Source organism: Gossypium hirsutum, chromosome A09, assembly GCF_007990345.1.
Source record: "Gossypium hirsutum isolate 1008001.06 chromosome A09, Gossypium_hirsutum_v2.1, whole genome shotgun sequence".
NCBI classification, from domain to species: Eukaryota; Viridiplantae; Streptophyta; class Magnoliopsida; order Malvales; family Malvaceae; genus Gossypium; species Gossypium hirsutum.
Window position 1 is genome coordinate 29675770 of NC_053432.1, and position 72089 is coordinate 29747858.

The 72089-nt window shown below is 34.2% G+C and overlaps 1 protein-coding gene and 2 non-coding genes across 4 annotated transcripts; 2 read left to right on the forward strand and 1 right to left on the reverse strand.

Moving 5' to 3' along the window:
* The first annotated feature begins 3169 nt into the window (after positions 1-3169).
* On the forward strand, positions 3170-3275 carry LOC121206859 (small nucleolar RNA R71). The gene has a single exon (XR_005902030.1). It is a non-coding gene; the product is annotated as a small nucleolar RNA R71 (small nucleolar RNA).
* A 19078-nt stretch (positions 3276-22353) lies between these two features.
* On the forward strand, positions 22354-22459 carry LOC121206832 (small nucleolar RNA R71). Its single transcript, XR_005902005.1, has one exon. It is a non-coding gene; the product is annotated as a small nucleolar RNA R71 (small nucleolar RNA).
* A 33164-nt stretch (positions 22460-55623) lies between these two features.
* LOC107962142 (MADS-box transcription factor 6) lies at positions 55624-71429 on the reverse strand. 2 transcript variants are annotated; one of them, XM_016898388.2, is made up of 8 exons: positions 71142-71429; positions 68559-68634; positions 68108-68169; positions 67896-67995; positions 67207-67248; positions 67084-67125; positions 66868-66995; positions 55624-55970 (listed from the first exon to the last, which is right to left on the reverse strand). In XM_016898388.2, the coding sequence occupies exons 1-8, from the start codon at positions 71321-71323 to the stop codon at positions 55880-55882; spliced, it is 723 nt and encodes a 240-aa protein (XP_016753877.1). In that variant the 5' UTR covers positions 71324-71429; the 3' UTR covers positions 55624-55879. The 2 variants fall into 2 exon arrangements, with proteins under 2 accessions (XP_016753877.1, XP_016753876.1); XM_016898387.2 differs by having other exon boundaries at positions 68559-68637; positions 71142-71420.
* Positions 71430-72089: the final 660 nt, after the last annotated feature.

Genomic DNA, 72089 nt, shown 5'->3' on the forward strand with positions numbered 1-72089 from the left:
GTTTAGGGGCAAAAGTGTAATTTTTCCAAAGTTTATATTAAATGCTATTTTGATGAATGTATGTATTAAATAAGATTAATTTGGTATTATAGATCAAGAAAAACGAGATTCAAGTCGCGATCGAGGAAAAGAAAAGATTGTGGACTAAATTGCAAAATCTTTATATTTTGGTACCAAGGTAAGTTCATGTGTAAATGTAGTAACATAATTGTCATTTTAAGCAATTTAATGTTGTTTATATGATATGATGCTGATTATTATCATGAAATATTATGCTTTGTGGTTATTGTTGAATAATATGTAATTATGTGAATTACTTGATGAGTATGAACTATCACCGAAGTACCGATTTCGATATTCCGTGGAAGACGGCAAAGATGTGTGATCTAGGAAAATGCCCGTTTGAACCTTAGGAATAGATTAGGATACAAGTGACATGTCACTAGGATGGTTGAGCATCCGAACTCATTGAGTTGAGTCCGAGTTCACCTATGGATGCGAATGTCCGAACTCGTTGAGTTGAGTCCGAGATCGTGAGATGTAACTAGGCATCCAAACTCATTGAGTTGAGTCCGAGTTCACTTATGGATGCGAATGCCCGAGATCATTGAGTTGAGTCCGAGTTCACTTAGGGGCGGGTTACATGATTTCTTGATTACATATGAGACACTTATGTGCAAATTATCCGTGTATCCGAGTTGTATTCCGATGTGTTCAACGGGTGAAATTTCTAGTGAAATGGAAGAACACTTAAGATGCAAGTGACGTTTTGGTAAGTGTTGTGAAATGGACACTTTGGACAGGTATGTTCTTAACCCTCGGGTTGAAAATAGATACAACAACGATAAGGTGGTAAGATGATGAATGATGTTTAGAAATATGACGTATGTTTTGGTGATACCATGCTAAAGTTGTTTGGTATATTTGCATTGTTATGTTACTTGTTATTTACATATGAACTTACTAAGAATTTATGCTTACTCCCTCCTCTTTATTTACTGTAGTTTTGAACAAGCCAGTTCGGGAATCGGGACGGGTCGAAGGTTCGATCACACTATCCAAAGGACTTTCATCTGGGTAAATGGCTTGTAAAACTTAAGTATGGCATGTATAGCAATATACTTATTTTGTGTAAATAATTTTACGATATGGCCATGTTTGGTTGAGAAAATGTTTGATATTGTTAAGTCATGGTGATGGCTAATTTAGATCATGTTTGATATTATGGAAGTTTAATAGGTTATCTAGTTCATAAAAATTCATGGAAAGATGAAACTTGCCTTAAAACAGAATATTGCTGCAGCAATGACATGAATTTGAAAAATCACTAAAAATAGTATAAATGGAACTAAATGATGAGTAAGTTATGAAATTTAAGCTTAATGAGTCTATTTTCATGTGGATTGAACAAAACAGGCATATAAATTATATTTTATGAGATATTTAAACTTTTGTGAAACAGGGCCAGAGTGATTTCTAGATCCCCTGTTCTGACTTTAAAAATTCATAATAAATTTTAAAAAAATAATTAGAAGTTTTTCTTTATATGTACAGGTTCTTTATTGAGTCTAGTTTTAAAATAAACAAATCTCATAGTCATTTAATTTCTGTATAGAGAAATATCTGATTCGTAATACACAGAGGTCGGAGCAGTCGAACCCTGAAACAGGGGAGACTTTAAGTAATAAACTGTACTAATTGGCTCAACCAAAAATTTTATAAAAAAATTATTAAATAGATATATGAGTCTAGATTTAGGAAAAATTTACGGATCTTGATTTCGAGTTTCTTAACTCGAGATATGATTTTTCTTGTAACTGTGACGCGGGTAGTTAGAAAGCTGTGAATGTAGAAACAAATGATTTGAAGTTCTTAATTTGATAAATTATGTTCGGTAACCCCTCAAGCTTGACTCCGGTGACGGTTTCGGGCGTGGGGGTGTTACACTAATTGTTTGAACATTTTTTAGGGCATGATGTTAATACTAACCCCTAAATCAGCTAATGCATTATTAAGATCTAAACTACCAAATAAGCATGGAATTGTAGAACTCCCTGAATCTTTTAGTTTGTTGGGTAGTTTATTCTATAGAATAGCTGAGCAAACTGCGTTTAGCTCCACATGCGACGCCTCGTTCAACTTCCGCTTATTTGCTAAAAGCTCCTTTAAAAATTTCATTGCGTTTGGCATCTGCGATAAAGCTTCAATAAATGGTAAGTTAATATGTAATTTTTTTAAGAGTTTAAAGAATTTACCAAATTGTTCATCTGAGCTGTCTTTTCTTGTCGTGTTGGGGTATGGCACACGAGGTTTATATTCGACATTCACTGATTTTTTTTATTATGACCTACCTCACCTTGACCTCTACTCACCACAGTTTCTTGCCTTGATTCTGGCTCAGGCTCAACAAACCTTTTTCATCTTGAACATTAATCACGTTGAGCTGTTCCCTTGGGTTGGGTTCTATATTACTTGGCAAGCTACCTTTTGGTCATTCGGAGATTAGTTTGGAAAGCTAGCCTATCTGAGTTTCGAGCCCTTGGATCGACACTTGTTGATTTTTAAGTGCTTTCTCGGTGTTCTGGAAACGGGTTTTTGACACCGAGATAAATTTAGACAGCATTTCTTCAAGGTTTGATTTCTTTTCCTGTTGATTGGGTGGTTGTTGAAAACCTGGAAGATGTTGTGGTCTTTGATTTCCTTGACCGCCCCACAAGAAATTGGGATGGTTCCTCTAACCTGCATTATAAGTGTTACTATATGGGTTATTTTGGGATCTAGAGTTATTGATACCCATATATTGGACTTGTTCCTCCTCGATGCTAGGGTTGAGGGGTTGATACTCTGTGCATGCTTCTCCTCCACTCGTCTCTCACCTCATTACTGGATGTACCTGGGTAGAACCAAGTAAACCATCAATCTTTTTATTTAGAAGTTCTACTTGGTTTGACAGCCTAGTAACTGAATCGACGTTATAAACGCCTACTGTTTTAGTTGGCTTAGTCCTCATGACTTGCCACTGATAGTTATTTAGTGACATCTCTTCAATAATTCGTAAGCCTCTTCAGGTGTTTTGTTGTTGATGGTTCCCCCGGCTGCTACATCAATCATTTGCCTTGTCGAGGGGTTCACACCATTGTAGAATGTTTGAACTTGCAACCATAGAGGTAATTCATGGTGAAAACACCTTCGCAGTAGGTCCTTGTATCTCTCCCATGCATCGTAAAGAGTTTCTAAGTCCATCTGCACAAACGAAGAGATATCATTATGTAATTTTGCTGTTTTAGCCGGCTAAAAATATTTTAATAAAATTTTTTTGTTCATTTGTTCCCAAGTAGGAATTGACCCTCGTGGTAACGAGTTCAACCACTATTTAGCTTTGTTCCTCAATGAAAAAGGGAATAACCGAAGACGAATGGCATCGTCAAAAACGCCATTAATTTTAAATGTATCGCAGAATTCCAGGAAATTTGCCAAGTGAGTGTTTGGATCCTCATCCTACAAACCATCAAACTAAACAAATTGCTGTATCATTTGAATAGTGTTAGGTTTTAGTTCAAAATTATTTGTAGCAATAGCAGACCTAACTATACTTGACTCAGTTCCTGTTAAAGTAGGTTTAGCATAATCATACATAGTACGAGGAGCAGGATTTTGATTTGCTAGTTCAAGGGTATCGCAGGAGGTAGCTAATTGTCTTGGTTTTTAGCCATCTCCTCGGTTGGGGTTTGAATATCATCCTCTTACTCGTTCTTTGTGTACCTTAAGCTTTGCCTTATTTCTTATTTCTGTTTGGTTTCTACGAATTGTGCGATCGATTTCTTCGTCAAAAAGTAGTGGTCCTAATGGGTTTCTTCTAGTCATAAACTATAAAAACCTGCCAAGAGAAAGAAAAAGTAAATTAATAAATAATAAAAATAAAATAGAATTAACTTGCAAGAACAATAATGGCTAAAGTAATAAAAATTAAGCGTTCCTAATATCTTAGTTCCCCGACAACGGCGCCAAAAACTTGATCGCGATTTTTGTGTGACAGGTTTTAAATATTTATACAAGAATCGTTCTTGAAACTAACTATTATCACGATGTAGGCAAGGGTACCTATCGAATAGTAGTACAGTTTTAGCAAGATCGGATTGTCGAACCTAAAGGAACTAATAGTACTAGTAATGACTGTCTTTTTATTATCTAGCTAAGAATAAGGGGGTTTGTTTTAACTAACTAATTAAGTAAACTAAGAATTCACAAAAAATAGAATTGGGGGACTACTTTTGGAAAACGATTGAATTAAGACAATACCTAAGGAAGAATCCATCTAGACTTCACTTGTTATTCTGACTCCGAATCAGACGATTGATTCATTTAACTTGTTCCGTAGAGATCCCTAAGTTATGTTATTATCCTTATTCAAGACTAATAACGTCTAATACCTAGATTGAATAATTGAGACTTTTCTCTACTTAACACCCTAGGTTTGCATTAACTCGATCTATGGATCCCTGTAACAGCCAAATTTTTAGTGGTTTCGGAAACAGTGATTCGAGATCACTAAATCTGACGAGTAAGTTTAGAAATTTTAATAAATAATAATTATGGGCCAAGCGCGAACTTAAAAGAATTCTTTTTAATTAGTGAATTTTGTGATTTTAAAAGAATTAATCAGGTAAATTGGGTTGAAAATGAGGTATCGAGACCTTCGAAAAAATCTTGTCACCCTATCTCTAGGCGCGCAATCAACTCTGCATAATTATGACAATTGTACTCTTAGACAGGGTCTATTCCTCCTCTGAATAAAAGCTTAACTTGAATCAATATCCTGGACTATCTAAACAAGAATTAAGAACAAGCCAAATATTTATCATACAATTCAGAAATAATAATAAGATTCGTCTTAGGTTTCGTTCCCATTAGGTATTTAAGGGATTTAGTTCATAATTAAAAAGGAAAACATCTTAGAAGAATAATGAATACAAAACATAAAGAAAACCCAAAACTCCTGGAGGGAAATTGAGGGGAGATCTTCAGTCTTGATGGTGAATCCGGCTTTTGAGATGGGTCAATCGGCTTCCCTTGAGCAGTTCCCTACCTCCTTCTCTGTGTGTGTCCCTTACTTCCTCCTCTAGGGTGTATTTATAGGCTTTGGAATGCCTAAGAACCCTCGAAATTAGCCTTTTTCGAATTGGACTCAACTTGGGCTCGATAGGGACACGCCCGTGTGCAATTACTTTAGGTCGTGCTTGAACCAGTTAGAATGGCACGGGCGTGTGTTCTACTCGTGTGAGTGGTGCTTTGATTCTGCCAAATTGACACGGCCATGTGGTCTGCCCGTGTGTGGAAGTCCAGGCGGTGTTGATTTCGTACTTTGCCCCATTTTCTCCGTTTTTGGCTATGCTCTCATAAGTATAAAACATGAAATTAAGGCATTAGGAGCATCGGATTCACCAATTCTAAGGGAATAATCATCCATAAGATGTGTTAAGCATGGGGTAAAAATATGTATAAATTACGGTTTATCAGAAACCATGTGTTACGTGATCTCTGTGAATCCAGGTGTTGGTCATGTACTTCCTACCAGTGGCTGGTTAGTCTAGCATGTGTTGCTGATACCTGACAGCTTGCATGAGCAGCCCGTATAGCTACGTCTTGACTGACAGCTTGTGTGAGTAGGCCTGTGATTAGCTCGTGTGGGAGCCCTATGTGTTATAAGATATGAGGTAGCATTCACTACATATGTGGCACTTATGTGTAAGACTTTCCTTGTATCTGATAGTATCCAAAATGTTCAATGGGTAATCCGAAGAGTATGTCAAAGATGACAAAGTATGTGACTATGTTACGAGTTGGTACAGGTATGTATGTATAACTCATGAGTATGAACTTTGGTATGTGATGAACTCTCGGTAAAAATAATGATGAGTGAATCATGCCTAAGATACATGATGATATTTATGTTAACTTATGTTGAATAATTATATGATTAATGTATGATTAATGTTGCTTATTATTTACATGCAAACTTACTAAGCTTTAAAGCTTACTCCCCTTTTCTTTCCATTCCTTATAGTGTCGCCAAGCTAGCTTGGGGATCGAGGGTCGTCGGAGCTCGAATCAAACTATCAAATGATTGATTTGGGTATACTTGGTTTCAATATTTTGAGTATGGCATGTATAGGGACTTGGCATTTTGTTAAGTGTCATATTGGTTTAGCCAAATGTGTTGGCATGGTAATGATTAATGATTCATTTTGTATATGGCCATTGGGAGTTGGAAAATATTAATTTGGTTGGTCATTGGTATATTTATGTGATGAAGCTTATCGTGAAGATGAAATTGGCATGAATGAAAAAGAAAGTATGTGATGTTTATGCATGATGGATGTCAGTATGTGTAATTGATGTATTGACATCTTATTTATGGCTGATTTGGTTGTATGTATATGCTTGGATTTCATGTAGCTTGATGTTGTGCAAGTTGTTGCAAGTAAGGGTCATAAAAGGGCTTGGTAAATAGCCTTATTTTGGCCACATGAGCATAGACACAGCCGTGTGAAGGACACGGCCTAGGGGCATGTGTGTGTATCCAGGGCGTGTGAAGCCTGCACTTATTTTATGAAAAATTTCAAAAATTAAATTCGCCACACGGCCTAGCACACAGGCGTGTGACTTGGCCGTATGACTCCCTTTGGTGCATGAAGTCATAAATAGAAAGTTACATGGGTTACGGACACGGACGTGTGTAACCACACGGCCAACCTACACGGACGTGTGACCCTATTTTGAAGAAAAATTTTCTAAGTGTTTTAAAAATTTCTAAAGTTCTTGGTTTAGTCCCGAACTACTTTTAATGCATGTTTTGGGCCTCGTAGGCTCATTTTAGGGACGATATGTTTGTAAATGAAAAGTTTTAAATTTGGATGAAAATTTATGTCCTGATTTTGTATGTTAGTTTTTGTTTTAGTCTAGTGATGCCTCGAACCTTCCAGCGTCGGATACGGGTAAGGGGTGTTACATCTTCCCTACTCTGGGCGTCAAGCCCAAACTGTAATTATTTGTTGTACTGAAAAATTAAATTGAACTAGCAAAGTAAATTAATTAGTACTTGGGCAAAGTTGACCATTTTATTAAGCATAAAGAAATAAATAAAAATTAAAATTAAAAATTTTCTTTCAGATTACTTAGAAAGTTTCTCCTCGAACAATTACATTTAATTAATATCTCAAGAAAGGTTGGATGGATTACAAATGGTCCCGCTAAAGTTCCAATCTCCTTAGACAGATTTAATTTAATGTACTAATTCAAAAAAAATAATTTCTAAGTATGTCATTTATTAAAAAATAAAAATATTAAAAATTATGGGTCTATTAAATTTAACGATGTTTCAATTCACTTAATTTCACCATCCTAATCGTCTTTAAGACATTGACCATTAACTTTAAATATACCTCCATTGTTGTTGTACAATTCTATAGCTCCATATGGATACACTTTGTGGATGGTATAAGGTCCTTTCTATCGAGATTTTAGCTTTCTCGGAAATAAGCTTAGCCTTGAATTAAACAACACTTTCTAACCTTCTTTGAATTCATGAGGTTATATACGACTGTCATGCCATCTCTTTTTTTGTCTTTATACATCTTGGCATTATCGTATGAAAATAACCTCAACTCTTCATGCTCATCAAGCTGTAACATCCTTCTCTCACTAGCTTGTTTAAGATCCAAATTTAATTGTTTCAAAACCCAAGAGCATTATTCTCAAACTCAAGCAGCAAATGATACACCATTCTAAAGACTAACCAATAAGTAGTCATTCCTAACGGTATCTTAAAAGCGGTTCAATAGGCCCATAGAGCATCATCAAGCTTTTGAAACCTTTATTTTTGCTTGGGTGCACCACCATCTCAAGGATACCTTTAATTTCACGATTCACCCTTTCAACTTGCCCATTTGACTGTGGATGATAGGAAGTGGAGATTTTATGTTTCACATTGTACTTGTCAAGCTACCATTTAAGCCATTTATTTACAAAGTGAGATCCTTCATTGCTAATTATAGCTCTAGGAGTCCTAACCCGTGTAAACACATGCTTATGTAGGAATCGAATAACAACCTTAGCATCATTTGTTGGGTACGCTTCAGCTTCAACCCACTTGGATACACAATCCACAGCTACTAAGATATATTTGTTCTCATAAGAAGAAGGAAACGGGCCTAGAAAATAAATGCCTCATAAATCGAATAACTCTACCTCTATAATGTTTGTCAAGGGCATCTCATTCCTCCTTGATATGTTTTCAACCCTTTAGCATCTACCACAAATTTTCATATATGCATATGCATCCTTAAACACTATAGGCCAAAAGAATCCTACTTGTAAAATGTTTGTTGTATTGCGGGAACCACCAAATTGTTTCCCAGTTGGAGATGGATGGCAATAATACAAGATTCATCAATTTCACTTTAGCTATGCACTTCCTAATTATGTTACCTACACATTATTTAATCAAAAATAGATCATCCTAGAAATAATACCGACTATCGTGAATGAATTTTTTCCTTTTTTGGTATCATTTCTCGAGGAATTATTCCACATGCTAAATAATTCGTATAATTAGCAAACCAAGGTATTTCATGAATTCGGCTTACCTCGAAGATATGTTCATCTAGAAAATTTTCATTGATTGGAACAAGTGAATGAGTTACCTCATTTTGTTCCAACCTTGACAGATGATCAGGTAGTTGATTTTCAACACCTCTTGTATCTTGGATCACAAGGTCAAATTTTTGAAGTACAATTATCCATCGAAATAGCTTTGGTTTAGCATTTTTCTGTGAGTAAGTATTTAATGGCTACATGGTTAGTAAAATAGTGACTTCTGTACTTATGACGTAAGAATGGAGCTTGTCAAAAGTAAAAACTAAAGTAAAGAGTTCTTTTTTGGTTACCATGTAATTGAGTTGGGCTCCTACCAAAGTTCTACTTGCATAGTAGATATGGTGAAATACTTTGTTCCTTCTTTGACCCATCACAACTCGAATAGCAAAATCGTTTGCATCACACATTAACTCAAAATAAGAGTTCCAATAAGGTGTAATGATTATTGGGCTGAGATTAATTGACTTTTTAATTCTTCAAAAGCTTCCAAGCATGTTTTGTCAAACTCAAAAATAGTATCTTTCTCTAGCAGCTTATACAAATGCTTAGAAATTTTTGAAAATTATTTTATATCCCTTTGGTAAAATTTAGCATGGCCTAAGAAACTCTGAACTCCTTTAACAATGATTGGTGGTGGTAATTTTTAAATTACATCTACTTTATCAAATTCGATGCCATTTCTAGAAATTTTATGTCCTAAGACAATTCCCTTTTTAACCATAAAATGACATTTCTCCCAGTTAGAGACAAGATTTGTCTCATCGCATCTCTTAAGTACCTCAGCCAACTTACTCAAACAAATATCATAAGTATTACCAAAAATAGAAAAATCATCCACGAAAACCACAACAAAATTTTCAACCATATCAGTAAATATTGTCATCATGCATCGTTGAAATGCTGTAGGTGCATTACATAAACCAAAAGGCATTCGCCCAAAAGCATACGTATCGTAGGGACAAGTAAAAGTTGTTTTGTGTTGATCTTTCGGGGCTACAAATATTTGGTTATATCCTAAATATCCATTTAAAAAATAGTAAAATTCGTTACCTGTCAATCAATCTAACATCTAATCCATAAAAGGCAATGGGAAATGGTCTTTATGAGTAGCTTTGTTCAATTTTCTATAGTATATATAAATTCTCCAACTCGTTATAGTTCTTGCTGAAATTAACTCATTACATTTATTCTAAACAATCGTGATTCTATCTTTCTTCGATACACATTGTGTTGGACTTACCCATGAACTACCTGAGATGGGGTAGATAATTCCCACATCTAACCATTTGATCACTTTCTTTCGCACTACCTCTTTCATGATAGGGTTGAGTCTCCTTTGCCCATCAATTCTAGCTCTTTCACCTTCCCCTAAAATAATCTTATGCATACAAAAGGAAGGGCTTATTCCTCAAATATCAACTATGGTCCAACTGATTGCCCTTTTAAATTTCTTTAAACAACAATTAGTTGCTCCTCTTGATGTTCTATCAGTTCTGCTGAAATAATCATAGGCAAAGTAAAACTATTACCTAATTAAACATATTTCAAATAGGAAGGAAGTACCTTAAGTTCAAGTTTAAGCGGTTCATCAATTGACAACTTGGGTTACATGTATTCACGAGCTTCCAACTCCAATGGTTCAAACTGTGCTGGTTGAACATATTCCCTTAGATTGGCTTCCATCAAAGCCATATTTTCATTACATTTTTCACCTTCTAGCAGCTCGGACCTTAAAGTTTTCTACAATAGGTCTTCTTCAAAATTATTCTCTCATTCCATAGCAACTAAAGTTTCTAACTCTTCCATCATTGAATATTCTTCCATCAGATTAGGAAATTTCATCCCTTTAAGAACATTAAGCGTTACCTAATTGTCTCTCATAGTGGCTTCACCTTTTTTCATGTCTATTAATGTTATTCCCGTGGTTAGGAAAGGTCGTCCTAGGATGATCGACACTTCCTTATCTACTTCAAAATCTAACACAATAAAGTCAACAAGAAAAATAAACTTATCTACTTTTACCAAAACATCCTAGATCTTTCCTTCGGGATATGTTAAAGATCCATTAGCAAGTTGTAGTGTCACAGTTGTAGGTCTTACTTTAGCTATTCCTAACAACTTGAAAATATATTTAGGCATCAAGTTGATGCTTGCTCTTAAGTCACACAAAGCTTCACCATAGTAAGATTCTCCAATATTACAAGGTATAGTAAAGATTCCAGGGTCCTTCAATTTTAAAAGTAGCTTGTTTTGTATAAACGCACTGCACTCCTTCACTAAGGCTATAGTCTCACTCTCACTAAGTCTTTTCTTCTTGGACAGAATATCCCACAAGAACTTGACATAATTAGGCATTTGCTCTAAAGCCTCTACCAACGGAATATTGATGTGAAGTTATTTTAGAACATCCAAAAAGTTCTTGAATTTCACCAACTATTTTTGCTTATTTGGTTGGAATCTTTGAGGGTATGGAGGTTGTGGAAATTTCGCTTGAACCGGACAACTGTTCTGAGGAGATAAATCTACATCTAAAGAAGATGTTAGCTTATCCGAATTCACTAGTTTAGATTTTACCTCATCAGACTTTGTAAGTTCTAGCTCTTTTGGTGTAGGAATTTCAACTGTTGGTTGACTTTCCTCTTTCTAAAGAGGTTTAACCTCAACCGTCTTGGGCTCCAAAGTCTTACCATGTAACAACCCAATTTTGGGACTAGTTGGAACAATGGTTTTAGGACCTTGAATTTGACATAGGAAAACTTATTTTTATTACATTTTCATGGTCTATAGCTTTCCAGAATGATTTCGTGAAAATTTCGTTCAAAAATTTTGATGTTTAAGCACTCAATTTAGCAAAATGGACTAAAATGTAAAAGGTGCAAAAGTTGAGTTCTACATGCTGAGGTGTCTAATTGTTATGAAGTTTTAAATTTATGGTCCTTAGACAGTAATTAGACCATTTTTTAAATTAGTGGACAAAAATAGACATGAGGTAAGAGAAATTTTATGTTTTAAGTCAGGGGTATTTTGGTCATTTGGCTAATAAATGAATTAAAAATCAAATTAAAGGGGAACCACAACTAAGGTTTGTTCATCTTCCAACCTCAATTGTAAGTCCGTTTTAGCCCCGTTTTTAATGATTTTTTTTTGTTTTTGAGATCCTTGTAACCTAATCTATCTATTTCTACCACTAATCATTGAGGTCCAACATTTGACCCATGCTACATATTTGTTTATTTTGATGTCTAATGGTAGATTATGCAAGTTTAATGTTAGATAAACAACTTTTGCTAGGTGATTTTTGATGAAAATGTCAAAAGGACCTATTTGTAAAAAGATTTCAAAATGTGTGTAAAATTGTGATTAAATGAAAAATGTGAGCTGTTATAAGCATGCAAGAGGTTTGGTTAGGCTTGGGTCTTGATGAAATTGAATAGATTTCATTTTGTGAGCCTAGGGACTAAAACATAAATATGTCAAAGTTTAGGGGCAAAAATGTAATTTACCATAGTGTGATTTTTGGACTGAATTGAGTAATGTGGTTACTAAATGAGTTAAATTTTCTATTATAGATCAAGAGAAATGAGGTTCGGACCTATATCGGGGGAAAAACAAAGTATTGGACGATTAGGTCCATTTCCACTATTTTTGTACCGAGGTAAGTTCATATGAAAATAATGCATTATTAATTATGCTTTAATTGCTTTAATATTGTATGAATTATGGTTGACTCCTTGGATTTAATCGACAAAGTTCTACAAGAGAGAAATCCCGGTTGAACCTTAAGAATAGATAGAAAACAAATGTCATGGCATTAGGGTTATTTGAGATTATGTGCAAGACTATATCTAGGATATGGCATCAATATGAGACTTCGTGCAAGAAAATAGCTGGGCTACTGACATCGATATAAGATCTCATGTAAGGCCATATCTAGGATATGGCATTGGTATGGTGCTGTGAGTGTGAGATTTCCCGAGTATCCTTTAGTATTCCAAGTGGTTCAATGGGAATCGTACGACAATGTTAATGTTGTGAAAGATCATGGTATGTTGCAAGATGGTATAGGTATGTAAATAAGACTTATGCTTAATGAGCTCAATGTGTGATAAATTCTTTGGTAAGGTTATGATTGTGCAAGTTATGATATTAAGGTTTTAATAATATTTATGCCAAGTTGGACTATGAGATTTATAATGACATATATGTTAATTCACTCCATGTTAATTGCATGATAAATATGTGTCTATGATGCTTATTATTTGCATAGGAACTTACTAAGCTTTAAAGCTTACTCCTTCTCTTTTCCCTTGTTTTATAATGTCACCAAGCCAGCTCAGGGATAGAAGATTGTCGGAGATCCAGTCAAACTATCAACTTATTATTTTGGGTACCAATTTTTTTAACATTTTGAGTTATGGCATGTATAGTGACTTGGTCTTTTTGTTAAATGACATAATTGATTTGGCCAAATGTGTTGGCTTATGTTGGTTGATAATTCATTTTGTAAATTTCCATTGAAATTGGCTAATATTGGTTTAAGTATATGCATATGATGATGCCTTTTATGGATGTGGAAATTTGTATGGTTTAAGTTGAATAGCATGTGATGGTTGTACGTGGTAGATGATAGTATGTGGCTAATTGAGTTGAATGTACATGCCTGGATTGGTATTATATGTTGTTGTGTAGGTTGTGCATGGAAGGGTGGCAAAAAGGCTTGGTAAATAGGCATATTTTTGTCCGCACGGGTAGACACACGGGCGTGTGTCTAGGCCGTGTATGACACAGGCTTGCCTCATAAGCGTGTGATCTGGCCGTGTGTCCCCTCATCTTAATTGTTGCAAAATAGAATGCTCAGTATCGAGCACACAGGCAGAGGCACGGGCGTGTGTCTCAGCTGTGTGGACGACATGGCCTTGAACACAGGTGTGTGCCCTGGCCATGTGAAGTCTACACTTATTTTATGAAAATGTAGGAAAATTAAATCGACCACAGGGCCTAAGCGTACGAGCGTGTGCCTTGGCCATGTGACTTCACTTTGTTCATGGATGACAAACAAAGAGTTACATGGGGTCTGGGCACAGGCGTGTGTGACCACACGGCCTGCTCACACTGGCGTGTCCCAAGGCCTATTCATAAAATTTTTTCTAAATGTTGTGAAATTTTCTAAAGTTCTCAGTTTAGTCCTGAACCATTTCCAAAGTATGTTTTGGCCTCGTAAGCTCGTTATAGGGATGATTTGAATGCATGTGAAAAGTTTTAAATTTGAACGAAAATTTATGTTTCTATTTTGTATTTTTGTTTAAGTTTAAGTTCAGTAATGCCTCGTACCCTATTCAGGCACCGAATACAGGTAAGAGGTGTTACATTTAATGATATCAGAGCTACAGTTTAGTCGATTCTAGGACTAACGTAGAATGAGTAAGATTCTAGCGATACATGCCATAAATGAACTGTGATAGTGTGATGACTCCTGACAATTTCGAATTGTGTTTTCATATAGTAATGGATCCCAATCGAGCTGAGGCTGATGAAGTCGAAAGTAATGCACCGGTTTCCACTCTAGGGGCAGCGCCGTCAGATAGTAGACCTCCTACAGTTGTTAGGGAGAAGGAGGCAGGGAAGCATTTCTCCACATGATGAATGAGTGGTATACGAAATTTGTTCAAACAAATCTGAATGCCCAACCTCCTCTACCCCCACCTACTCCTCGACCGGTTCCCGTAGCCCAATAAGGGGTGAAATTTGTAAGAATGAACAAGCCCCTGGTTAATAAGGTCCGAAAGCATGAGACTGAAGATTTTAGAGCTAATGCGGATGATGATCCCAAAAGAGCAGAGTTTTGGCTCGAAAACTCTATCAGGGTATTTGATGAGCTGTCCTGCATACCGGATGTGTGTTTAAAGTGTGTTATCTCACTTCTGGGATATTCTGCGTATCATTAGTGGAATACATTGGTATCAGTGGTACCAAGAGAAAGGGTTACATGAGAATTCTTTCAAGAGGAATTCCGAAAGAAGTATATTAGCCAACAGTTCATCGATCAGAAACATAAGGATTTTCTTGAGCTGAAACTGGGTCGTATGACAGTGACCGAGTATGAGCGAGAACTCGTCAGACTTATTAAATACACTCAAGAGTGTGTTTCAACCGAAGCTATTATGTGCAAGGTATTTGAGGATGGATTGAATAAGGATATTTGTGTGTTAGTTGGAATCTTAGAGCTGAAAGAACTTGTGGTATTGGTTGAACACGCTTGGAAGGCCAAAGAGTTGAACAAAGAGAAGAGGAAAGCTGATCTTGAAGCTAGAGATCCGAGAAAAAGATTGATGAGTAAGTCATTTCCATCTCAGTCCAAGAAATCTAAAGAAATGTATTCTTGTTCGAATGTTTCAGCTAGGTATTCACGTAGAGATTGTGAGAAGCAACATTCGAGTTTTAAACCTCAAGCCACTTCCATGGCAAGTGTGGGTAATGTAAAGTCAAACAAACCTAAATGTCAGCATTGTGGGAGGAGACATCCCGACGAGTGTAGGAATAATGTCCAGGCTTGCTTCAAGTTTGGCTCTCAAGAGTATTTTATCCGAGATTGCCCCGAAAGGGTTGAGAAAGAAAAATTTCAGAGTGCGAGGCCTAGTAATACTGTTAATAGGGGTAGGCCACCGAGTAATACCGGGAATGAAGCTAGTAGTAAAGGTGTGATGAAAGACACCGCTGTGAGATTCGAAGCTTGAGCACCTACTAGAGGCTATGCTATCTGTGCTCACGAAAAAGCGATATATCTCGATGTTATCATTGGTACTTTTTCTCTCTAAAATACTAATGTAGTTGCATTAGTTGATCCTGGATAGGCTCATTCTTATGTTTGTGTGAAATTGGCAGCTAGTAAGAGCTTGCCTGTTGAGTTTATTGAGTTTGTGACTAGAGTGTCAAACCCTTTAGGTAAACATGTGTTAGTTGATAGAGTTTGCAAGAATTGTCCCTTGATGATTCGAGGTCATTATTTTTTGGCTGATTTAATATGGTTGCCATTTGATGATTTCGATGTTATTTTGGTTATGGATTGGTTGACATTGCATGATGCTGTGGTAAACTGTAAAAGAAAGATTATTGAACTAAAATGTGAAAATGGTGAAATTCTTCAAATTGATTCAGATGATTCGGGTGAGCTACCTGCTGTAATCTCTTCGATCACTATCCAAAGATATGTAAGAAAGGGCTATGAAGCTTACCTTGCTTATGTGTTGAATACAAAAGAATCTGAATTGAAAATTGAATCAGTGCCGATTGTTTACGAATATCCGGAGGTGTTTCCGGAAGAGTTTCCTGGGTTACCTCTAGTTAGAGAAGTTGAGTTTGGTATTGATTTAGTCCCTGGTACTTCACCGATATCTATTGCTCCTTATAGAATGACTCCAACTGAGTTGAAAGAATTGAAAGCTCAGTTGCAAGAGCTGATAGATAAGGGTTTTGCGAGACCGAGTTATTCTCCCTGGGGTGCTCTAGTGTTATTTGTAAAGAAGAAAGACGGATCTATGAGACTTTGTATCGATTATTGGCAGCTCAACAAGGTGAATATAAAGAACAAGTATCCTTTACTAAGGATAGATGACCTATTTGATCAATTGAAAGGAGCAACGGCATTATCGAAGATTAATTTAAGATCTGGCTACTATCAGCTGAGAGTTAAAGAGTCGGATGTGCCAAAAACTGCTTTCAGAAAAAGGTACAGACACTATGAATTTCTTGTTATGCCTTTCGGATTAACTAATACACCTGCTGCTTTTATTATGGATTGACCATATTTGGACAAGTTTGTGGTTGTGTTTATTGATGATATTTTGATTTATTCTCAAGATAAGTTCGAGCATGCCGATCACTTGAAAACTATTTTGTATACTTTGAGAGATAAGAAATTATTAATTAAATTCAGTAAAAGTGAGTTTTGGCTCTGAGAGGTCAGATTGTTGGGACATATTGTTACGGGTGATGGTATTTGGGTTGATCCAAGTAAAATTTCAGCAACTATTGATTGGAAGCCGTCAAGGAATGTATCTGAATTCAGAAGCTTTTTGGGCCTAGTCAGTTATTATCGACGGTTTATTAAAGGATTTTCGATGATTGCTATTCCTATGACCAAGTTGTTGCAAAAAAATGTTAAGTTTGAATGGTCTAAAAAATGTCAGCAAAGTTTTGAGAAGTTGAAGGCACTATTGACTAAGGCACCAGTTCTAGTGCAACTTGAATCGGGAAAGGGGCTTGTGATTTATAGCGATGCGTCATTGAATGGATTAGGATGTGTGTTGATGCAAGAGGGAAAAGTGATAGCCTATGCCTAGAGACAGTTAAAACCGCACGAGAAAAATTATCTGACGCATGATTTTGAATTAGCTGCTATTGTGTTTGCTCTGAAAATTGGAGACACCATTTGTACGGTGAGAAATGTCATATCTTTTTCGATTATAAGAGTTTAAAATACTTGATGACTCAGAAGGATTTAAACTTGCGGCAACAAAGATGGCTCGAGTTACTAAAGGATTATGATCTAGTGATTGACTATCACCCGAGTATGAGCCAATGTAGTCGCAGATGCATTGAGTAGAAAGTCTTTGTTTTCTTTGAGAGTGATGAATCCACGGTTGACCTTGTCTGATAATGGTTCGATACTAGCCGAGTTGAGAGCTAGACCATTATTTTTTCAACAAATTTGTGAAGCTGAAAAATGTGACAGTGATTTGCATGTCAAAAGAGTTCATTGTGAATCGGGTAGTGATTCAAAATTTCATGTCGGATCCGATGATTTTTTGATGTTCGAGGTAGAGAAAAATGATGAACTTATTTAGAAAATTCTTAATGAAGTGCATAATGGTTGTCTATCTGTGCATCCGGGTAATACGAAAATGTATAATGATTTGAAGAAATTGTATTGGTGGTCTGGTATGAAACAAGATATTTCAAAGTTTGTTTCAAAATGTTTGATTTGTCAACAAGTGAAAGCAGAACACCAAGTGCCTTCGGGTTTACTTCAGCCAGTGATGGTACCCGAGTGGAAAAATGATAGGATTACGATGGATTTTGTAACAGATTTTCCTTTAACTCTGAAAATAAAGATATTGTATGGGTTGTGGTTGATAGATTGACAAAATCGGCTCATTTTATACCGGTACGTACTGATTATTCACTTAATAAGCTAGCTGAATTGTATATTTCGGAGATTATATGACTGCACGAAGTACCTGTATGTATTATTTCAGATAGAGATCTGAGGTTCAGTTTGAGATTTTGGAAGAAGTTGCAAGAGGCTTTAGGTACGAAGTTGAACTTTAGTACCGCATTTCATCCACAAACCGATGGTCAGTCCGAAAGAACAATTCAAGTACTTGAAGATATGCTCCGATGTTGTGTTCTGGAATTCGAGGGTAGTTAGGAAAAATATCTACCATTGTTCGAATTTTCCTATAACAACAATTTTCAATCGAGTATAAAAATGGCACCTTATGAGGCATTGTATGGCCGCAAGTGACGGACACCTTTGTATTGGACTAGCGTAGTGAGAAACAGATTCATGGGGTTGATTTGGTCAGAGAAACCGAAGAAAAAGTAAAGGTAATCCGTGATTTCTTGAAAGCAGCTTCAGATCGACATAAGTCATATGCAGACTTGAAAAGAAATGAGATTGAGTTTCAAGTTGTTGATAAAGTATTTTTGAAAGTATCACTGTGGAAGAAAATCCTTAGATTTGGTCGTAAAGGCAAGTTAAGTCCACGTTTCATTGGGTTGTATGAAGTTATTGAAAGAATAGGGCCAATGGCATATTTGTTAGCTTTATCGAAAAAATTGGAAAGGATTCATAATGTATTTCATGTGTTAATGTTGCGACGATATCGTTCTGATCTTTCACATGTGATTTTTGTGACAGAGATTGAGATTCGACCGGATATGACGTACGGTGAAGAACCGATTAAGATATTAGCTCGAGAGGTTAAACAGTTGAGAAATAAAAGTATACCTCTAGTGAAAGTTTTGTGGCAAAGACATGGTGTTGAAGAGGCTATGTAGGAACCCGAAGAGGCTATGAGAAAACAGTACCTGAACCTATTTTCTAGTAAGATTTTCGGGGACGAAAATCTCTAAAGGGGAAGAGTTGTAATAGCCTGATTTTGGGGCTAGTCGGAATAGTGGTTTTGGCACCAAGAATTTGACATAGGAAAACTTGTTTTTATTACATTTTCATGGTCTACAGCTTTATAAAATGATTTTGTGAAAATTTCATTCGAAAATTTTGACATTTAAGCACTCAATTTAGCAAAAAGGAATAAATTGTAAAGAGTGTAAAAGTTGAGTTCTACATGCTAGAGGTGTCTAATTGTTATGAAATTTTAAATTTAAGGTCCTTAGGTGGTAATTAGACCATTTGTTAAGTTAGTGGACAAAAATAGACATGAGGTAAAAGGAATTTCATGTTTTAAGTTAGGGGCATTTTGGTCATTTGGCTAATAAATGAATAAAAAATCAAATTAAAAGCCAAATTTTGCTCATCTTCTGCCCTTGGCCGAAATTTTCAAAGGGGAATTATAGCTAGGTTTATTCATCTTCCAACCTCGATTGTAAGTCCGTTCTAGCCCCGTTTTTAATGATTGTTATGTTCTTGAGATCCTTGTAACCTAATCTATCTATTTCAACCATTAATTTGAGAGATGATTGAGGTCTAGGGTTTGACCCATGTTAGATATTTGTGTATTTTGATGTCTAACGGTAGATTATGCAAGTTTAATGTTAGATAAACAACTTTTGCTAGATGATTTTTGATGAAAATGTCAAAATGACCTGTTTGTAAAAAGATTTCAAAATGTGTGTAAAAGTGTGATTAAATAAAAAATGTGAGTTGTTATAAGCGTGAAAGAGGTCCAGCTAGGCTTGGGTCATGATGGAATTGAATAGATTTCATTTTACGAGCCTAGGGACTAAAATGTAAATATATCAAAATTTAAGGGCAAAAATGTAATTTTACCATAGTGTGATTTTTGGACTGAATTGAGTAATGTGGTTAATAAGTGAGTTAGATTTCTATTATAGATCAAGAGAAATGAGGTTCGGACCTAGAGCAGGGAAAAACAAAGTCTTTGACGGTTAGGTCCATTTCCACTATTTTTGTACCGAGATAAGTTCGTATGTAAATAATGCGTTATTAATTATGCTTTAATTGCTTTAATATTGTATGAATTATGACTGAACCCTTGGATGTAATTGACAAAGTTTGAGAAAAGAGAAATCGTGGTTGAACCTTAGGAATAGATAGGATACAAATGTCATGACATTAGGGGTATTTGAGATTACATGTAAGACCATATCTGGGATATGGCATTGATATGAGACTTCATGTAAGACCATAGTTGGGCTATTGGCATCGATATGAGATCCTATGTAAGGCCATATCTGGGATATGGCATTGGTATGGTGCTATGAGTGTGAGATTTCCTGAGTATCCTTTAGTATTCCAAGTGGTTCAACGGGAATTGTACGGGAATGTTAATGTTGCGAAAGACCTTGGAATGTTGTAAGATGGTGCAGGTATGTACATAAAACTTATGCTTAATAAGTTCGATGGGTGATGAATCCCTCGATAAGGTTATGATTGTGCAAGTTATGATATTAAGGTTTTAATAATATCCATGCCAAGTTGGGCTATGAGATTTGTAATGATGTATATGTTAATTCACTTCATGTTAATTGCATGATAAATATGTGTTTATGATGTTTATTATTTTCATAGGAACTTACTAAGATTTAAAGCTTACTCCTTTTCTTTTTCCTTATTTTATAGTGTCACTAGGCTAGCTCGGGGATCGAAGATTGTTGGAGATCCAGTCACACTATAAACTTATTATTTTGGGTACCAATGATTTTAACATTTTGAGTTATGACATGTATAGGGACTTGGTGTTTTTGTTATATGTCATAGTTGATTTGGCCAAATGTGTTGGCTTATGTTGGTTGATAATTCATTTTGTAGACGACCATTGAAATTGGCTAATATTGGTTTAAGTATATGCATATGATGATGCCTTTCATGGATGTGTAAATTTGTATGGTTTAAGTTGAATAGCATGTGATGGTTGTACGTGGTAGATGATAGTATGTGAATGATGTGTGGATACCTTGTTTACGGCTGATTGAGTTGAATGTACATGCTTGGATACCTTGGTTGTGCATGGAAGGGTGGCAAAAAGGCTTGGTAAATAGCCTTATTTTTGTCCACACGGGTAGACACATGGGCATGTGTCTAAGCCATGTGTAACACACGGCTTGCCCCATGGGCGTGTGATCCGGTGTGTGTCCCCTGCACCTTAATTGTTGCAAAAAAGAATGCTCAGTATCAAGCACACAGGCAGAGGTAAGGGTGTGTATTCAGCCGTGAGGACGACACGGCCTCAAACACGGGCATGTGCCCTGGCCGTGTGAAGTCTACACCTATTTTATGAAAAATTAGGAAAATGAAATCGACCACACGGCCTAAGCGCACGGGCGTGTTCCTTGGTCGTGTGACTTCACTTTATTCATGGATGACAAACAAAGAGTTACATGGAGTCTGGGCACGGCATGTGTGAGCACACGGCCTGCTTACACGGGCGTGTCCTAAGCCACACGAGCGTGTGGCCCTTATTTGATGAAAAATTTTCTAAATGTTATGAAATTTTCTAAAGTTCTCGTTTTAGTCCCTAACCACTTCCAAAGTATGTTTTGGGCCTCGTAGGCTCATTATAGGGACGATTTGAATGTATCTGAATTTTTTTTATTTTGAACAGAAATTTATGTTTCAGTTTTGTATGTTTGTTTACGTTTAAGTTCGATAATGCCTCGTACCTTGTTTCGGCGTCGAATATGGGTAAGGGTTGTTACATACCACTTTGTAAGGCAACTACCTTGCAATGTTCCTTACCCAAATCTCTTGGATTTTCTGTATCGCTTAGCAAGGCTCCTTACGGTTAGTTACGAACTTCCATAGCTAACTGACCTATTTGGTTCTCCAAATTTTTCAATGTTGTTGATTGACACTAGATTTAGGCATTATTTTTTGCCATGTATACCTTTAACAAGTTCTCTAAATTGTTGAATGATTTAACTTGAGGTGGTTTAGGAACTTGCTGATTAAACCCTTGGGATTGACTTGGTCTATTTTACATATAGGTGTTGTTCGGCCCATTTCTTCGATTGCTCCAGGAAAACTTTGGATGGTTTCACCATGAAGGATTATAGGAGTTGGACTGTGCTCCTTCTCCACTTCTATTTTAGCGTTCATTTCCTACGTGATAAATTATCTCAAAGTTTGATAGACAATTTTGAAAAGAGTGGCCATCCCCACAATATATGTAGGAAACTACATTGAGCTGAATCGTTGTTTGAGCTGTAAAATTACTCACACCATTAGTGGTAAACTGTTTCAACATTGAAGAGATATACGATACTTGAGCTAAGAGTGAAGTGAGGGCATTGACTTTATGAATTATGGCTACACATCTTCTTAACTCTACTAGATTTGTTGGTCATTGATAGTTGTTACTAGCAATCCTCTCGATGATTTCGTAAGCCTTGTTATAAGACTTCGACAACAGAGCACTATTCGCAGAAGCAACTACCACTAACCTTGTATGTATGTTGAGACCATTATAAAATATCTCTAACTTGATGCAATGTGGAATCCCATGATGAGGACACTTATGAAGTAATTCTTTGAATCTCTTCTATGCCTCATACAATGACTCATCATCCAATTACTGGAAGGTGGTGATCTCATTTTGCAACTTGGTGTTTTTTCTAGGTGGGAAATACTTAACCATAAATCTTTCTGCTAATTCCTGCTAAGTAGAAATTGAGCTAGGTGGCAACAAATTGAGCCATGGTCATGCTTGATCTCGTAACGAGTATGGAAACAACTTCTACCTCAATACATCTTCAGTCACACTGGTTATTTTAAATGAATCACTCACCTCCATGAATAATTGAAAGTGAAAGTGTAGATCTTTCATGCGCAGTCCATTGAACTTCCCCACCACTTGAAGCATATGAAATATTACAGGCTTCAATTCAAATTAGGGTACCTCGATATCTAGCCTCCTAATTCCTGAATTTAACTCATTAAAGAGTGGCACAACGTACTGTCTTATGGCACGATCCCTATCATCAGCAATAAGGATGGGATTGCGCATATGATTCGCTCCATTTCCTTGTCCATCATTTTGATTCCAAGGTCCATTTTTGTTTGTCTCTAGGCTAATCATTCACATCTTCTTTGTCTAAATGTCCACTCAATTTAAGGGTCTACCGGTAATAAATTTATAATTTGATCTATACTCATAAACTCTTGAAAATAGAGAATTAATTACTAAATTTAGGAGTAAAATAAAAATAAAATAAAAAACCAAATTGCAAAGAATAATTTCACAAAAAAAATGATTAAGGAAACAGTCCCTGGCAACGGTGCCAAAAACTTGTAACGTGTAGGTTTGTGCAAGTCTACACAGTTGTTATCAAGTAGTAAGTAAAAGAGTTATCATCTCCACCGGGACTACATATGTTAATCAATTAATTATAAAATTCAAGTTCACAAGGTTGTGATAAAAACTAAATATTTTAAGTAATGGATGTCAAGAATAATTAACTAGATGCATAATGATCCCAAATGCAATTCTAATCTAATTATGATAATTAGCTAAAACGCATGAGATAAATTTAGCAGCAACAACACAAACTTCAACAATCAGTAACATGAATATGCTAGAATAATTACATCATTCAACTTAATTCATTTGTCTTTTGTTTAACTATAACACCCCTCACCCTTGTTCATTGCCGGAATAGGGTTATGGAGCATTACCAGGCTTATTACACAAATAAACCTACATTCACATACAATTTTTCCATTCCAAATATAAATCATTTACAATCATTCATATTGTCCCTAATACGAGCCTACGAGGCCCAAATCATGCATTAGGAGTGGTTTGGGACTAAACTGATAATCCAGGAAATTTTTGGAACACTTAGAAAATTTTTCAAAATATAGGGGACACACGTCCGTGTGGCCCGGTCGTGTGTCTCACATGGCCAAAGACACGCCCGTGTCACAGGCCGTGGGACATTCGAAATGGGATCACATGGCTGTGTTCTAGCCCGTGTCCAACCCCGTTAACTCCCTAACTTGGGTCACACGGCCAACCACATGCCCATGTGACCAGCCCGTGCGGCCTTTGAAATGGCCTCACACACCCATGTGTCAGGCCGTGTGCTAGGCCGTGCCAAACCTATAGGGTATACTGACTTATGCCACACAACCAAGTCAGACGCCCATGTGCTGGGCCATGTGAAGCATACTAACTTGATTTGTAATTAAACACCAGGGGACACACGGCCGTGTCACCTGACCATAAGTCACACACGGTTGAAACACACACCCGTGTCTCTACCCGTGTGGACAAAAATAGGCTATTACAAGCCATCTTTCTCACCTAAATTGCATTCACCTATACCAAACCAAAAGGCATATAACATGGCATAAATAGGCATTCAAACAAATCTCAACCAAGCCTAATTCATACTAATTCCATACCAAGAACTATATGACTCGTTACATCATATTTTCCAAATTCAAAACATACCAAATCCACAAACTCAAATCATCAATTTGGTCACTTTCAATTATGCATCACTTTACCTAAAACCACAAACATGCCAATCTCAAATTCAACCATTTGATACTCCAAATATCAATTCACAAGAAGCATATAAATGACAATTATACACAACATATCAGAAGGCCTTTTTCATATATATACATACATCACCAAACTTGCCAAAATAAGCTAAATCACATGGCTATACACAAAATAAACCATTCATCATTTACAAGCCAACTCAAATGGCTAAATTCATTACTAACACATATACCAAAATGACCATAACTCCTATACATGCCATATAACCAAATACATAAGTTCAAAAAAACCAAAATGAAAGCTTGATAGTGTGATGCAATCTCCGACGACTCCTAATCTGAGCTAGCTTCAATAATCACTATGAAACACGGAAAAGTAAATAGAGTAAGCTATAAAGCTTAGTAAGCTCGTATAATTAATAAGAAATGCTCATCATCCATTCACCAAATCAAGTATTATGAACATAATATACTACAAAATCATTAAATCATAAGGTTAACATATATTCAATCACATAAGTAATCGTGAACTCACAACTTTCATAGATTTAATACTCATATAATTTTCGTACATACCTGGACTGATACGTATCTATTTCTCACCATTTCATATCTTCGATATGTAACACCCCTTACCCGTATCCAACTCTGGGACAGGGTTCGAGGTTTACCGGACTTAAAAGTACACAATTTCATAAAATCGGGCCATAAATATTCATTTAAATTAAAAACATTCAATCACATGCATAATGTCCCTTACACGATCTACTGAGGCTCTAAGCATGCATTAAAGGCGTTTTGGGACTAAACCGAGAACTTTAGAAAGTTTTGGGAAAACTTAGAAAAATTTTCATGAAATAGGGTCACACACCGATGTAGACATAGGGACATGCCCGTGTGTCTCCAACACGCCCCTATCCTCAGGCCATGTAGCTCTCTGTTTATGATGTCAGCAAAATAAATTAAACCACAAGGCCAGGCCACACCCCCATGTGCTAGGCCGTGCCCTCTACACGGTTGAGGCACATGGTCGTGTTTCTGCTCATGTGGCTAGCACTTAAGCTATTTTCCAAGCCTTTTGTCACCATTAATTCCTCACATACTTAGATACATTATAGACACATATAATGTAACATCAAGTAAATGATTAAACACCCTCCATTAAGACTCAATTGCAATATTCATATGTCATCATACATGTGTATTGCTTACTCATTTTATACCAATTCTAAACACACCAATTCATAATCAATTGAACATGTCATTTTGATCATCACTTATACACTTATACCATGCTTGCCTAAGTCATCCCATACCAATTTCATGTTCAAGCATTATTGACTTATTTCCATATCATACTTTTATTCTCTGATTATAACCACTTCGTTTGGTTATAAGACATTCATCAAGTATACATATCGTAATACTAACCATTCATATCAAACAAATATAATCACATGACCACATCACAAGGCATCAATACATAGCTTGGATAAATAGGCTTACAAGCCATAACCGTCATAAGCCACATCTCATGGCTAAATACAATGAACTAATATAAGCTAACATCTTAGCCAAATCATAAAAATGCATATCAATAACTAAGTCCCTATACATGCCACTCACTTGAAGACGTTTAAGATTCATCAATACCCCGAAAGTGATAGCTTAATAGTGTGATGCTGCCTCTGACGATCTCCAACCCCGAGCTAACTTGTCAACATTAAAGAAATGGAAGGAGGGAGTAAGCTTTATAGCTTAGTAAGTCCATATGAAAATAATAAGCAATTATATCAACATGTTCTCATGGTAACACAAGTGAAATTGCACACAATTCCACTATTTGCTCATATTCCAGTCAAGCTGTCTACTCCAGTCATAGTCACTAAATTATTAATATCTTGAGCTAAAAAACTCCAAATTAAGATCTTCTAGTTTTTCCTAAAACTAGACTCCTACATCTTCTTACCATAAAATTTTCAGAATTTTTCATCTAGCCAATAGGCATAGTTTATTCTTTAAAGTTACCTCTATTCTGCTGTTTGACAGCTTCGACCTTTCTTTACTAAAAATTTATTATTTCTTAGTACGGGATCCGGCTGGTGTTCTAGACTATTTCTCTTGAAAATAGACTCATTAAAAATTTATTCATATAAATTCTAATCCATAATTAATTTTGTACAATTTTTAGTGATTTTCCAAATTTAAGATAGGGGAGCCCGAAATCACTCTGACTCTGTCACACAAACATTCAAGTATCTCATAATATGAGATTCTTTTTCTTACATATTTTCCTCTATGTGAAACTAGACTCAATAAGCTTTAATTTATATCTTATTTAGTCTCTAATTCGATTTCCACAATTTTTGGTGGATTTTCAAAGTTGGACTATTGCTGCTGTCCAAAACTATTTTAGTGCAATATGATGACAACTATCATAAGTTCATCTTTCAACTAATCATGAACTCACGGTTTCATGGATTCCATGTTCAATTACACAATGTAAGTTAGCATGATATTGCAACAAAATTCATGATCATAATCCATACATCTTAGCTCAACCATGTCTCAACATTTAAAGTCTCAATAATCATAAGCTTAGTGTACATGCCTGTGCCATTCGTAGTACAGTATACAACCATACCTTTCGTAACATGTCCTCCTCGAGACTTTCCTTAAATCATCCATTGTATTACTTGTTGAACACTTGGAATACTATTGGATATGTGGAAATTCGCACATAAGTGCCACATATACATATGTAGCTAAAGCTACCACATAACAAGTAACACTCACGAAGGAGCTACTCACAGGCTTGCTCATATAAGCTATCGGTCAAGGTGTAGCTACATGGGCTGCTTACACAAGACCGTTGCCCAGAACCCAATTACATGTATTGCATCCATAATGAACTTGAACCAAGTCAACGAGCTCGAATGCCTCATACATATCACGAACCCGAACCAACTAATTGAGCTCGGATTTCTAAATTCCTAGTGACATGTCACTTATATCCTAGACTATTCCTAAAGTACAAAAGGGATTTTCCTCACTTGCAAATGGCATACTTTGTCATACTTGCTCGTGATGTTGTATGTAACAGCCAATTATCATTTCTGCTTTCATAACAACCAATAAGTATATAACTCATAATAACAAGAAAACATCTATCACATAATATCAAAACATTAAAAACATGCTACAACACCACATTATTTGCATATGCACTTACTATCGCAAACATATAATTCATCACAACTAAATTTACATACCAATTTAGATTTCAGCCATAAATAACAACAACATTAACAACATGCTTATTTCATCATACAAACTTACCTCGAATCCGAGCACGGCTAATTATTTCTGTAATGCCCTCGTACCCGAGACCATCGCCGGAGTCAAGCACGAAGTGTTACTAAACTTAATTCATCAATTAAACAACTTAAACAACTTATTACCAACCATGCATGACAACCAAGCATATGCACATCACCAATATCAAACATAACATAAATAGCTAGATTTATAACTCAGAATCATTAGCTCACTAAAGACCAATATATTTGGCCAAATAATAATAAAACATGTTATAAAATTAGGTCCCTATACATGCCACTCACTTGATAAATCTAGCATATGTGTTTATACTGTCAATGTGTTGGCTTGATAGGGTGATGCTGCCTCCAACGGTCTCCAACCCTGAGCTAACCTGACAACACTAAAAGAAATGGAAAGGAGGGGGGTAAGCTTTACGCTTAGTAAGCTCACATGAAATAATAATAAGCAATTTACTAACATGCTTCCCACAATAAAACTAACTCATTTGTACATTTACACGTGTTCTGGTAAAGTTGTTTTCTTGCATAATAGTCACTAAATCATTTATATTTAGAGTTATGGAACTCCAAATTAAGATCCGTAAATTTTCCCAAAAACTAGACTCATATATCTTTCTACCATAAAATTTTCAGAATTTTTAGTCCATCCAATAAGTACATTTTATTATTCAAAATATCCCCTATTTTGCTGTTTAAAAGCTTCGACCTTTCTTCACTAAAATTTATTTATCTCCTAGTAAAAAACTCTAATGATGTTCTCATTTGTTTTTATTAAAAGTAGACTCATTTAAGATTCTAGGCATATAAATTATACCCCAAAATTATTTTTCTATAATTTTTAACAATTTTTCCAAGTCAGAACAGGGGATCTCGAATTCATTCAGATACTGTCTCACAAGAATTCAAATATCACATAATATGGAATTTTTTTGCTTCCCCTGTTTCTTTTATGTGAAAATAGACTCAATAAAATTTAATTACATATTTTATTTTAAATTTAATTCAACTTACACAATTTTTGGTAAAATTTCAAATTCATGCACTGTTGCTGTCCAGCACTGTTGCTGTCCAACACTGTTTTACTACTAAATTTCACTTTTGAACAATTTCACTTAATCCCTTCCATTTTACCGAGGTTCACTCAAATATCGAGCATATTGCTCATAAATTCAAATAAACATATACTTGCACTTGTTCATCACATAATCACTTTCACATTTATTTTCACTTAATCGATTTCCCGTTGAACTCATCGGAATAATAATAGATACACAATTGCCTGCACATTTTCTCATTTCCACACTTGTAGCTGAAGCTATCTGGTACGCATAGTAGCCTGCACTTAGTACTACACATGCGACCAATTATCTGGTACACGTAATAGCCTGCACTTAGTACTACACACGTGACCTAACCATCTGATACACGTAGTAGCCTGCACTTATTACTACACACGTGATCGAAGTTATCAGCTACGCATAGTAGCCTGCACTTAGTACTACACATGCGACCAATTATCTGGTACACGTAGTAGCCTGCACTTAGTACTACACCGTGACCTCACAATAGCTCATTGGTATCGTTTCTATTCTGAAGGTTCAACCGGGAAATTCCTCACTTTTCAACATTTTACTAAATTGTCCGTAATCAATTTAAATTCGTAATTTACATCAAATAATCATTTGATAGGCGGCCCACATTTCATATGATATCAAAATATATTAACATAAAAAGAATCGATAGATTATTTATATACGAACTTACTCGAAGTGTCGATCTCACTATCCATAGTACCAATTGTCCATTCATAGTATAAAAAGACACAAATCAAATATAAAATCAGCTTTTAAGAATTTACATAACATAAATCACATATTTCATATATCACTTGTCATGTATCATCATTTTCTTGCACTTCATGTAACATTCTTTCATGTCATATTTCCACATCATAAACATCATTCCATCAACTTTTCCAATATATTAAATCATACAATATATGCAATAATAGTAAGAAATATAATTCAAACATAACATTGCATTATTATTATCATACGAACTTACCTCGATAGAAAATATTAGCAATCGGGCTTATTCCTTGTAAACTTTGTTTTTCCCTCGATCACGACTTGAATCTCGTTTCTCTTGATCTATAATACCAAATTAATTTATTTAATACATACATTCATCAAAATAGCCTTTAATACAAACTTTGGCAAAATTACCATTTTGCCCCTAAACTTTTGCATAATTACACTTTTTCCCCTAGGCTCGGGAATTAAAATTCATCCCTTATTCTTATGTTTATGACATCCTGATCATTTTTCTCTTCTATGAAAACATCAAATTCTCACTCTAACATGCACTTATGACTATTAGGTATTTTTACCGATTAAGCCCTTTTACTCGTTTTCACTTAAAACCGAGTAGCACAAGTTGTCTAACATAATATAAAACCTCATATTCTATCATAAAACACCAAAATACACAAATTTCACCTATGGGTATTTTTCCAAATACGAACCCTAGGTTGAATTATTGTTAGCATAAGCTTAATTAAGTTACCGGGATTCCAAAAACGTAAAGAACTTGAAAAACGAGGCTAGAACGGACTTACTATTGAGCTTGGAAAGCTTGAAAACCCTAGCCATGACTTCCCCCATGCTAATTTCGGTCTCCATATGGAGAAGATGACCATTTTATGTTATTTTTCCCATTTTATTTCATTTAATATACAAATGACGAAAATGCCCTTACTACTAAACTTTCAAAAAAATTCAATCCATGTCCAATTTTTGTCCACAAACTTCAAAATGGTCTAATTACCATTTAAGGACCTTTTATTTAAAAACCCATAACAATTAAACACTTTTAACATGTAAAACTCAACTTTTGCACTTTTTACAATTTAGTCCTTTTGACCAAATTGAGTGCCCAAAGGTCGAAAATTTTGAACGAAATTTTCACGAAATCATTCCATGAAATCGTAGACCATAAAAATATAATAAAAATAAAATTTTCCTCATCAAATTTATGATCCTGAAACCACTATTCCGACTAAGCCCAAAATCAAGATGTTACATTTCTCCCCCCCTTGAGGGATTTTCGTCCCCGAAAATCTTACCAAAAAAAGTGGTTTTGGTTTTTCAATTGGATTCCTCATTCCTATAATCGATGTTAAAGAACTTTCACTCAGGCTAAACCTTTACTACCTCTCTCTTTAAATTTTACAAACAAAAGTCGTAAGTGGTATTCACTTTATAATATTTTTTCTGAAACTTAATCTCTACTAAAAAGCTTATGTACTCAAAAGTCTGATCCATACCATTATGTTACATATACATTCGCACCAGAATCTTTTCTGATTCAAATAGCAAAACTAGTCAATTCATCTCGGCCTCATATTCTTTATAATTTCACACTGTCCAATTTTTTGTCAATTCAACCCTCAGTTACTTTCTATTTCAAGCCTCTTCTGGCTTTCCAAAGAAATCATGATATGAAACTCGGATCTCAATCCGATTAGTGGAGATTAAAATTCCATGATATCTAACATTCATAAAGACTTGAAATCCTATAAATCTAGTGAGTAGACATTTGGGTATACCAGTATAATTTGCATATCTCATAACGTTTAACAAAACTACATATTACTTTCTTCTTTCAAGGACAGGAACGACTCAGACAAGAAAATCCATACTAACCTTTTCTATTTCCATTCTAATTCCCAGACGGCAAAAATAATTCTGATGATTCTTGCTATACATCTTTAAACTTTCAACATTTCAAGAATTTGTACTCAAAGATAAACAATGGTCGTTTCAGCATTTTTTTATACCCAGATTATTTTCATATTATCGATATCAGATCTTCTTATTCTCAAGTATGCACATTTCATTAAGTTCTAGACATATACTCCATACAGATTGAACAATCAAGTCGACCTTATTCATCCGTAATTGATATTTCAAGAAATTCTCTCTTCTAGTCAACAGAACGATTAAACATACATCATTCCAAATTCACTCATCATGCTAATCGAAGACCATAACCAATTCATTAGCATAAGTAATACTGTTACCTCAACTGAATACATTAACTCTGATTAACTTATTTGAAAAAGGAAATTCACCATACACATTGGGACTTGAAAATTCACCACATTATCAGGATCAATTCAGAGGTATAGTCATATTTGTTATTTATATACATCAATTACAAGCTGAAGGTCATGCTCTAAATGCAAGCCATGATCAACAAGTTACAAGATAAAATATCCAGAAAAACCAAGATAGAGAAATCTAAAACAGAGAAGCCAAGAATAAAGAAATCCAAGATAAAGAAATCCATGATACGAGAATCCAATTTATAGCACTGCATCATAAGACCGAGAACCAGACTCATAAAAATATGAAAGTCCCCAATAGTTTTTTTTTCAAAGAAAAGAAATCCAGAGTAACATCATTCCAAACCACTGACAACAAATACAACCGGAACTATATGCTTCTCGTATATATATAAAATCAATCAGAGCAATGATCGGTAGAAATAGAATCATGGCACCATACACAATTTCTCATTGATTCCCAACAGGCGGAATATAACAAAATACCAGAGAAAAACAGAACCATGTAGATTATAATTCAATTAGACTAACAACATATTCATCTAACGTTAAGATCAGGGAACATTTCTTTATTTCGAACATTATTCTTTTAACTATTTCTACCATCCCAAATTCCATAATATTCCCTTCACTAAGAAAACCAGTTCATGGTGGAATTTCAATCAATACATTTCTTGACATCATACCAGGATAGATCGTTTTACCAAAACTAACTTTTCCGCTAACTGCGATGTTGCGAAAATTAAACAATCTTTCGGTCAATCTGATATCTTTCTAGCTCATGTATGTACTTATCAACCCATTCTCAATCTCTGATCATACTTATAACCATTCCATCATTGAACTCTTTGGTTTCTCACTTGGAAACTCATTCAACATAAATCTCAGGAATTTCCCTTATAAAACACCACTTTGGTAAGGGGGAGGGGTCGTAGGGCCTTTGATTCAACTCTCATATACAAATGTAACACAGTTTTCATCATAGCAATCATATTTCAATCATGTCATTCATTTCGAGGAACTAACATTCATATTGATTTTACACTCACTTTTTAGTTATCTCATTTAAACAAGAGTACTTATACATGTATTTCAATGTTTCCTAGATAATATTACTTATTCATTCATTAAATTAGACAAGTCAAGCACATAATATCATATAAGGGCCAAACAAACATGGATAAGTATATCACAGTCTAAACTTTAATCTTACACATCATCATATACATATCATTCAATTATATATATCAATCCAAGCAATTTAATACATTTACTCAAGTTATACGAGCTTACCAATCATAATCATCCCAACCAATATACATGAATATTCATCTTATCAATATTTTTGATAAGTTACTCAAACACATGCATTTGTTCAAATAAATTGATCATATACATCATGGAATTATCTATTAATCATGGATAAACTCATTTCACCATGTACGCATTTCATGAATCCTCATTCGTACCTTTCCAAGTTTTAGTTCGTCATGACTATACTTTACTCGAATATTTTAGCATCACATTCAACATGGTCGGTGTATCTCGGTTGGAGAGTACCTTTGTCTAAACAAACTGGCTCTCATACGCGTCGGGAGACATCACACTATCACGGATTGGTAACATGTATAGTTGGACTTTTACACATGCTAGATTAGTCCAAGAACCGACTAAACCTAGCTCTGATACCACTAAATGTAACGCCCCCGTACCCGAGACCATCGCCGGAGTCAAGCATGAAGTGTTACTAAACTTAATTCATCAATTAAACAACTTAAACAACTTATTACCAACCATGCATGACAACCAAGCATATGCACATCACCAATATCAAACATAACATAAATAGCTCGATTTATAAGTTAGAATCATTAGCTCACTAAAGACCAATATATTTGGCCAAATAATAATAACACATGTTATAAAATTAGGTCCCTATACATGCCACTCACTTGATAAATCTAGCATATGTGTTTATACTGTCAAGGTGTTGGCTTGATAGTGTATGCTGCCTCCGACGGTCTCCAACCCTGAGCTAACCTGAAAACACTAAAAGAAATGGGAAGGAGGGGGGTAAGCTTTATGCTTAGTAAGCTCACATGAAATAATAATAAGCAATTTACTAACATGCTTCCCACAATAAAACTAACTCATTTGTACATTTACACATGTTCTGGTTAAGCTATTTTCTTGAGTAATAGTCACTTAATCATTAATATTTAGAGTTACGAACTCCAAATTAAGATCTGTAAATTTTACCAAAAACTACACTCATATATATTTCTACCATAAAATTTTCAGAATTTTTAGTCCAGCCAATAAGTACATTTTATTATTCAAAATCTCCCCTATTTTGCAGTTTAACAGCTTCGACCTTTCTTCACTAAAATTTATTTATCTCATAGTAAAAAACTCGGATGATGTTATAATTTGTTTTTATTAAAATTATACTCATCCAAGATTCTAGGCATATAAATTATACCCAAAATTATTTTTCTATAATTTTTAACAATTTTTCCAAGTCAGAATAGGGGATCTCGAATTCATTCAGACACTGTCTCACAAGAATTCAAATATCACATAATATGGAATTTTTTTGCTTCCCCTGTTTCTTTTATGTGAAAATAGACTCAATAAAATTTAATTACATATTTTATTTGAAATTTAATTCAACTTACACAATTTTTGGTAAAATTTCAAATTCATGCACTGTTGCTGTCCAGAACTGTTGCTGTCCAACACTGTTTTACTACTAAAGTTCACTTTTGCACAATTTCACTTAATCCCTTCCATTTTACCAAGGTTCGCTCAAATATCGAGCATATTTCTCATAAATTCAAATAAACATATACTTGCACTTGTTCATCACATAATCACTTTCACATTTATTTTCACTTAATCGATTTCCCGTTGAACTCATCGGAATAATAACAGATACACAATTGCCTGCACATTTTCTCATTTCCACACTTGTAGCCGAAGCTATCTGGTACGCATAGTAGCCTGCACTTAGTACTACACATGCGACCAATTATCCGGTACACGTAGTAGCTTGCACTTAGTACTACAAACGTGACCTAACCATCTGATACACGTAGTAGCCTGCACTTAGTACTACACACGTGATCGAAGTTATCAGGTATGCATAGTAGCCTGCACTTAGTACTACACATGCGACCAATTATCTGGTACACGTAGTAGCCTGCACTTAGTACTACACATGTGACCTCACAATAGCTCATTGGTATCGTTTCTATTCGGAAGGTTCAACCGGGAAATTCCTCACTTTTCAACATTGTACTAAATTTTCTGTAATCAATTTAAATTCATAATTTACATCAAATAATCATTTGATAGGCGGCCCACATTTCATATGATATCAAAATATATTAACATAAAAAGAATCGATAGATTATTTATATACGAACTTACTCGAAGTGTCGATCTAACTATCCATAGTACCAATTGTCCATTCATAGAATAATAAGACACAAATCAAATAGAAAATCAGCTTTTAAGAATTTACATAACATAAATCACATATTTCATATATCACTTGTCATGTATCATCATTTTCTTGCACTTCATGTAACATTCTTTCATGTCATATTTCCACATCATAAACACCATTCCATCAACTTTTCCAATATATTAAATCATACAATATATGTAATAATAGTAAGAAATATAATTCAAACATAACATTGCATTATTATTATCATACGAACTTACCTCGATACAAAATATTAGCAATCGGGCCTATTCCTTGTAAACTTTATTTTTCCCTCGATCACGACTTGAATCTCATTTCTCTTGATCTATAATACCAAATTAATTTATTTAATACATACATTCATCAAAACAGCCTTTAATATGAACTTTGGCAAAATTACCATTTTGCCCCTAAACTTTTGCATAATTACACTTTTGCCCCTAGGCTCGGGAATTAAACTTCATCCCTTATTCTTATGTTTTATGACATCTTGATAATTTTTCCCTTCTATGACAACATCAAATTCTCACTCTAACATGCACTTATGACTATTAGGTATTTTTACCGATTAAGCCCTTTTACTCGTTTTCACTTAAAACCGAGTAGCACAAGTTGTCTAATATAATTTAAAACCTCATATTCTATCATAAAACACCAAAATACACAAATTTCACCTATGGGTATTTTTCCAAATACGAACCCTAGGTTGAAGTATTGCTAGCATAAGCTTAATCAAGTTACCGGGATTCCAAAAACGTAAAGAACTTGAAAAATGGGGCTAGAACGAACTTACTATTGAGCTTGGAAAGCTTGAAAACCCTATCCATGGCTTCCCTCATGCTAATTTTGGCCTCCATATGGAGAAGATGACCATTTTGTGTTATTTTTCCCATTTTATTTCATTTAATATACAAATGACCAAAATGCCCTTACTACTAAACTTTCAAAAAATTCCATCCATGTCCAATTTTAGTCCACAAACTTTAAAATGGTCTAATTACCATTTAAGGACCTTTTATTTAAAAACTCATAACAATTAAACACTTCTAACATGTAAAACTCAACTTTCGAACTTTTTACAATTTAGTCCTTTTGACCAAATTGAGTGCCCAAACGTCGAAATTTTTGAACAAAATTTTCACGAAATCATTCCATGAAATCGTAGACCTTAAAAATATAATAAAAATAAAATTTTCCTTGTCGAATTTGTGGTCCTGAAACCATTGTTTCGACTAAGCCCAAAATCAGGGTGTTACAATTTCATTTTAATCCACAATCTCGTACTTTCTCGATTTAAGCCCGAATCTCATTTTTTTATCTAACATTTCAAATATAGATTATTTAGGACTCACATTATTCATATAGACCCAAAAATCATATTATAGAAAAATTATGTTTTTGCCATTAAACTTTATCATATATACACTTTTGCCCCAAGGCTCGTAAAATGATTTTCATTCACTTTCTTTGTACTTTAAGCCTATCCAAATTATTTTCATAACTATAGCAGTCCACAATTTCCATTGAAACACAATTTCATGACAAATTTTATAACTTTTATGATTTAGTCATTTTAAGCATTTTCACCTAAAATCACTTAGCAAAAGTCATTTATTTAACACCCAACATGCATTTTCTACCATTAGAAATCAAAACACATGCATATAGTTCATGGGAAAATTGTTAAACATGAACCCTAGCTCAAAATATAGGTAGAAATGAGTAGATCATGTTACGAGGACTTCAAAAATGCCTAGAACATTAAAAACAAGGCTCAGAATCACTTACAAATGAGCTTGGAAGCTTGAACACAAACCGTAGCCAGGGCTTCTTCTAATATTCGGCTAGATGGGGAAGAAGATGAGCAATTTTGGTTTAATTTCCCTTTTTAATTCATTTATTTACAAAATGACCAAATTGTCTTTTTAACCTTTCTTTGAAATTTTTACCACACAAGCCTATTTTTGTCCAAATTTTAAGAACTTGGTATAATTACTCTTTAAGGACCTCTAATTAATAATTCAATTCAATTTCATGTTTAAGGCTTTTAGAACTCAAGTTTTAAAATTTATTCAATTTAGTCTTTAAAGTCAAACTATGCACTTTTCACATAAATTTTCTTCATGAAATTTTTACACCATCATATAAACATATCATAGGCTTATAATAATCATAAAATAATTATTTCTAATTTGACTTTATGGTCTCGCCGAAAATTTTACTTTCACCGAGCTCGGTCCAAAACAATGGTGTACGGCATTTACAACCGTACAAAGCCTCGTAAGGTGCCATCTTAATACTTGATTGAAAACTATTGTTGTAAGCGAATTCAATCAAAGGTAAATACCGTTCTCATGAACTACTGAACTCGAGGATGCAACATCTCAACATATCCTCAAGTATCTGAATTATCCGCTTAGATTGACCATCGGTTTGGGGATGAAAAGCAGTGCTAAAATGCAGCTTGGTACCCAAAGCTTCTTGCAATTTCCTCCAAAATCGCGAGGTGAATCTCGGATCTCTATCCGACACGATAGAAATAGGTACCCCGTGTAATCTCACAATCTGAGAAACATACAATTCGACTAGTTTATCCAATGAAAAATCCGTACGCACGGGCATAAAGTGAGCTGACTTAGTCAGTCTATCAACAACAACCCAAATCGCATCCTTCTTACTTGTTGACAATGGCAGTCCGGACACAAAGTCCATTGTGACTCGATCCCATTTCCACTCGGGTATCATGATCGGCTGAAGTAATCCTGAAGGCACTTGATGTTCCGCTTTCACTTGTTGACATATTAAACATCTCGAAACAAAGTCGGAGATGTCTCGTTTCATACCATGCCACCAAAACCAACATTTCAAATCGTTGTACATTTTCGTACTCCCCGGGTGAATTGACATTCGGCTACAATGGGCTTCGTTCAGAATCATCGAAATGAGTTCCGAATTCCTTGGAACACACAAACGACTTCTGAACCTCAAACAATCATCGTCATCAATTTGAAACTCCGATTCCTTGTTCGGAGCACACTCAGCCCGTTTTGCAACCAATTCATCATCAACTTTCTGGGCTTCACGAATTTGATGAATCAATAATGGTTTGGCTTTTAATTCAGCTACTAACACATTGTCGGGTAGAACAGACAAGTGCACATTCATTGCTCGTAAAGCAAACAATGATTTCCGGCTTAAGGCGTCCGCAACCATATTAGCCTTTCCCGGGTGGTAATCAATGACAAGCTCGTAATCTTTCAACAACTCAAGCCAACGTCTTTGTCGCAGATTTAAGTCTCTTTGAGTCATCAAATTTTTGAGACTTTTGTGATCCGAAAATACATGGCACTTCTCACCAAATAAGTAATGTCGCCATATTTTTAAAGCAAATACGATGGCAGCTAGTTCAAGATCATGGGTCGGATAATTTTTCTCATGTGGCTTTAATTGTCTCGACGCATAGGCCACCACTCGACCTTCTTGCATCAATACGCAACCCAACCCAAGTAGGGATGCGTCACTATAAATGACAAACTCTTTGCCTGATTCGGGTTGCACTAAAATTGGAGCTTCAGTCAAATAAGTGTTTAGTTGATCAAAACTTTTCTGACATTTCTCCGTCCATTCGAACTTAACATCCTTTTAAAGTAGCTTCGTCATTGGTGTGGCTATCATCGAGAAACCTTTGACAAATCGTCGGTAATAACCGGCGAGCCCCAAAAAGCTCCGAACCTCAGTAATATTTCTTGGAGGCTTCCAATTAAGTATGGCTGAAATTTTGCTCGGGTCAACTTGAATACCCGATGCGGATACCACATGACCCAAGAAGCTAACCTCTCTTAACCAGAACTCACACTTACTGAACTTAGCATATAACTGCTTATCCCGCAAAATTTGCAACACCAGTCTCAGGTGCTCAGCATGTTCGGTCTCATCTCTTGAATAGACCAAGATGTCATCAATGAACACAACTATGAACCGATCCAAATATGGTCTGAAGTTCCGATTCATCAAATCCATAAATACCACAGGGGCATTAGTGAGCCCAAACGGCATCACTAAGAGCTCGTAGTGACCATATCTCGTCCTGAAGGCAGTTTTGGGTATGTCCGATTCTCGAATTCGCAACTGATAATAGCCCGATCTCAGATCTATTTTTGAGAACATTGAGGCTCCCTTCAGTTGGTCGAACAAATCATCGATACGCGGTAACGGATATTTGTTCTTTATCGTCACTTTATTCAGTTGACGATAGTCAATGCACAACCTCATGGTTCCGTCCTTCTTTTTCACGAACAATACTGGTGCACCCCAAGGTGAGAAACTTGGTCGAGCAAAACCTCTATCCGTCAATTCTTGCAACTGAGCTTTCAACTCTTTTAACTCGGTGGGTGCCATACGATACGGAGCTATCGAAATCGGCGTAGTCCCAGGTACAAGCTCAATACCAAACTCTACCTCCCGAACAGGTGGTAAACCCGGTAATCCTTCAGGAAAAACATTCGGGTATTCACAAACCACCGGCACAGATTCGGGTTTCTTGTCTAATTCTTTGTCATCCAGTACATACGCAAGGTATGCTTCGCACCCTTTTCTTACATATTTCTGGGCCAACATTGTTGATATTACAGCTGGCATCCCCTCCAAGTCCGTAGACTCAACTCGGATTACTTCGTTATTTTTGCACCTCAAATCAATAGTCTTGCTTTTGCAATTCACAACCGCATCATGCGCGGTCAACCAATCCAAACCAAGAATAACATCAAATTCATCAAACGGCAAAAGCATCAAGTCCACCGGAAAACAGGAACCTCGAATTTCTAGGGGACATTTCTTACACACTTTGTCGACAAGCACGTAACGACCCAAGGGATTTGACACCCGAATTACGAACTCAGTAGACTCAATAGGTAAAGTCTTACTGGATGCTAAGGTTTCACATATGTAAGAATGAGTAGAACCGGGGTCAATCAAAGCAATTACATTAGTATCAAAGAGAGTAAAAGTACCGGTAATAACATCAGGCGAAGAAGCATCCTCGCGGGCACGTATAGCATAAGCTCTAGCAGGCGCACGAGCCTCGGATCTGGTCGTAGCATCTCTAGATCCTCTCTGGCCACCACTAGCATTGCCTGTATTTCCAGATGGTCTACCTCGAGCAGTGGTAGCACCCGGTTTCCCACTCTGATTTTCATTCTGTTCAAACAACCTCGGGCAATCTTTAATGAAGTGGTCAACTGATCCGCACTTGTAACAGGAGCGGTCAGGGAATCTACAACTCCCCGAATGCCATTTACCGCAATATCGACATTTCGTTCTGTCTCGACGTTCATTCCCAACACTGGCGACCGAAATGCCTCGTGTACCCACAGGGGGTCGATCACGATCTCGTCTAAAAAGGCCCGAAGTGCCTCTAAACTGGCTCGCATCATCTCAAAATTTCTTCGATGCCTGTTGAAGAGACTTTCCCGAGGATCTTTTACGAAACTCTCCAATTCCCTCATCAACTTTTTGTTTTTCTTTTCTAAGCTCTTCGGCTTTACAAGCTCGCTCGACAAGTACTACAAACTCTCGTATTTCAAGAACGCCAACGAACATTTTTATATCTTCATTCAGCCCATCCTCGAAGCATTTACACATAATAGCCTCGGACGAAACACATTCCCGAGCGTATTTGCTAAGTCTAACAAATTTTCGCTCGTAATCAGTAGCCGACATGGAACCTTGCTTAAGCTCAAGAAATTCCTTCCGTTTTTGATCAACAAATCTCTGACTGATATACTTTTTCCGAAACTCAGTTTGGAAAAACTCCCAAGTTGCTTGCTCTCGGGGCACAACAAAAGTCAGAGTACTCCACCAATAGTAGGCAGAATCACGTAGCAAGGAGATAGTACACTTTAGGCATTCATCGGGTGTACAAGATAGCTCATCGAGTACCCGGATAGTGTTCTCCAACCAAAATTCAGCTTGCTCGGCATCGTCGCTATCCGTAGCTTTAAATTCAGTAGCCCCATGTTTTCGGATTCTGTCAACTGGGGGCTTATTTGACCTTATTTGGTCAGTTACCGGAGGTATTGTAGGTGCGGGGGTTGTATTAGTCGGGAAGGGAGGTTGTGGAACAGCCGTATTAGTTCGAATGTATTGGTTGAACCAATCATTCATCACGCTATAGAAAGCTTGTCTAGCTTCCTCATTCGGGTTACTAGCATTAGGTTGAGAGTCCGCCGGTGCTGTCCCTTGTGCGGGAGCAGGCGCTACACTCTCAAGATCATCAGCTACCTCTCGGTCGGGATCGGGATCCATTACTATAAATAAACACATTTACAATTGTCAGAAATCACCACACTATCAAGTAATCACATAAAATGGCATGTATAGCTAGACCCAACGCATTACGGTAGTCCTAGAATCGACTAAACCGTAGCTATGATACCAATCAAATGTAACACCCCGAACCCGAGACCGAAACCGGAGTCGAACACGAGGTGTTAACAGACTTTAAACCCCTTATAAAAAAATATTTCCCAGACACTGCCAATCTGCATACTAGTCGCTTTAAAAATCATATCTTGAGTTTCACAACTCGAAAATCAGTTTTGTGATTTTTCCCTGAAACTAGACTCATATGCCCATCTACATCTTTTTTTCTAGAATTTTTGGTTGGGCCAATTAGCACAGTTTATTAGTCAAATTCTCCCATGTTACAGGGATCGACTACACTGACCTTTGCGCATTACGACCTGGATATCTCCTTGCACAGAGCTTCAATACTGATGCCGTTTGTTTCCATAGAAACTAGACTCAGAGAGGAATCTATACATATATGGTATGACTCCTAATTATCTCTGGTTAATTTATAATGAATTTCCACAGTCGGAATAGGAAATCCAGAAACCGTTATGGCCCTGTCTCACGAGAACCTGAATATCTCTTAACATACTGTCTGTATGATTATTTCGTTACTTTCCTATGAAAATAGATTCATCAAGGTTCGTTTACATAATTTATTCACTATTTAATTCCATTCCTACTATTTTTAGTGATTTTCCAAATCTACATCACTGCTGCTGTCAGCATCTGCCTTTAAGGTAGACTTTACCAATTTCATGGTTTCCATGATTCAACTAGCCCTTTTTGCATAAATAGCACAATTTATGAAAGTGATTAACCATTCCCATGGCCAATCCTTGTCAAGCACATCCACACCAAACGATTATAACATTATACTCAAACACATATAAGCCATTTTCGCATGGCTATCCAAAATTTTACAAGTCCAAAGGGTCCACGACCCACAACAAACGGGTAGTCCTATACATGCCATTTCGAAGTTCAACCAAAATTGTACCAAAAAGGGGCTTTGATAGTGTGGGCGACTTTGACTTCAAGATCCCGAGTCCGATAGCTGGAGAACCAAATCTATAAAACAGAGGAGCAATGAAACGGAGTAAGCAATTTATGCTTAGTAAGTTTTGAGCAAGGAATTCCAGCACAACAAAGTATAGCATTCATATAGCTAAACGGATAATTTCATATGCACAAATTTTCGATGTCATACTTGCTTCACATTTCCAACCCTTATGTACATACACAAAAGATCAACTTAGCCAAAGGCCGGTAGCTCGTTTATCAACTGAGCGAATACTTATTTGTAAGGGCTCAACTAAATTCAAGCACATACGAAACATACCTCAATGTTGGGATGTTTCTAGAGCATTAACTGAAATTTTTTTTACAGCAAGATCATTCATTCCCAAATCACGTACCTTCGAAATTTAACCGGATATAGCTCCTCGTTCAAATGCCTTCGGGACATAGCCCGGTTATAGTAACTCGCACAAATGCCTTCGGGACTTAACCCGGATTTAGTAACTCGCACAAATGCCTTCGGGCTTAGCCCGGAATTAGTATCTCGCACAAATGCCTTCGGATCTTAGTCCGGATATGGTCACTTAGCACAAAGCCTTCGGGACTTAGCCCAGACATCATTCAAATAACCATGCACATTTAACAATAAATCATGGCACATTCGTATTTCGTTTTCGTTAGCAAAACTCAAACACAAGACATTTATCATTCTTGCAATTTCGGCTCAATAGCCACACACAAAGAGCATGATTTTGTTTGCTTAAAACATGATCTAATCAAATCTTAATTTAAGCTCTCTTACTCAAGAACTTACCTCGGGTGTTGTCGAACGATTCCGATAGCTATTCGACCACTTTTTCCTTCCCTTTATCGGATTTATTTCCCCTTTGCTCTTGAGCTTAATTAAACAAATAAATTGATTTAATCATTTGAGCATCGAAAAGAGGAACACAAGGTACTTAGCCCATATTTATACATTAGACATCAAAGTCACATATGTACGGAATCATGAATCAAACTCAACATTAGCCAATTTTCCCCCTTGGCCGAATATGCATGTCCATTTTGGGGCCGATTTCAACACTTAATACATTCTACAAGTATGGTCACTTGTATTGACTAAACACCCTTTTGTTTCAAGTTCAAAACTTGGCTAATACGCACATATATACACTAGTAAAGCATCCTCTCCCTTTCCATCAATTTAACACATGCATTGCTCATTAACATACAAAAGTTATATTCGGCCTTAGCACACAACTTGCTAGCCGATTCTTCCCCTTCTAGCAACCAATGCACATATGTGCTCACTCAAAAATGCTAAAAAGGAGAGTCAAGAATCATCAATCCACCATCACATGCATCATTAACAAGCTTCATATTTAGCATGCAATGGCATTAACACAAAATCCACCTAGGCCGAATCTTAACTCATCTTCATGCCTCATCACCACAACATCAAACATCAACCAAGAATGATGCATCCATGGCCGAGTGTCATTTCCATCACATAGCAAGATTTAGACCATGGGCTAGGTAGACTCAAGCTAACAACTAAAACATGCATGCATCTCATGGAACATCATCAAACATACCTTAGCCTAGCTACATGCATGGCCGAACCTCTTCAACCTTTCTTCTTCCTTCCTCCTTAAAACTTTTGGCCAAGGATGAACCAAAGGATGAGCACTTTTTTTCTTTGTTTTTCTTTCTAGTTTCGGCAAAATGGGGGAGGGGAGAAACAACCACACACTTTTTTTGTTTTCATCATATTCCCTTTCATTATTTAATTTCCATGCTCATTATTTTATTTTTTTCCACCCATGATGCACCAACAAGACATGTCTATGACATGTCTTGCCCATCACACTTGGTCTACCATGCTTGTCATGGCAGGCCACTACTAATTAGGGGGGGAATTTGACATGCAAGTCCCCCCTTTTTATTTCATGCACTAATAGGTCCTTATGCTTTGACCTATCACATTTCAAGATTTTCTCACATAAGTCCTATTGACTAAATTCACATGCAATCGACTAATTCGAAGCTTGAAATTTTCACACATTCATAATTACATATTCTAGACAATAAATATCACATTCAAACATTTCGGTGACTCGGTTTAGCGGTCCTGAAACCACTTCCCGACTAGGGTCAATTTTGGGCTGTCACAATTTGGTGAAGTAATTTTAACGTTTGAGAGTCCAATTGCGAGAAATGACTAAATCGTATAAAATAAAAAAGTCCTAAATTGATAGCTAAAGGTGTCAAATAGTTAGAGAATTAATATAGGGAATCTTTAAAAGGCAATTAGACCCTATTTTGATAGCTTGGCCAAACATGGAGACAAAAATGTTGAAAAGTCAACATTAGGTAAATTTGATGACATAATGTGTAATATAATAATACCTAAGCCTAGCTATCACCTTTTTCTTTTAGTCTCTCTTCCTTCCCAACTATTTTTCAGCCATTGTTAAGGGTTTTGAGCTTCAAAAATTTCAGCAACTTATTTCTCTCACAAGTAAGTGATTTTCCTACCCTTTGTTGATGATTTTTGCATTTTTAAGACCCTTGAATCATGAGCTTTCAAATGAGGGTACTATTTTTGCAAAATGATTAAGAGTGTAGGGTTTTTCCATGAAAAGGTTTGTAATGTTTGCTGAGTTTTTATGAAAGAAAATAAGTCTTGTGTGTATTATGAATAGTTTTTTATGAAAGGTGTTAGCATGAAAACACCTAAAAGGACTATATTGCTTAAGTTGTAAAATAGATGTTATGTATGTGAAATTGTGGGAATTTGGAGTTGCTATAAGAGTAGAAAGGGTTCGGCTAGGCTTAAGATGCGAAGAAATTCGATAAAAATCGATTTTCGGGCTTAGGGGTAAAATGGTTATTTTACAAAAGTCTAGGGGAAAATTGGTCATTTTTCCCAATTATGAATTGTAGAGTGCTTAGTTTGATAAAGTGACTAAATAAGTGCATTTTTATAATATGAATCAAGAAATACCGAATCCGAACCTAGACCGGGGGAAAGCCAAGCAAAGTGACTAAATCGACTAGTCGCCACATTTTGTAATCTGAGGTAAGTTGTATGTAAATAATACAACCACAATGTTAATGCATGTATTGAATTGTACTTGAATTTAATATAGCATGAATTGCTTGATTGTGGAATTGAGAAAGCATGATGGTAATAGAGATAGTAGAGTTCCCGTTTGAACCTAGGAAATAAATGGATATTCATGCCATAATATATGGGTTATTGTGAGCTAGTGTAAGACATGTCTGGGACATGCATCAGCCACATTATGAGAGCCAGTGTAAGACCATGTCTAGGACATGGCATCAGCATTGAGACGAGTGCTAGTGTACGACATGTCTGGGACATGCATCGGCCTCTAGAAGTAAGCCAGTGTAAGACGTGTCTAGGACATGCATTGGCTACGAGCTGTGTTAGTGTAAGACCATGTCTGGGACATGGCTTCGGCACAGATATGCTAGAACTTGTGTAAGACCATGTCTGGGACATGGCATCGGCACCTTACCCCATGTTTGAGGTTTAATGAATATCTGATAGTGTTCCAAATGGTTCAACGGTGAAAGTATGATTTTAAGTCAACAAGGAAAGTATAACCGTGTTGTGAGTGGCACATGTACCTATATGGTATGTATGAATTGTAAGATCAATATATGCTATATGAGGTGTATTGACTATTGATGAGTAAGTTTTTCTTATGCAACTTGTGTATTTATGATACTTGTTGATGGATGGTAAAGTTATGTTGTATATTTATTTATGCGCAACTTACTAAGCTTTATGCTTACTCCCTCTCCTTTTTCATTTTCTTATAGTGCTGCCTATCTAGCTCAAGGACCAAAAGAAGTCAGAGATATCGATCACACTATCAGTCGAAGCATTCGATATAGTTTGATTTATATTTTTTAATATGGCATGTATAGGGCTTAGACTTTACCATTTTTGTGTCTTGGAGAACTGGCAAATGTGTTAGCTTGGGCTGGAAACCCTTCATTTTGTATTAATCCTAAAATGGTGGCAAATATTCATTTTGATTTATATGCAAAGATGTATTTTCACAGATGAATAAAATGCACTATTGGAATGTTGTCTATTGTGGCTGATTGGTTTAAATAAGTTATCCTTGCATTGATTTGGTAGCTCTTGTGTAGGTTGTGTAAGTAAGGGTGGCAAATAGGCTTGGTAAGTAGCCTTAAATTGTCCACACGGGTAGAAACATGGGCATGTGTCTAGGCCGTGTGTGATGCACGGACTACCCTATGGGCGTAGGGTCCGATTGTGTGTCCCTTGCACATAAAAATTTCAAGTCATTATGCATGATAGTAAACACACAGGCAGAGACATGGCGTGTGTCTCAGTCATGTGAGGGACACGGCCTAGCACACGGGCGTGTTCCTTGGCCGTCTGACATTTTGGGGATGCTAGCGTCAAAAGCAGAATGTCCATGTTTTTGCACACGAGTTAGGACGCGGGCGTGTCATGGCCTTGTGAAGGACAAGGGCTAGGGACACGGGCGTGTGCCAGGCCGTGTGAAAACCCCTGTAGGTGTGCATTTAGAATTAATTCCATATGGGTGGAGGACACGGGCTGTGCCCTGTTTCAGAGTCAAATTTTCTATAGATGGTTTAAGGACCCAAGTTGATCCTGAATAGTTTTCAATGGTTGACTTGGGCTCATAGGCCCATAATAAGAAGTTTAAAGTAGAATTGAAAAAGTTCTAAAGTGGACCAAGTCTTGATGACTTGAGGAACATTTGTGTGCATGAGATCGAGTTAGGTAATGCCTCGTATTCCGCTCCAGCGTGGGTTACGAGTATGGGGTGTTACAGTGTCTACCCGTGTGGATAATTTTGAGGGTATTTTTCAAGCCCTCTTGTCACCCTTAATAGCCCCAGCACACACTCACATGCCAATGGTGGTTGACATGGCATAAAAGGGTTACTTAAACATTCACAGCTTTAACTCATGCATGATAAATACATATCAAGTTTACCTAATTGGGACTCCTTGACTTGTTAAGTTCATTCGATACATTTCTTTACCTTTATTAAAATAGTGACCATAGCAATTGGCATCATTTATCCATCAAGCATAAATTCCACATTTTATCAACCATTTGGCACACACCACATAAGTAATAACACATCTCATGCATGTAACAATATTTGGGGATTTCAACCCAATAATCAATATGAAACATATTTCATGGCCATATACAAAATGGAATAATATACCAAAAGGAACCATCACTTTGGCAAACAAATATGACACATAAAACAAAATACTAAGTCCCCCTATACATTCCATACTTAAATGTAGTAAACTAATTATACCCCAAAAATATTTGTTGATAGTGTGACTCAAGCTTCGACGTCCATGATCCCCGAGCTAGCTTGACGATGCTAAAAGAAAAGGGAACGGAGAGAAGGGTAAGCACAGAGCTTAGTAAGTTGCATGTAAATAATAAACAATATAAGTTAAGATATTCATGGATTAAACATATTATCAATTATCACCACAATATCATACTACACATGAACGTAGTCAAAATTGACATTAAATATCATTAAACATCAAGCTTTCTTACTCCATTCTACTCATGCTAAATTTCCCATCATGAATCGAGTTCAATACTCATGAGGTTTACGTACATACCTGTACCATACATTCTTACTCATATCACTCCACTTCTTAACCCAGCATCTTGAATGGCCCGTTGAACCACCGGAATACTAAAGGACACTCGGGATTCTCATACACCAAATAAAGTACCAATGCCATGTCCCCGACATGGTCTTACATGAATCCACATATCATCGTCAATACCGTGTCCCAGACATGGTCTTACACTGGCACACATATCATTGCCTATGCCATGTCTCAAACATGGTCTTACACAGGCACATATATCAACACCGATGCCATGTCCCAAACATGGTCTTACACAGGCACATATATCATCGCCGATGCCATGTCCCAGGCATGGTCTTACACAGGAACATATATCATCGCCAATGCCATGTCCCAGACATGGTCTTACACAGGCACATTTAGCACGATGTCACGACATCTAAGTCTTAAGTTTTCCATTGGATTACCCGGGCTTCTGAGAAACGAGGCTATCACTAAACTTCCATTGAATGATCACATGTAAATTTCATTAAGGTATACATATATGTATTATATAATGTCAAATATTAGATACGTAATATTGGAGTTGTTGAATTACTTCACACAACTTACCTTGGTGCAATTATGGAAAATTTGCGATTTAGTCCACAACCTTGGCTTTTTCTCTGTCATGGTCTATCCCTCGTCCCTCTTGATCTACAATAGCATATTTAGCTTAATCAATACATGCATTATTCATTTAAGTCCAAAAATCATGATATGGAAAAATTACAATTTTGCCCCTAAATTTTATGAAATTATAAAATTGCCCCTAGGCTCGTAAAATGAAAAGTACCTGTTTTCTCAGTATTCAAGCCTAGAAAAATCATTTTCCCTCTTATACCAACCCACATTTTTCATTCATTCACACATTTACACATAGTTTCTACAACTTTTACAATTAGGTAATTTTTATCAATTTCACCAAAAATCACTTAGTAAAAGTTGTTTATTGTAACACCCCTTGCCCGCATCCGAAGCCGGGACGGGGTTCGAGGTGCTACCTGACTTTTACTAACGCTTCTATACTAAACAGGGCCAAGAAATCTCAAACAATTAAAAACTTTTCCTTTTTTTCATGCAATATGTGCCTTATGGGGCTTACGAGGCCCAAAACATACATCCGGGGTGGTTCGGGACTAAACCGAGAACTTACGAAAAACTTGGAAAATTCATGCTTTAATTATTATAAACTCATCACGTAATACCATAGCACATACATGCATAATTAAAATGGATTTACAACCCCATAATCAAAATAGGCCAACACATACGGTTAAAGCCATATCACATACTCTAATATTTACACACCTATACATGAGATAGACCCAAAGTACTTGAAATCACTACACCAATAGCATTAGCTCGACAGTGTGATAATATCTCCGGTGAACTCCAACCCGAGCAAACCTGGCAATCCTAGAGAACAAGGGAAAGAAGGGGGGTAAGCTTTACGCTTAGTAAGTTCTTAAGAAAACAATTAGCAGCTCATTTACATGTTTAATCAATGTTTACAATATATACTCAATTTTATGACAAGCTGTCTTCCTGAGCAATAGTCACTAAATTATATATAACTAGAGCTACGAAACTAAAAATCAATTGCCGTTAATTTTCCCTGAAATTAGACTCATATATCTTCTATCCATAAAATTTTTAGCATTTTTGGATTGACTAATCAATACCAGATTTTTCTTAAACTTTCTCCTGTTTCACTATTTTACTATTCTGACCATTCTTCACTTTGAATCAGATTTCTCATTGTACAGAATTCAAAACATGTTCTCGCTTATTTCATTTGAAACTAAACTCATTAAGGAATCTAATCATATAAAATTTATTTTATATCCATCATTGTACAATTTACAATGATTTTCTAAATACAAAACAGGGGACCTTGAAGTCATTTTGACTCTGTCCCACGCTACTTCAAATATCTCATTATCGGCAATTATTTTGCTTACATAGTTTCTTTTATAAGAAACTAGACTCATTAAGCTTTCATTACATAATTTATTTAGCCTCTAACTCAACTCCCACTATTTATGGTAATTTTCCAAAAATCATGTTACTGCTGCTGTCCCAAGCAGATTTATTACAATCTACTCTTTCACACATTCTTTGCTTTCATATTATTTAAACATGTATATCATGTAATTCAAGATTGAACTTATATAACATAGGCATTTAAAATGCTTCACTATCAACTTTAATTCAATCAAAAAAAACAAAATACAATATCATATCCACATTTAATTTTCCATGATCATAATCACATATAACAATCATATACTTCCACATAACTTCACAGATTTACCGAATGTATCACGATCACATTTATAGTTGTAACACTTATTCACATATGCAGCACTTTATACACTTATAATTCAATCCAAATCAAAATCGCATACGAGTACATAATACGTACCTGGCCCTCATAATGTAACATACATAATCAGTAGTAGTTTACCTCGAACATTCAAATTCATAATCTTATTCGAATCATCGGCGTTAAGCCTGCTAGGTTTAAACCCCGAATTTAATCACCAACACAAAGCCTACGGTACTTTAAGCCCGGATATAGTACCAATACGAAGCCTGCGGACCTTAAGTCCGGATATAGTACCAGTACAAAGCCTGCGGATCTTAAGTCCGGATACAATTCCAGCACGAAGCCTGCGGGTCTTTAAGCCCGGATACAATTCCAGCACGAAGCCTGCGGACCTTAAGTCCGGATATAGTACCAGTACGAAGCCTGCGGATCTTAAGTCCGGATACAATTCCAGCACGAAGCCTGCGGGTCTTTAAGCCCGGATACAATTCCAGTATGAAGCCTGGGGACCTTAAGTCCGGATACAATTCCAGTACGAAGCCTGCAGACCTTAAGTCCGGATACAATTCCAGCACGAAGCCTGCGGACCTTAAGTCCGGATATACATCAAATATCATGCATATTTAATCATATATTAACACATCTCATTCAACATATCACATTAGTAGTCATTTGCTACATTCGAATATAAGCTCCATATGAACACCGTTATTTACATTTCGGTTCAAAAGTCATACATAAATATCACATATCCATTTCACCATTCAAGCTTAACCCATAGTGACCATTCGACTATAAGTCATATACATAAATTATTTATCACACAACTTAATTCAAGTAGAACCAGAAGGTCACAATTCATCTAATATACACATATCAAGGCATCATCAATTATATACTAAAGATGACTACTCAAAACTTACCTTGGATTTTATCGAATAACTACGAATTGACTAATCGACTAGTTTCGCTTTCCCTTTATCCAAAATTGGCTCATTATGCTCTTGAGCTTGAATTACACAAATTTAACTTATTGTTAATCAACTAATCAAGCATTGTATCATGAGCATATTCGGCTTTCACACATTTTAAACATAGTAATAATCATGCACATTAAAATCAAAGTGCAATTAATCCCATACACAAAAATATACGACACTTCACTTCCATCTACTTATATACACGTATCACATAAGACCATTTCATACTTTCTATCACCTAAACAAACAACAAATTTTCCAATTAATTTCTTGAGTCCACATTCGGCATCTATATCCACAAAAACACATTAGCCAATTACTATAAATCATCTAAACATTTTTCACTTAAATCACACATACATATCATGCTAGCACATAACACCATGATTTTGTCCTAATTTGGACAACCAATAATTTACAGCATTACAGCAGCAAATTAATTAGTAATAAACTATCTTAAGTTCAATTTTAACTCCCTCATGCAGTAACCAGATAGCATACAAGTTAACTTCCAACATTCGGTCAAAGCATTTAAATAAAAGAATATGCATGCTGAATTTCCAGCATTTGGATAACATTTCAACTTGAATTTTTTCAGCCTTTCACCTTCAATATTTCGAATATTCAAAAGCAAAAAGAAGAGTACAACTAATCAATTAAAATTTTTTAACATAATTCAAGGTATATGTTCAACTAAATATTCATGTTAACTCATAATCAATAAGGTATTAAGTAGAAAATAAAAACATTATTAGCATGCATGCTATCTACATACAACAACCATTCAACTTCCATCTATTATCAACCCTTAATACACAAAACATCAAAAACAACATCAAAGAAATATAAACATCCATGACCGAATGTCATTTTCATCCATTTACAAAAATTTTGCCATGAGCTGACTTCTATACTTGATGACCACTCCAAATATACAAGTATTTTCAATGAAAGAGCATTAAACATACCTTAATCTATACATTCACCATAGCCGAATGCCTTAGCTTCATTTCCTTTTTCTTTTCTTTATGGTTTTCGGCAAAAATGCAAGAAAGAATGGGTGTAACTTTGTTTTTATCACCATTTTCTATTATATTTCATTTTAATAAGCCAATTACTAAATTAATCTTTGTAATTTAATATCAAAACCTTTTAATGGTGGTCCATTACCGTCCACTTACCTATATAGTGGCCAAATATCATTTAATAATTATATTTCTTCTTTCTTTCTCAACATTTGGCTAGCACAAGGCAAGGATGTATGGCTTCCCCTTTTTTATAATTTAAACCATTAACTATTATAATATAATATATAATGCATATATGGCTATTCAACCATCATCATGGCCGGCCACTTACATAAAAATAGGGAATTTGACATGCAAATCCCCATATTTTAAGCCATGCAATATTTGACCACTACACTTCAACCTACCACAATTTTAATATTTTTCACATAAGTCTTTCTTAATCAATTTCACATTTAAATGATAAAAATCAAAGCATGAAATTTTCACACATGCACTTTCACTTATAATAGGCATAGAATATAACACTTAATTATTTTTGTGGTCCCAAAATCATTCCCGAGTAGGGTCAAATTAGGGCTGTCACATTTATCACACCTCAAACCTCCATATTCTTCCATTAGACATCAAAGCACAAGTATGTCATTCATGGGTATGTTTTTGAACATGGACCCTAGCTCAAATTAAGGGTTGAAATAGCTAAATCGAGCTACGAGAATTTCAAAAATATAAAAAAAACATTAGAAACGGGGCTAGAACTTTGAGCTTGAAAGATGAAAGAAACCCTAGCTATGGCTTCGTGTGAAATTCAGCCAAGGAGGATGAAGATGGACACAAATTTTGACTATTTGTCCCTTTTAATTCTTTATTAACCAATAGACTAAAATGCCCTTCCATTATAACTTTTATATTTTATCCCTCCTATGTCCATTTTTGTCCATAATAACATATAATGGTCTAATTTCCAAATAAGAACTTCAAATTTCAAATCTCGTCACAATTAAGCCCTTAAATCAACTAGAACACATGTTTTTCACTTATTGTAATTCAGTCCTAATAACTCAATTGGACACCTTATTGGTAAAATTTCTCATTGATATTTTTACACAAGCATGCATATATATCATGGACCTCGTAACATCCATAAAATAATTATTTCTATCTCAAATTTGTGGTCTCAAAACCACTTTCTGACTAGGCCCTAATTCGGGATGTTACAATGGATATCAATAACCGCTCTATTTCATCAAATTAATACTTTTTAAATTTTTACTTTTGTTCAATTTAGTCCTTTTAAGTATAGTTTGGTTTAATCAACCTTGAATCATGGATTGTCGTAATTTAACACTTAGTCATTTGCTAGCTAGACTTTCTAATTGCATGTTTGATTGTTACCCGATCTCTCTTCAATTCAATCCTTAGAATACTTTGTGTTCCGTTGTAACGCACAAATATCACAATTGACTTGTCATACTAGCAGTTAAAACTTCTTTTAAATATATATTTGTGTTAAACCAATGCGTGGTGTATGACATTGATGTGAGCAGTCAACAATGCGACCCTACAATTTTGTACTCAAAATGTAATTATTTGAATCAAATGTTTTGGCTAACTCAATTTAATAAATTTGGCCCTAAAATTAAATTTTTTGATGTCGTTAAAATTTGGGTCGTTACAAATATATATATTTCTACACCCTTCAAGTTAGTAGCTTCTTAACTCTTTATGTTCCAATACATTTGGATATGTATCAGAACCTGGTTCAAACTTGCATTAAATCAATTTTAAACACTTAAAAGTACTTTTTTATAGAATCAAATATTTGGAACATTATGAGACACATATATAACATGTTTTTGAGTTTTTGTATGTTTTAAAACTGCTTTAAAGATGTTTGATAAAATTGGCAACATTTTTTTTAATAATGACTTAGTAAATATAATATATATAATTAATCTTAAATGTTATTGTATCAAAAGTTTAGGGCATCAAAGCAAACATTCTCAATTTCATGGTGCAAGAGGTACAACAAAATTCATTAAAATTTTAACTTATTTTCAAAGTTTTAATTAAGAAAACTAAAATTGATCTTTCCAATGTTTGTTTAAAAAAAGCACTAAAGTGTTAGCGATTGATGCATCAACACTATAAACCTTGCCTTATAACAAAAATTAGAATCGACTATTTTTTAATACCTTTGGTCACTAATCTAGCCTTATATATATTTAGAATCCCATTAGGCTTCTTTTTTTACCCTAAATAACCACTTGCAACCTATAGTTATTATGTCTGGAGTGAAGACTAATGAGTCCAAGTATCATTATTGAGAGGTGCGTCAAGTTCACTTTGAATAGTAGTTTGCTAATGAGTATAAAGAATAGCTTCATGAATGTTTGTTGATTAAAAATCAAGATTGGTTGTGGCTAATTAGGTCTTTGGCTTGAAGGTGCAAAGTTTACTTCTAGTAACTATTGGATGAATGTTACTAGAGGACTTTTCATTATGAATTTCACTAGGTTTAATTATTTAGAAACATGTGCATTTGATGGGTCTCAGGAACAGTATGTTTTGCAAGAACACTTGCAAGTAAGGATTAGACTCAGGAGATAAGAATGGAGACTATTGTGTTTTCTGTGACAAAGGTGTGACTTGATCAAACACTAACGTCCTAGTCCTAAACTAATATTGGTTTACAAAAAAAAAACATGAATTTCAAGTAGGTTTAAAATTAATAATTTTCGCATGCACAATGTAGGTTTAGAATATTTTTTGGATTGTTTATTTTACAATTTATTCTTAAGGTTTATATATAAAAAGGATCAACCATACAACATACCAAAACTTGTTAACATACATATCAAAATATTGAAAGGATAAAAATAGATTATAAATGTTGCTCGATTAATAAATTTACTGCTAAAATATATAGTTTGCAAGGATTCTCCATTCCATGGGTTATTAATTACGTCTAGATAGTATTAATCTTTTAAAGATATATAACACCGTAATATATATATAAATATATATGTAGAAAAGGTACATATGCATCCTAATTTAATTTATAATTTTCACCAAAGATGATAAGAATTATAATGAAGAATGTCTTGCAGCTATGCAGTGGCAGTGAGTTTGAAAGGATCAAAGCCATCCTGCAGTACATTTGTTTGCACCTGATCTGTTCACCATACGATCTTCAGTTACTCTTTCTTGAGGAATAAACTGATGGTACCTGTTTTCAAGTGGAGTTATTCATCATAATATAATTTTCTCAAAGTAAACGAAACTAAAGATTTATAACATCTTTGACGACCATAATGTTGGTATGAATTGAGAAGATCTCCAAGATTGTTCCTGAAAACTCAATGAAATGGAGTCAATCTTCCCTCATTTTAGTTAGTATTAAAGTCTTTGCTTTTTGTTTCCATTTTATTTTAGGAGTAAAAATTCTTGTGTAGTTTAGCTTTTAATTTTGGTTTGTTTACATCTCATTTGGGTATTTAGGTGAGAATTTCTAGCTAAATCCTCATTAGGCTTGTCTTAGAGCTAAGAGTTAACTTAAGAGTAGTTGAAGTGGAAGAGAACTCTTGAAAAAGCTTCCCAATGAGACAGTATTCAACCTATATGGTAGCCATTCTAGCCTACACTGCACACGAATGACAGAAAATGCAATGTTTCATCTAATCATGTGATTTAACTTCTTTTAACCCTAGTTTAGGCCCATAAAACTATCTAAAAGCCAAAATTACGATGGAAGATCTTGACGGGTGCTTCCGTCCTCTATTTGGAATAAGCTTTAAAGGATCTTAACGAAGAGAATCAATGGATGTGTTGAATGAAGATTATTTTTTCAGAGTTTTTTCTTCATCCTTTCTCCTTGGTTTATCTTATCATGTTCATACTCAATTTTTATATTTATTTAGATATGTACGTTGACCTTATCAAGAACTAAATTTCTCTTTTGAGTGATATATTAAATGTTTTTAATTGAAATGTCCATTTACATTCTTTTCTATTCTTAATTGAGATTTTCGCTCTTTACTTTTATTCCTAATTTTGTAATGGACTAAAACCTAAAGGAATTAAAAAATTAAGTTAGGTTTTAGATCTAAGAATAAATAGCCTTTATTCACATTAATCTAAAATTTGATCTTAATCAATTTAATTGGCATAGAAATAAATAGCTCAATATGCAAACTAAAATAGTTCTTTAAATTCTGGATGAAAAGTTAAAAAAGCAACAATATATTAATTAGCAATCAACTTTATTAAAGTAGAATGGATAGAATAGAACAATAAGTTTTATATTGAATGGAATTGTAATTCTAGGTCTTCTTTAATGAGTGCTTTATTCTTTTTATTTGGGTTAATATTTTCATTTGATTTTGTTAATTCTATAAAACTCAGTTGATTATTAATTTGGATAGGATTAAAAGTACTAGTTGTTGACTTGAAGTAAAATTAGTAATAGTTTTTAATGGAAATTATCATAAACTATAGTACATGATATGATACATATACTTCGTATGTGAAATTTGGAATTAAGTTTTGTAGGTCATTGTCGAGGAGCCAAGTATTATCTTTTTCTTGACATTGGCACAATTACTTTTTACCAGACTCAAACTTTCTTTTTGTTTTATCTTTAGGTATTCTTATTCTCTAAATGCATAGAAGCCAAAATCCTTAGTCTTTAAATGCATAGAAGCCAAAATCCTAAACCAATTTCACTTGTTTTCGAAATTGGGAACTAGAGAACTAGAGAACTAGAGAAATGGGACACAAATGCACAAACTCTTACTACTAAGGAAAGAAATAATAGAATTCATGATCTTGCTCAAAATTTTGTCAGAGTATGTATTACCATATTCTAAAGGGGAGTTGGTGTAACAACCCGATTTTTAGTGGTACCAAAATAGTGGTTTCGAAACCCTATTTTTTGGTGATCGAGTAAGTAAATATTATTTATTCATATTTATGACTCTATTATAGAATTATATTAAATTTTGATCCAACAATTTTGTTGATTGAATGGTTATTAGGGTACATGGACTAAATCGTAAAAATAGTAAAAATTGATCGCTATTGAATTATATGAGTTAAATAACTTAATTATCACATATGCAAGGGTTATGTGCTAAATAGACCATAATGAAACATTAAGGACGGTTAGTGGTTATTTTTTACTTGTTTTATATTAAAATTAGTGAAATAATTATTAAAGGTTAAAACATAAAATATCAACATCATCTTCTTCCTTTCTTTGTTCTTAACCGAACTCACCATTGTTGAAATCTAGAAAATTCGTCCAAGCTCTTCTCCATTGCATGTAAGTGATTTTGAAATCCGTTTTTCATAAGTTTTATGTTTTTGAAATTCTTGTAGCATAATCTAGCTAACCCAAGTATTAAATTGTAAAGTTGTTAAAGTTTGTAGAAGTTACCAGTGATGAAAATTAAAGCTTTTGGTAGTGATGTGTTAGTTTATAAGTTTAGAATTGAAAAGGGGACTAAATTGTAAAGTTAAATGTTAGTTTTTATTATAGGGACTAAAATGTAAGTATGTCAAATTCAATATGGAATTTTAGTAATTATTTTTTCTAGAGGGTTATAGAAAGATGAAAATGAAAATGGATTGAAAAATGAAGCTTAAATGTGAAAGTTATAGTTGTTTTAGTTTTAGAGGCTAAATTGAATAAAATGTAAAATTTTAAGGAAATTGTATAAAATGAAATTGAAAGGTCATATGCATGTATTTGAGTGTGATAAGTTATTTGGAATTGATAATTTGAACTTAATTATCATATAGATCAAGGACTAAATCAAGTTGAGGATAATCGAGATTGAATAGTGCCTACGATTCAACTCCCTAGTTAATTGTATTAGGTAAGTTCATATGGTGTATATAAATTTTAAATTCTATTTACTTGTATTATATATGTTTATATGTTTAATCTAACTTAAGCTATTTGTAAAATGGTACAAAAGGTGAGCTTGGACCAAATTGTACAGTTTTGCGTATGTGATTATTATAACTTATATGGAATAATGAATGAATATAATATGGTTACGAAATACGTCCTGACTCATGGAAAAGCTATGGTAGAGTGAATGTTTTGAATTCTATATAAATGCTCGTTTGAACTTAGTAAATTATTAGAATATGATTGGCATGTCAATAAGGTTAGTTGTGCGCTTGTACGGATTTGCACTTTAGTGGCTCTGTTTGCACTTATGTGTCGCTATTTGCACTACAATACCTCTGTATAGCACTATAATGCCCTCTGGTGTTGTGTAGGTACCTGAGTATCTTAGTATGTATTTTCTATAGTTCATCAAGCTATTTGAATTTGAGTATAGATTATAAATGATATAATGGGATATGTTGAATATATATGAATGGATTACATTGAATATCATGTGAAATGTTGAATTATTCTGTGATTAGGTATTATGACAAACTCATTTGTCTCTTGTGAGTTATTTTGTTAGGTTATTAACATTATGTTAATTCTTTCATTGCATATTTTGATTCGAGGAAAGTTTACGTATATTTTAACCAATGAACTTAATAAGCTTACTTAAATCTTACTCTCTTTTATTTTTTGTTTTCTGTAGTTGGAATTTTGCGGAACATGTCTATTGGATCATCCCCTGATCTTACAATATTCAGCTTCTGTCTTAGTAGACTTCCAATCATTCTTGTCTTGGTTATGTGGCATGTAAATAGGTTTTGGTATGTCAAAGTGTATATATTATCCCCTGATCTTACACTATTCAGCTTCTATCTTAGTAGACTTCCAATCATTCTTGTCTTGGTTATGTGGCATGTAAATAGGTTTTGGTATGTCAAAGTGTATATATTTGTTGGTAAAGGAGAATGGTTTATATATGTATTGTTGTTTTGAATGTTTTGATGATGTGCATATAGAACTTGCAATAAAAATGTGTTTACTTATGGGTTCATGGAATTGAACCAAGAATGAAGTTGGTTTTGGATGAATTAATATGATATTTAATGTATGTATAATGGCATTGTGGTAGGCTATATTTGTGACAAATGAATGGCAAAATGTTGGAATGTTACTAAGGTTGCAGCATCCTATAGCTAGGGTCCAATGACTGGATCGGGTGACGGATGTTATAGTTCGATAAGCAGTTTAAGAGATTTCTAAAGCTATTTAAGAAACTCTTTATTAAGATTCCTTTTTCTAAGAACTTGAGTAATGCCCCATTATTATAAATTTGATTAGTTGTTTATAAAAAGAAGGTTATGTGATTAATGAGACCATGACCCTTACTAAGAAGTGTAGTACAATTATTTATAGAAAGCTTCTACTAAGTTGAAGGATTCAATTAACTTTATCGTAACTTATGTCATCGCTTATCAAACTTTTAGCAAGACACTTTGTGATTTGGTAGTTAGTACCAACTTGATGCCATTTTTTTCTTATAATATGCATGTCACATTTACGGTATACTAGGCGTATTTTGGTTACTTTTCAATTCCTAATAGAACTTTAAGCTTTTAAAGAGGTATTGTTAAATATATGTTAGCGAAAGTGGATATGCTTATATTTCCATCAAATGTCATAGTTCTAGACTTGGAGGAAGATGAAGATGTTCTACTAATTACTGGTCGTTCATTCTTTGCAATTGGAAGTGCATTCATGGATATTTAAGCATATTGATTATAATGTGAAATGTTTTTTAGTTAGTGTAATAAATAGAACTTTTTATGATTATTTTAAGGATGTTTCCTCCAATGATACTTTGAAAGCTACTTAGGTTCCTAAAGTTGGAATAATAGATTATGAGTTTAAGGAATTTATGATTACTTTAGGCTAAATTACAAAGGGTGTGAGACTCACACCAAAATTTGAATCTTTGGAATTATGTTTAGATCTTTGAAGAATATAAAGCCCACAATTGAAAAGCCATAAGTTTTGTATCTCAAGCACTTGTTATCACACTTGGTTTCCCATGAAATCTAAAAATTTGGAACAATTAGGGGTTAAATTGAAAAAAAAAACCTTAAGTTGGCAGCTTCTATTGGGAAATCATGAAAAGTTAGTAATTGAAATTGGATAAGGTTGAGATCCAAGTCTGGTTCAGCTAGATTAGAAACAGCAATTTCCTTAGTGGGAAACAAAATGATTTTGGATGAATGGTTGTTATACAGTGGAAGGTTATGCTTGAAGAGCTATAAATAGATGGGAAATAACTTCCTGGGGGGAAATTCAACTCTATTCTGTTTCATTTTCCTCTATTCTTCATTTTCTTCCTTAGGTTACTTTGAAGAAGAGATATTTATAGAAAGCTCTATATGGAGTAGAAATCAGGATGTTTGAGGCTGAAAAGTAGAAAATCCAGGAAGCTAGAGAATGGAAGCTCTGGTATTCAAAAAAGGCTAAGCTGAGAAGGGAAAAAAAACATCAGGTGAGTTTTTGTACCCAAAACAAGAATTTGCTGAGTAGGTTGTAGGATTGCATTAGTCTATAATTATCCGCCATTTTATTTCAGTATGCATGATCCCGTGATACTTTATTCAGAAAACATTTGTATTGCATATGGAATTAAGAAAGGGGATAAATGATGGGGTAGACAAATTTAAGAATGAGAAAAAGGGATTTATTCTATTAGATACTGTCATATGGTGTTGTTCGGTGCACCCTTGATGTGCGAAGCTCCTGGCCTGCAGAGGGGACGCTACTGTTTTCGAGTATCAAGGTTAGGACAGTGAATAGAGGAATGGATGGAAGACAATGAGAAAAGTAAGTAAGAAAGATCATGGCTAGGTAATGGGTCCGATTGGAGGCTATTTGCCTAACATAAGTAAGACCATAGTTGAAAGATAATATTACATTATGATAAAGATGAGTAAAACCATAGTTGAAAGATGTTATGGCATCATGATAAAAATGAGTAAGACCATTGCTGAAAGAAGCTATGGCATTAGGTGAAAGCACGCCAAAATGGCTAAATAGGACTAAAATCATAATTGAAAGACATTATGGCATCCTTTTATAGTCTGCTGGGATGGTAAACACGGGTTTATATTGTATAATGCCGTAGTTGAAGGACATTAGGGCATCATAGATAGTCTGTTAGAACACTAAACATGGTATAGTCCATCGGGACAATAAACACGAGGATCTTGAGGTGTAGGACCATAGTTAGACTATAAAAACCAATAGAGTCTGTCAAGATTTTAAACAATGGGGTGTACTATATAAGACCATGGCTCGGCAATGACAACATAGAGAGTTCATCGGGACAATAAATACAGGTGAAAAATCAAGACAGTAATTGTGGGGAATCCCACAACTAACAAAAAAGGGTTGGAAGAAAAGGTAAGTAATGGCAAACAATAGTGAGCCAGCAAATTATTGGGAAATCAGTTGAATAAGGAAAAGAATGTAGAAATGGAAATAGTGCATTAAATTAGTAATTATGGAAGCCATAAAGGTATAAGGAAGGTAACCTGACGGGAATCAGATTTGTGAACTATCGCACCAGTAGTGCTTGGTGTATAAGTAAGCTAAAGAGAGAGTAAATAGAGAACCACAATAAGGATTTGCCATTAAGAATCATTGAAAGATGTTTAGTGAAACTGGTAGGTTAGAGTCAAGATTGGTGAGCACCCCAGCAAAAAGGGATTTTGAATAAGAGGGGTCAGCTGGAGACTTAGGATAGAAAACTACTATGAGGGATGACACTAGTGACAGGTATTTCTGTTAAGACTATTCTTCTTTAAGAGGAAACTATTGATGAAGTGTTAGCCAAAAGAGTAGTTATGGGAGGATGCAGTATGAAAGAGAAATCATGAACCCAAATGGTCACTCCATGACAATTGGTTTAGTACTGAAGGTCATAATGACTCGTAACAGGAGGGCATGCTACGTTTTAGGATAATATAGCTAAAGCAGACTATAAAGAAGTGGTTCGACCACTAATTAAACTAAATAGACTTTGGTTCGTCAGAGTGACTGGGGACTACAATAAGTTATCCCGATATTTGGGAATGTCAGTAAGTCCTTTAGGATTAAGGTAAGAGGAGGATCTGCCCTCGACTAAACAGAATTGAAATGGTCGTCTAAGGGGAATATTCTAGGATCAGTAGAAGGGTAGGTTGAAAAACTACCTTGTAGGAATATGGTGAAAGGAATAACCCACAATAGGAATAAAAAGGATAAAAGAACGTAAAGTAAAGGAAGGGATAAAGTCCGTAAAGATGGCAAGACAATCAGAGGAACTGTCAAGGCTGATCGAAGGATGATAGTATGGGCAAAAGGTAATTATTTAACGACCTATCCGGCAATGGATAGGATTAGGAATAAGATAAAGTCCACTACGATGGGTTTAAGGGAAATTACCCAGAACAATTAGGAGTTTATCATATCTAGTTTTGTTTATTTAAACCTCTGTTGGATGGGGATTAATTACGTGCAAACTAGAGACTCACTAAGTTCAGTCGAACCTACAAAAGTTGGATTTGTGGTTGCAGGATTGTCGAACTGAAGAACTCGATCAGAGAATGAGCTAAACTGTGATAAGTCAAGGGGCATCAAAGGAAAGTGTCATGCACATAAGATAGGGGTTACCTTTAATAACTTCGCCAAGTGGGTGAATATATTGTAAATATTTAAACCCCTTAAAGTCCAAAGTTCAGACGGTGAACTTTATTTTTAAAATAGTGTCACTAATATAAATTTTATAAATGGGTAATACAATATGTTTGTAACTTAGCGAGATCTTAGTATGAACGATAACCCGGTTTTATTGTGACGCTACACCTGGATCTGGTGGTTGAGGTAAGTAAGGGTGTTACGCTTGCCTTCCATTTAAAGAATTTTTAATGTAATGATTCTAATTTACCAGTCATTATTTAATCTTATGATTTTTCATCTCAAGCAATTGCCTATCTAAAATTTAGGATTACAATAGAAGAACTTAAAAGATTCCTCCTAAGCTTATTTGGAACAAGATTTAAAGGATTTTAGCAAAGAGAACCAAAAGAGTAGTTAAATTGAATATTGCTTTTGCAATGTTTTTCTTCTATCTTTTCCTCCTCCTTCTTCTTCTTCTTCGTTTTTTTTTAATTATCATATTCAAATTTAAATTCAAATATTGTATTCATTTAAAGATGCTCCATCACATTATCAAGAACTAAATTATTTTTTCTAGGATTGTAATGGATATCATATTTGGTTAAACTAAAAATTGTAATTTAACCAAACCTAAATGAATTAGAAAAGAAATTTAGGATTTAGGTCTAGAATCAATAATTACCTTATGTAATCATAATTGGAGTTTGATCTTAATCAATTTAATCTAATTCATTTACTTAGGAATATAGCTCAGGGGTGAATTGAATTAACTATTTAATTGCTAGATAAAGAATCAAAGAAACAAGAATACCTTAAGGTAGATTATAAGATGAAATTATAATTCTAGGCTTTCCGTATTGAGTTTGTTATTCTTTTATTAAATGTACTAGTTGGGTTGGCAATAAAATTAATAAACTCTCCATGAAAATTATGAGAATCTATACTTACTAGTAGTATTTGACAACGATTTCTTTGCTTTTATATTGCTTGGTCTTACATGGAAATTTCTCTTAGTGTATTTTTGGGAGTTTGTTTTTGGTTGTGGTTTTCATAATCGATTGTAGCTGACTCTATCCGGTTTATTCTGATCAATTTTGACTGCTTGTATTAACCTACTAGTTTTGTCGGTTTTTAGTTTTAATCAGCTGATTATCAGAATCTCATAACCAAATTGATCGAACAGACCAGATCAGTCCAAAGCTTTTGAAATAAAAAATTAATACTTATATTTTTTAATTTAATTTATATTTTTAGTTAAATTTACTCATTAAAATTTCAAAATAAGTTAAATCATTTTTTAAATTGAAATGTTAGCATAGCTACGTGCAGCCCGTGTGTTTCATGTTGATATGTCACTATTTTTTATATATGTCACATTAACAAATAATTTAAAAATTATAATAATTAAAAAGTTCTTATATAAATAAGTAAAAAACATGAACTATTCCTAGATTACAATTTGAGTTGTCATGTATAAAAATTTAATATTTTAGTCAACATTTTTGTTAAAAAAAGAGCAATTCAACTCTTTTTAAAGGGCAAGCTACACAATTGGTCACTCAATTTTTATAAATTTTCACTTTGGGTGACAAAAAAATTGCAAATTGAGTCTGTTGCTAACAACTGTTTTCATTTTAGTCACCTAACTTCAAAATTCACCCACTGTTAATTGAATGTTATTGTAAACTCATTTTAATCACTTAACTTTAATAAGTTCTTATTTTGATTACTTATTTTATCTTTTCAGAATTAATTTTAGTTTTTTTCAGTAAAAGGTATTTTTAAGAAATTGTTTGGGTTTTTATAAAAAAAAAAACTTAAATTTTTATAGGAAAAACCATTTTATCTTTTAATTTCTTTTTACTTTTTTCCTTTTTAATAGTAAAGGAAAAAACATAGGATTTTGCATGAAATTATTTGGGTTATTATAGGGGAAAAACAACTTATCTTTTTAATTTTTTTTCCTTTTTTCTAGAACTAATTTTAATTTTTCCTAAAACTTGACATTTTACAAAAGAAAGTTATTTAAGTTTTTATAGGGAAGAGCCATTTTATCTTTTTAATTTCTTTTATTTTTGAAATTTATTAGAATTATTTTTAGGCTTTTTCAGTAAAAAGGAAAAATAAAACATGAGTTTCTTCTCGGAAAATTTGAGTTTTTATAGTGAATTGAGTTGTAGGGGAAAACTTGGATTTCAACTCCACAGTTGAATAACTTAATTTCCTATAAAAACTTAAGTTTTCTTTTGAAAAAATAAAATTAACTTTTAAAAATAAATGAATAATCAAAATGAAAACTTAATAAAGTTAGGTGACTAAAATGAGTATACAACCACATTGAATTAACAGGAGTGACGAAAATGAAAACTTATTAAAGTTAAGTGATTAAAATTGAAACTGTTGTTAATGGCATTGCTCAATTCGTATTTTTTTTTAAAATTTTGGTGCCAACAATGAAAAATTATGAAAGTTGGGTGACCAACTATATAGTTTACACCTTTTAAAAGATTGGTTGTCAAATTCAACCCACTTTAAAAGATTGAAGGTTGAATTAAACTAAAGAAAAAAAAGAGTAAAAGCCAAATAACAAATTATATAAACATTAAGAGTTAAATTTATTATTATACTTAAAAAATTCTATATATATTTTGTCAAAGGAATGGATCCCTTGACTTTTTGAAATGAACATGTTGGTTTAACATGAGACAAATGGATCCTTTTAAAAACTGGATTCATTTGTTTTTTTTTTGTTTTTATAATTAAAAGTGGGGAATGGGATTATGCTGGTAGGGATAGCAATGAAGCAGGCGAGGATGAATTTTATTAAATCCATCATTGTACGCTCTGCTTTACCACTCACCCCGTTTTATTATGGATGTATAATCTTGAAATTTACTATCATCTCTATGGATGTTGGATACATCCATCCTTACCCCCACCCCATTCTACTTCAATTTAATTTTTTCTACTTTTCTTTAATATTTTCAATATTTTTAAACTCAAGTAAATATTTAAACACAACTCTTCCAAACAAAAATTAAGCATAAAATATATGATTTTTTTTCTATATTCCGTTATTACATTTTTACCCTTTTAATAGTTTATATATATAAGGATAAAATGATAATTTCATTTGGTGGAACGGATTAGAGTAGGATAAGCAATTATCATAACCGCTCCATACACACTACCTAAAACAAAAAATCTACCTTGCCCTGCATGCATCAATTTTTCAAAAGAAAAAATCTGCTTCATTTAGAACAGATTGATTCGAAATTCATCATTAGGTTAGGATTTTGCCATCCTTACCTACCAGTGAATAAAGAATATTATCCCTAAATTAAACAAAATGGGTCAACTTATTTCAACCCGGTTGTTTTGGATACTCCATACATGATCGATTAGTTGGTGGTCCATGTATGAGCGGTTTGTTTAATTATAGGGTATTATCCTGGTAAAGTCCCAAAGTGGGAATGGGGATTGAATGTAGATGAATGGTACTTGAAGAAGAGGGAAAGCTTACCCCATATGAGTTGAGGATTGTTGCTGAGCATGATTAGCTTGTGATGGAATCATATTATATTCATTACCCATTTCTATGCTAGCATCTCTTAACCCTTGAGCTGATGGAAAACAATGCTCTAACTCTAGCTGAAAACACCATGAAGGACCAAAATAGTTATTATTCCACACACTGGTTGAATTGGATCCGAGCGAGTGTAAGAAAAAAAAAAAAAACCTGAGACTTAAGCTGCTTGTTTTCAACTTCCAGCTCACGTTCCTAAAGGTTCATACGAAAACATGAATGTTAAACCCAAGATGAGTAGGTTTCAACATGTTGGGCTAATGGGGCTGCTTTTACCTTTTTGCTCAACTCTTCCATTCGTTCCAACAACAATTGCGTCTGCATTTATATTCAAGAAATTCAGATTTCAGTATTATGGTAACTGCAAATAGGAATGTAAGAGAGCTTCATAACTACAGTTTTGTGAGGTTTTTCCTAACTCCAAGGATTTATATATATAGAAGTAATTTAACTTGGTAATTTATATCTATTTTATATCTATTTTATCGTTTTTTGAATCTAACTTATACATAAATTTAGAAACCATAAGTCAATTTGGTATTTTTTTTAGGCATCTAACTAATATTATTAAAATATATTTGCACTGACAACTAATAACATGTTAAGATGTAGTAGCCTCACATCTTAACACGTGACAAAAAAAAATATATTTTTTTTACAAATTTTAAATATTTTATATTTCATTCATGCCACGTGCTAAAATGTAAGGTTGCCATCATATTATTAGTTATTAGTGTCATATCAACATATTTTAATAATGCTAGTCGGCCACCTAAAAAAAGTATAAAGTTAATTTAGGGTTTCCAAGTTTAGATATTAGTTAGTAAAAAGAAAAAAGAAAAATCTAGATACCAAGTATAAGTTATTAAATTCAGGCACCTTCATGTATATTAACCCACAAATTATTTTACTATTTCATGCTCAATTTGAGAAATGTTACAAATGAAAAATAGTCATCAAGTTACCTTCTTCTGTCTAGCTTGTGAGAGAGCCCTGTCAAGCTGTTTCTCGATCTTATAGAGCTCTTTCACAGTAAGTGACTCAAGCTCTTCTCCAAGGAGATGCCTTTAAGTATATACAATATAAATCAACCGATAATCAGTGAGCATTTAGATATAATTATTAATATAGATATGTAAGTAATGTGAAAACCAATGCATTAATTCGTCCAAATTACCTTTGCGAATGCTGGAGAGATTCATATTTTGCCTTTAACCTCAATACCTCTTGATACAAAGTCTGTAATGTTGAACAAGAAATATATATATATTAAGAAAAATGACGTACATCGTACATAGATCACTCAGGGTAGGTCTCTTCAATTTTTTTTCAAAACAAATTTGGGTCCAAATTATGTCCAACCACGTGGATAAAGTTTAACATATATAATTTTTTCCTTTTAAAATTTTAGGTTTAACGATAATACTAGTTAAATTCTTAAGAAGAGGATTTTAGATGTAACGATAAGACACGTTACATTCTTAAAAAGAGAATGTATTTTTGAATTCTGAAGACAATATTATTAAAAAGAATAGTTATGAACCCCAAATATAAACTATAAAACGGATATAAAAGACAACAACATACGGAAATGAAAAAGAAAAGATGAAAATGTAAAAGAAATTAACCTGCGTTTCGTCCACAGGAATATCGACTGGGGAGCTGTATCGATGCTGCCAGTATTTTTCCAGGGCTGTTGGCACACTTCTAAAGAAAGAACCAGGAAGAGAGAAAAAAAAAGGGGTTAATAATTGGGATTTAATTAGTAGATATGTTATAATATAGGAATAAAAGAGAAATATTGCATGTATAAATGGTTTAATTACGATGTATAGGAAAAGTTCACTAATTAGAGTAAATTGTAGCATCTAAAACAAGTAAACATTGATAAAGGATTCGGTTGCCTTTGGTTTGTGTAATATAATATTTCAAAACGGGATTATGGTGTTTAGATTTTAATATTTCATTCATTTTGTAGTTTTACATTACGACCATTTAGTAATATAGAGAGTAATCTCATTATGACCCAATCCTCAAATAATTTTAGATTACGAGTATAATATTAAATTTTAGACCAACTTACCTTTTTTTTTATTCTAATAAATTTAGGTTTTCTTTCTTAAATAAAATTTAAACCAATTAAAAAATATATATTTTTAATAGTAAACAGGTAGATATCATATATTACAACTATAATAATTATATTTTTAATAATTTATTTATTAATATATTAATTATGATTATAACTATAATTATTATTAGTGTTGCAATCACTTTTTTTTAATTATTATAATTATCACTTATAAATTTATTTCAACACAATATATTTACTTACTAATATATAAATTGTAATAAGAAGTAGGAATCATAATAATTTATCATAACTTTATGGAAATTAAGATTACAAAATATTAAGGGAACTAGTTTAAAAAATTAAATTTTACATTAAGGATAATAGAGTAAAATATACTTCTAAGTAATCATTCGTTCCGTCAACCAAACACTTGAATCTTAAATTCTAGCCAAATGAACCAAGCAAGATAATTCTATTACAGTGGGATCTAAAATTCTATTACGAAACATAGTCTAAAATTTGATGAACCATACGCTCCTTTAATTGCCTTTCTTTTATACCATTGGGATCTAAAAATAAAATTAGGGTTTACCATAAAATTTGTTTATTTGCTAAGATTTCATATATGCTTGATTTTCAGAAATTAGTTTTGGACACTTTTTTTTTCAAGTATACATATTTAACATCTATATCTTATGCATAAACTAATATATCTACAAAAATATAGTAATTGAAAGATATAAAACACTCAAAAAAATTAAATATTTTTGAATTAGAAAGATTTGACGAATTTAATATTTTAAAATTACTTGGAAAAAAATTATAATGTTAAAAGTTAAATTTTCTAAATGAATTGAAAATAATTAATTTACATAGAAAGTAAATGTATAATATCAGGACATAATTTGTTGAAAGTATGTTTGATAAAAGATGGCAAACGAAAATTTTTAATAATTTTAAAATTTTCTTCAATGTGCCTATAGCTCAAATTTTAAACTAGCTTGTAAATGAAATACTTTAAATAGAAAAAAGGGTTAGCAAACAAACGCTATTTAATGAATTTAATATTTTTATACAGTTTAATTTTTAAATCAAAAGAAAAAACACATTCAATCATAATAAATTTAATAAGTTAAACTTATATTTTTATAAATTTTTATTAAAATAGAAAATTTAGATTTTTTTTTTAGTTTCTTTTTTCTGTGTACCTATACCTCAACTTTGAAGCTAGTTAAATGAAATGTTTCTTAATGGAAAAGGTCTTAAATTTTAAACGTTATTTAACAAATTTAATCATTTTATTAGAAATATTATTTGATTATTTTAACACAATATTTTCTTATATCTATGTATTTTTCCTTTTTAATTTTTACGAACACGAAAATTACTTAAAAATCCAAATAAATAATTTTCAGACAAGTATCGAAGCAAAAATTTAATATAAAATTTTTTTTCTGATGCAAGCACATCGATGAACAGAAATAAGAGGTTGAAGGGTCAATGCACTGACACTTATGATTACTTTAATTATTAGCAGGAAATCAGGAGAGAAATCCTCTATCTTTATGAATGAAAAAAAAAACCATGGGAACACAGAAAAAGCTAACTGTGAACTCAAAGGAGACAATGGAACTTTAGCTTAGAGAAACAAAAGTGATAGAAGATCCAAACAAAGAAAAGAGGGAAGAAGAACCAGAAGCCTAACGTTCAAGTATGGACAAGGGAAAAATGGAGGAATTTCATATATTTAGGCTTTGTTCGACAATTTGGACGACATAGATGAAAGGAAAGAAAGAAGACAAAAGTGAAAAAGTGCAAAGAAATGCATGTCGAGAAACTATTGGTTCTCACAGAAAATTTCCTCGATCATTGGAAGCCAACAACACCCTGTCCCCCCTCCCAACCCCACTCCGTCCTTGATGTCCTCTTTCTCTCTCTTCTTGTTTAGGTTTTGGTATTGAAATCAAAACCTAGGCAGTTTTCAGTTTTGGTAATTGGAAGCTGTAGGAATGGATGATGATGATGTACTGATCTTACTGCAACAACAGTAGTTGCACTCGAGTTTTGGGGGTTTGATGATCACAATTATTATGCAATAAAAAATCAATTCAAGAGAGAGAGAAAGATGGAATCTTACATATTACTGGCAAATTCAGAGAGCTTGCCTCGACTGGAAAAGATGATGAGAGCAACCTCAGCATCGCAAAGCACCGACAACTCGTAGGCCTTCTTAAGTAAACCGTTCCTTCTCTTGGAGAAGGTTACTTGGCGATTGATTTTGTTCTCTATTCTCTCCAGCACCACTTTTCCTCTCCCCATCTTTCTGCCCAATAAAGCTACCCAACGTAAGCTAATAAATAACGGCTGCTGTCAAACAACTCCCTTTTTTTTCTTTCCTTTCTTTCTTTGGTGTTAGGATTTTATATTTATTGCACCCTCAATTACAATTTTCAAATCGTTCTCAATCTTAATAATAATAATAATAATAAACAACGGTTTCAACCTTAACTCACAAGGATGGACCTAAATGGAGAAGTAGTTAAAGGTTTTATTAGATAGATGTTTAACACGAGTTTAAATTATATTACATTTATTCTTTATCCTTAATATTGTATTAAAAAAATCTTAACTCACAATGGTTGCTGTACTAAGTGGAATGGTCTAGATTTTTTTTAACTTGTAATTTAAAAAAAAAACTATTTTCTAAAGGCACATATATTGCATGTGATTTTACATGTTTAATTTTTAATTATTTTTTAAATAAATTATTCTTAATATTGTAATTATTTTTAATTTTTTAATTTAAATTGTTAAATATAATTAAAATATATTAACTTATTTAATAATTCAAATAAAATAAAAAGAAATATGTAGCAAAAAATATTATCAAGTAAAAACTAAAAATATATATTTAAATTTTTTTCAGTGATTGTAATTGTAAAAAAAAATTAGGTCAATTTTTATTTCAATTATAATTATTTTAACTAATTTTTTTTACAAAATAAATGTACATTAAATTATAATTATTTTTAAGTGTGAAATTATCATAACTTCTATTAAATTATAATGATAATTAAATGTCAAC

Bases quoted from the DNA above. Each gene is read 5' to 3' on its own strand.
- LOC107962142 (XM_016898387.2), bottom strand. From the start codon at position 71,323: ATGGGGAGAGGAAAAGTGGTGCTGGAGAGAATAGAGAACAAAATCAAT. The intron at 68,638-71,141 runs GTAAGATTCCAT...TTCTTTCTTTAG, and splicing joins TCTGAATTTGCCAGTAATAT to AAGTGTGCCAACAGCCCTGG. The intron at 55,971-66,867 runs GTAAGCTTTCCC...ACTTGAAAACAG, and splicing joins CAATCCTCAACTCATATGGG to GTACCATCAGTTTATTCCTC.